Below are 72,089 nucleotides of genomic sequence, written 5' to 3'. Positions count from 1 at the left end.
GTCAACTTTTGTATCTTAACTTGTCCCATTACCATTTCCTTTTGCCTTGCCACATTACCACTGATCTCTCTTAATATTTCCTGCCTTGCTATCGCAGATCCTCCCTTTTGTTCTTTCCTCCACTCAGCACTCTCTCTGCCCCTACACTTGCTTAAAAAACAGTTACATCTCCAACTTTTTCCAGTGCTGACGAAGGGTCATAACCTGAATTGTTAACTCTGTTTCTCTCTCTAAAGATTCTACCTGAACGGCTGAGTATATCCAGAATTTTCTGAAATTATATCAAGTTCAATATTCAGCAGCGAGATGCTGGAGAGAGGCAATAGTTCCGAATCAAGGAGTAATGTTCTGATACTGATGTTGAATCACATTTATATCAAAGACCCCTTGAATTCCCAGCTGGGGGATTCAGAGCTGGGGATTGCCTGTGAAATCAGCTTAAAAACATTGAAACAACAACCTCAGTCTCTCCTCCCTGTCTGTTATTGCTGGCTGGCAGCTGATGGCTCCCTCTCAGGGGCTCAGCTTGTGTGCAGAGTTTGCAGATGTCAACCGGTGCGGTACTGAGCCCCACACAACAGAATGTGATCAGTTCCATTGCTCGGCCTTAGGCCTGTTAGTTTATTGCAGGCGGGGTGGTACTGAGCCCCACATAGAACAGGGAAAGCCCAGGCTCCATCCCCGGCCTGTGGTGTGTTACTCCATCTCAAGCAGTGTGTTACTGAGCCCCACAGAGTAGGAAGAGCCCAGGCTCCATCCCCGGCCTGTGGTGTGTTACTCCATCTCAAGCAGTGTGGTACTGAGCCCCACAGAGTAGGAAGGGTCCAGGCTACATCCCCGGCCTGTGGTGTGTTACTCCATCTCATGCAGTGTGTTACTGAGCCCCACAGAGTAGGAAGGGCCCAGGCTTCATATCTGGCCTGTGCTGATGTTCTCACCCAGTGGAGCCACTCAGAGCAGGGTGTGGTCAGGCTTCTGCCGGCGTTGAGTTTGTTGATCTCACCCAGTGTGACACTGAGCCCGGCGCAGAGCTGGAAATCCAAGGTTCCATTGCAGGCCTGTGGTAGCTTTGTTGTTCTCATTCGGTGTGCTACAGACCCATAAATAGCAGAAAGGGCAGAGTCCCATCAGCGGCCTGTGCTCTGGTGTATCTTTGGACCAAGGCTGTAATGAGGTCTGGAGCAGTGCGGTCCTGGCGGAACTGAAACTGAGCATCAGTGAGCAGGTTATTGGTGAGTAAGAGCCGCTTGATAGCACGGTTGATGACACCTTCCATCACTTTGCTGATGATTCTAATAGACAAATGAGGCGATAATTGGCTAGATTTGATTTGTTCTGATTTTTATGAACGAGCCATACCTGGGCAGTTTACCACTTGGTCGTGCCGATGCCAGTGTTGTAGCTGTGCTGGAACAGCTTGGCTAGAGGCAAGGCTATGTATGCAACATAATTCTTCAGGATTACAGATGGGATGTTTTCGGGTCCCACAGTCTTTGATTTATCCAGTGTGCTCAGTCGTTTCTTGATATCACGTGGGGTGATTCGAATTGGCTGAAGATTGGCTTCTGTGATGGTGTGGACCTCAGAAGGAGGCCGAGATGGATCATCCACGCGGTGCTTCATGCTGCGTTCTGCCATCATTAAGGATGGGGATGTTAATGGAGCCTCCTCCACTCGGTAGTTGTATAATTGTCCACCATCATTAGAAACATAGAAACATAGAAACATAGAAGATAGGAGCAGGAGTAGGCCATTCGGCCCTTCGAGCCTGCTCCGCCATTCAATGAGATCATGCTGATCATCCAAATTCAGTACCCTGTCCCCGCCTTCTCCCCATATCCCTTGATCCCTTTAGCCTTAAGAAATATATCCAACTCTTTTTTGAATATATTTAATGAACTGGCCTCCACCGCCCTCTGTGGCAGAGAATTCCACAGGTTCACCACTCTCTGGGTGAAGAAATTCTTCCTCACTTCAGTCCTAAATGGCTTACCCATTATCCTTAGACTATGACCCCTGGTTCCGGACTCCCCGGCCATCAGAAACATCCTTCCTTCATCTAGTCTGTCCAGGCCTGAAAGAATTTTATAGGTTTCGATGAGATCCCCTCTCAATCTTCTAAACTCCAGTGAGTATAAGCCCAATCGACACAATCTCTCCTCATACATCATTCCTGCCATTCCAGGTGTCAGCCTCGTGAATCTTCGCTGCACTCCTTCCATGGCACGAACGTCCTGATGTGCCTCAATAATCCCGAGACTCGATGTTAGCGAAACAAAACAAGGCTTTTATTAACTTAGAAGATAACACGCAGTGGAGAGAGGTATCTTCCCTGGAGGTCTGCAGTACTGGCTGTGAGGCCAGACTGAGCTGGCTTACATAGAGGCCAGGTATGGGCGGAGCCCTACACACAACACATTCCATACATTCCAATACACAATACAATGGTGAGGAGAAACCTGAAACCAACCACAGTCACAGGCAATACAATGGTAAGGGGGAACCTGAAACCAACCACAGTCACAGGGAGTGATGAATGGAATATTTCATCACATTCACCCCTTCTATAGATTTAGTCTGTTCGGGGGTTTGGTAGTCCTCTGCGACCGACGTGGCTGTTGTGGAGTCGCGGGTGTCGGCTGGGTGTCCCCGGTGGCCTCCTGGATCTCTGTCGGGGGTGCCGCCAGGGTTGTTGAAGGGGTAGTTGGTGGGGGTGCCGTTGGTCGATGTTCTTCCGGGGGTGATGAAAGAGTAGTGGGTGGGTAAGAGTTGCAGTGGTCGTTGTTGCTGCTATTGCCGTGGTTGTTGTCGTTACCGGCCGGGGCGACGTCTTTTATTGACATGGTGTCCTCCCTTCCGTCGGCGTGCCGGACATACGCATATTGGGGGTTGGCGTGGAGTAGGTGCACTGGCTCCACAAGAGGGTCCATCTTATGGCCCCTCACATGCCTTCGCACGAATACCGGACCCGGGGTGGAGAGCCATGACCGCATGGATACGCCTGAGGTGGATTTCCGGGGGAAGCTAAACATTCGTTCATGAGGCGTGGCATTAGTGGCAGTACACAATAGCGACCGTATCGAATGGAGCACATCTGAGAGGACTTCCTGCCAGTGGGAGATAGGGAAGCCCTTGGTCCTTAGAGCTAGAGTGACTGCTTTCCATACTGTCCCGTTCTCTCGCTCCACTTGACCGTTACCCCGGGGGTTGTAGCTGGTGGTACGGCTCGTGGCGATACCCCTGGACAGCATGCACTGGCGTAGCTCTTCACTCATGAAGGACGCCCCCCTATCCGTGTGGATGTAGCTCGGCATACCGAACAGGCAGAACAGGCTGTTGAGGCATTTAATGACCGTGGCGCTGGTCATGTCTGGGCAGGGGAAGGCGAATGGGAACCGGGAGTATTCGTCCACAATGTTCAGGAAGTAAACATTGCGGTCGACGGACGGGAGGGGGCCCTTGAAATCTAAGCTGAGCCACTCAAAGGGCCGTGTAGCTTTGATTAAGTGGGCTCTATCAGGGTGGTAGAACCGAGGCTTGCACTCAGCGCAAGTGCGGCAGTTCCTGGTCAGAGACCGAACTTCCTCAATTGAGTAGGGTAAGTTGCGGGACATTATGAAGTGGAACAACCGCGTGACCCCTGGGTGGCAGTGGTCGTTGTGGAGGGTCTGTAGCCGATCCCCGGTGGCGCTGGCACACATCCCTCGTGAGAGGGCATCTGGGGATTCGTTAAGGGCCCCTGGCCGGTAAATGATGTCATACTCGAAGGTGGAGAGCTCGATCCGCCACCTAAGAATCTTATCATTTTTGATCTTCCCCCTCTGTTTATTATTGAACATAAACGCTACCGACGGCTGGTCAGTAAGTAGGGTGAAGCGTTTGCCAGCTAGGTAGTGGCGCCAGTGGCGCACTGCCTCCACGATGGCTTGGGCCTCCTTTTCCACGGAGGAGTGTCTAATCTCGGGCCCTTGGAGGGTCCTCGAGAAGAAAGCTACAGGCCGCCCCGCCTGGTTGAGGGTGGCCGCCAAGGCAAAGCCAGACGCATCACTTTCCATTTGAAATGGAGTGTTCTCGTCCACTGCCTGTAGCGTGGCCCGCTCAATATCCTGCTTAATGCTTTTGAAGGCAGCGTGGGTCTCAGCAGAGAGCGGAAAAGAGGATGCTTTCAAGAGGGGGCGGGCTTTGGCTGAGTAGTTGGGGACCCATTGGGAATAATAAGAAAATAACCCCAGGCACCTTTTCAGGGCTTTGGGAGTGTTGGGCAGGGGCAGCTCCCGTAGGGGGCGCAATCGGTCGGGGTCTGGTCCGATTTCCCCATTCTCCACCACGCTGCCTAGTATGCAGAGGAGCGTGGTGTTGAAAGTGCACTTGTCCTCGTTGTAGGTGAGGTTGAGTTTTTGTGCGGTTTTCAGGAACCTCTCGAGGTTCGAGTCGTGGTCCTGCTGGTTGTGACCACAGATGGTGACGTTGTCGAGGTAGGGGAAGGTTGCCTGCAAGTGGTGGTCATCGACCATGCGATCCATCTCCCTCTGGAAGACCGAGACACCATTCGTCACCCCAAAGGGGACTCTGAGGAATTGGTAGAGGCGTCCGTTCGCCTTGAAGGCGGTGTACGGGCGGTCCTCTGGTCTGATAGGGAGCTGGTGGTACGCTGACTTGAAGTCGATGGTGGAGAACACCCGGTATTGGGCGATTTTGTTCACCATTTCTGATATGCGGGGTAGCGGGTAGGCGCCTAGTTGGGTGTACCTGTTGATCGTTTGGCTATAGTTGATCACCATCCGTTTCTTCTCGCTACCCCTTACCACCACCACTTGGGCGCGCCACGGGCTATTGCTGCATTCAATAATGCGCTCTTTCAGGAGCCTGTCTACCTCGGTTGCGATAAACCGCCTGTCCTCCCAGCTGTACCTCCTGCTTTTGGTCGCTATTGGCCGGCAGTTAGGCGTAAGGTTCGCGAATAGCGAAGGCGGTTTTACCTTCAGGGTAGCCAGGCCGCACACTGTGAGGGGCGGCTGGGACCCACCGTACTTGAGCGTGATGCTTTGGTGTTTGCACTGGAAATCCAGGCCCAAGATCACGCTCGCGCATAGATTCTTCATGATTAATACTTTAAAATTATCGTATATAGTCCCGTTAACGGACAATTGTACCGTGCAGTAACCCAGAATGGTCGATGTCTGGGTTTTATCAGCCATAGAGATGGTACCCCGAGTAGGGACCACCTTTAGGGAGAGTTGTCGTGCCAGTTCCGGGTGGATAAAACTCTCCATGCTTCCACTGTCAATTAAACATTTAACCCCGCACCCGTTTACCTCGATGTCCACCATTGATTTGGATAGCGGGTGGGGCCTGGTCTGGTCCACTGTGACCGATGCCACTGTAGCGCCCTGATCGAGACAAGATGGCGTCCACGCTGTCTGCTCACAAGATGGCGGACCCCATGAGGTCGGGCAAGATGGCGTCCAAGATGGCCGCTCCCACAGTGCACACGCGGCGGTGGCGGGTTTTGGTTTTCCAGCGGGGTTCCCTCTGCACACCTTCCCAAAGTGCCCCTTCTTACTGCACTTAAAGCAGGTGGTGCCTTTCGCCGGGCACAGGTTTCTGGTGTGCTTTGGCTGCCCACAGAAGTAGCAGTTGGGTCCCCGATGCATCGCGGCTGTCGTAGGGCTTCTGGGGGGAGAGCGGGGCCCCGACGGTGTCGGGCTGCCGGGCGGGGAAGATACCTTCCAAGATGGCGGCGCCCTTGGTGCACACGTGGCGGCGTGGACGGCGCGGGCTGAAGAGTAGGCGTCTGAGTTTCTCTGGGCCACATCCAGGGATCGCGCGGTGTCCGCAGCCTGTTTCAGGTCCAATCCCGTTTTTTCCAGCAGTCTTTGCCGGATGTAAGTGGAGCTGAGGCCTGTGATAAAGGCATCGCGAACAAGCTCGTCGGTGTACACTGCGGCTTTTACATCTCGGCACTTGCAGTCTTTGCCAAGCATTTTCAGGGTGCCTAGGAACTCCTCCACCGATTCCCCAGGTCGCTGTGCGCGAGTGGTGAGCAGATGCCTAGCATACACCTCATTCATAGGCTGCTGGTAATGCACCTTTAAGATGTCGCAGGTGGCTAGGTACGTGTCGGCGTCTTGGATGAGGGGGTAAACCCGATGGCTTACCCAATTCTGCAGAATTCCGAGTTTCATAGTCGCAGCGTCCGTAGCGTCTTTGACGGCTGCAGAATTGTCCAGGAAGAATTCCATACACATAAACCAGTGTCCAAAGTGTGCTGATGCGTCCGGAGCATGCTGATCCAAATCCAAACGTTCGGGTTTCAGGAGTTGATCCATTGTGTTGAAAAATAATTAATAAAATTGATGTGCCTCAATAATCCTGAGACTCGATGTTAGCGAAACAAAACAAGGCTTGTATTAACTTAGAAGATGACACGCAGTGGAGAGAGGTATCTTCCCTGGAGGTCTGCAGTACTGGCTGTGAGGCCAGACTGAGCTGGCTTACATAGAGGCCAGGTATGGGCGGAGCCCTACACACAACACATTCCATACATTCCAATACACAATACAATGGTGAGGAGAAACCTGAAACCAACCACAGTCACAGGCAATACAATGGTAAGGGGGAACCTGAAACCAACCACAGTCACAGGCAGTGATGAATGGAATATTTCATCACACGTCCTTCCTCAGATAAGGCGACCAAAACTGCACACAATACTCAAGGTGCGGTCTCACCAAGTCCCTGTACAACTGTAGCAAGACATCCTTGTTCCTGTACTCGAACCCTCTTGCTACGAAGGCCAACATACCATTTGCCTTCTTAACCACCTGCTGCACCTGCATGCTTACCTTCAGCGACTGGTGCACAAGAACACCCAGGTCTATTTGCACTTTCCCTTCTCCCAATCTATTGCCATTCAAATAATAATCTGCCTTCCTATTTTTGCCACCAAAGTGGATAACTTCACATTTATCCACATTATAGTACATTTGCCATGTTTCTGCCCAATCACCCAATCTGTCCAAATCGTGCTGGAGTTTCACGACATCCTCCTCACAGCTTACCCTCCCACCCAGCTTTGTATCGCCTGCAAATTTGGAGATATTACATCCAATTCCCTCGTCCAGATCATTAATATATATTGTGAACAGCTGGGGTCCTAGGACCGATCCTTGCGGTACCCCACTTGTCACTGCCTGCCACTTGGAAAACGACCCGTTTATTCCAACTCTTTGCTTTCTGTCCGCCAAGCAGTTCTCTATCCTAGTCAATACCTTGTGCCTTAATTTTGCACGCTAATTTCTTATGTGGGACCTTATCGAAAGCCTTCTGAAAGTCGAAATACACCACATCCCTTATCTATTTTACCAATTACATCCTCAAAAATTCCAGTAGATTAGTCTAGCATGATTTACCTTTTGCAAATCCATGTTGACTTTGTCCGATCCTGTCACTGCTTACCAAGTGCTCTGCTATTACATCTTTTATAATCGATTCTAGCATTTTCTCCACGACTGGATGTGGAGCACTGCAGACCTTTGATCTGATGCATTTGTTTTGTGATCGCTTCGCATGTTGCTTCTGCTGTCTATAGCATGTTACTTCAGCTGTTTACCATGTATGTAGTCCTTTGTTGCAGCTGCACCACGTAGGCACCTCATTTTATGTCCAGCTAATGCTGCATCTGGCATGTGCTTCTACACGCTTCTTTGAACCAGTAATGCAAAGGTTGGGGATGACATTAAAAGGGAAATTAGAGAAGTCTGCAATTACGGCACAGCAGTCATCATGGATGAATTTAATCTACATATAGATTGGGCTAACCAAATTAGCACAATACTGTGGAGGAGGAATTCCTGGAGTGTTTACGGGACATTTTCCTGGTAGAGATCAGGCCATCTTAGACTGGGTAATTTGTAACGAGAAAGGATTAATTAGCAATCTTGTTGTACGAGGCCCCTTGGGTCACAGCGATCATAATATGATAGAATTCTTCATTAAGATGGAGAATGTAGGAGTTGACTCAGAGACTAGGGTCCTTAATTTAAATAAAGGAACCTACGATGGTCTGAGGTGCGAGTTGGGTAGGATTGATTGGGGAATGTCACTCAAAGAGTTGACGGTGGATAGGCAATGGCAAACATTCAAAGACCGCATGGATGAACTACAGAATTTGTTCATCCCAGTTTGGCATACAAATAAAACAAAAAAGGTGACTCAACCGTGGCTAATAAGGGAAATTATGGATAGCATAAGATCCAAGGAGAGGACATATAAATTGGCCAGAAAAAGCAGTAAACCTGAGGATTGGGAGTAGTTTAGGATTCAACAAAGGAGGACAAAGGGATTAATTAAGAAAGGGAAAATAGAATATGAGAGTAAGCTTTCAGGGAACATAAAAGCTGACTGTAAAAGCTTTTATAGATATGTGAAGAGAAAAGGATTGGTGAAGTCAAGCGTAGGTCCCTTGCAGTCAGAATCAGGGGAATTTATAATGGGGAACAAAGAAATGGGCGACCAATTAAATACATATTTTGGTTCTGTCTTCACAAAGGAGGACACAAATAACCTCCCAGAGATGTTGGGAAACATAGGGTGTGATGAAAGGGAGGAACTGAAAGAAATCAGTATTTGTAGGGAAATGGTGTTAGGGAAATTGATGGGATTGAATGCCGACAAATACCCAGGGCCTGATAATCTACATCCAAGGGTACTTAAGGAAGTGGCCCTAGAAATAGTAGATGCATTGCTGATCATCTTCCAACATTCAATGGAATGTGGAACAGTACCCATGGATTGGATGGCAGCTAATGTTACCCCACTATTCAAAAAAGTTGGTAGAGAGAAAAGGGGGAATTACAGACTGGTAAGCCTGACATCGGTAGTAGGGAAAATGCTAGAGTCCATTATAAAAGATGTAATAGCAGAGCACTTGGAAAACAGTGACAGGATCGGACAAAGTCAACATGGATGTAGAAAGGTAAGTCGTGCTTGACTAATCTACTGGAATTTTTTGTGGATGCAACTGGTAAAATACATAAGGGAGAACCAGTGGATGTGGTGTATTTGGATTTTCAGAAGGCTTTCGATAAGGTGCCGCATAAGGCACATGGGATTGGGGCAAGGTATTGACTTGGATAGAGAACTGGTTGGCAGACAGAAAGCAAAGAGTTGGAATGAACGGGCCTTTCTCCGAGTGGCAGGCTGTGACTAGTGGGGTACCGCAGGAATCAGAACTTGGACCCCAGCTGTTCACAATATATAGTAATGACCTAGATGTAATATCTCCTAATTTGCAGACGACGCAAAGCTGGGTGGGTGTGTGTGCTGTGAGGATGATGCCGAGAAAATACAGGTTGATTTGGACAGGTTGGGTGATTGGGAAGAAGCATGGCAGATGCAATATAACGTGGATACATGTGAGCTTATCCACTTTGGTGCAAAAACAGGAAGACAGATTATCATCTGAATGGCAATAGATTGGGAGAAGGGGAAGTGCAACGCGATCTGAGTGTTCTTGTGCACCAGTCCCTGAAGGTAAGCATGCAGGTGCAGCAGGCGGTTAAGAAGGCAAATGGTGTGTTGGCCTTCATAGCGAGAGGGTTTGAGTACAGGAACAAGGATGTCCTGCTGCAGCTGTACACGGGCCTTGGTGAGACAAAATCTTGAGTATTGTGTGCAGCTTTGATCGCCTTATCTGAGGAAGGATGGCTTGCCATGGAAGGAGTTCAGCGAAGATTCACCAGGCTGATACCTGTGATGGCAGGAATGATGTATGAGGAGATATTGGGTCGATTGGGCTTTTACTCGCTGGAGTTTAGAAGAATGAGAGGCGATCTCACTGAAAGGTATTAAATTCTGACAGGACTGAACAGACTAGATGCAGGAAGGATGTTCCCGATGGTCGGGGAGTCTAGAACCAGGGGTCACATTCTAAGGATAAGGGATAGGCCATATAGGACAGAAATGAGGAGGAATCTCTTCACCCAGAGAGTGGTGAACCTGTGGAATTCTGTATCACGGAAGGCAGTAGAGGCCAATACAATAAATATATACAAGCAGGATTTGGATATTTTTCTTAAACTAAGGGGATCAAGGGGTATGTGGAGAAAGCAGGGACCGGGTACTGAATTGGATGATCAGCCATGATCGCATTGAATGGTGGAGCAGGCTCGAGGGGCCGAATGGCCTACTCCTGCTCCTCCTATCTTCAACGTTTCTATATTTCTATGTTTCTATGGTTGGTCCCCAGCCTTGATGATAATTGTAGAGTGAGTGATGTGCCATGCATGAGGTTACAGATTGTGCTGGAATACAATTCTGCTGCTGCTGATGGCCCACAGCACCTCATGGATATCCGGTTTTAAAGCTGCTAGATCAGTTCCGCATCTCTCTCATTGAACCCGGTGCTGGTGCTGCACAATTCAATTGCATCAAACCGCTACCACAGACATTAATATGAATAAAACTGAATGGACCCCCCATCATTGGCCTAGGTACCAGATTCGGCATTACAACGGCCCGCCCAGTCGACCCTGCAAAGTCCTCGTCACTAATATCTGCGGACATGTGCCCAAATTGGAAGAGCTATCAGTCTGACCTTGTCAAACTCACAGAGGCATAAATTTCCGTTAACGTCCCAGGCCCTTCCATCACCATCGCTGGTTTTTCCTGACCCATCGACAGGACAGACCCACCAGATGTGCCTACACATCGGTATCCAGTGGGAGAGCAGTGGCCCTGGGAGACCTTAACATTAACTCCAGACCATCGTCTTATGGCATCAGGTCAAACATGGGCAAGCACCCTCCTGCTGATTATCATATACCGTCCTCCCCTCAGCTGATGAATCAGTGTCCCTCCATGTTGAACATCACTTGAAAGAAGCACTGAGCATAGCAAGGGTGCACAATGTACTCTGGGTAGCGGACTACAATGTCAATTACCCCGTGTGGGCTCGGTAGCACCACTGCTGATCGAGCTGGCTGAGTCCTGAAGGACAGAGCTGCCACACTGGTTCTCTGGCAGGTGGTGAGTGAACCAACACGAGGGAAATAGATTCTGTGAGTATGACAATATCAGGCTCTTTCGATTTTGACACAAGTCCGCAGATGTTAATGATGAGGAATTTGCACGGTCGGCTGGGTGGACCGTTGAAATGCCGAATCTGGTACCTAGGCCAATGCTGGGGGGTCCATTCAGTTTTATTCTTATTAATGTTTTTCTGAGTGGTTTGAGGCAACTGAGTATCTTGCAGGGCCATTTCAGAGAAACATTAAGACTCAGCATGGTGCTACGTGTCGGGAGTCACATATGGGCCAGACTGGGTAAGGATGGCAGATTTCCTTCCCTGAAGGGCATTAGTGAACCAGATGTGTTTTTTCATGGTCAGAACTCCAGATTTATTTAATTGAATTTAAATTCCTCAGCTGCCGTGGTGAGATTTGAACTCACACGTCTTAAATCATTAATGGATCACTAATAGTCCAGTAACATAACCTCAATGATGCCATACCATATCAGCTCAAAGAGTGAATTCAATGTCAAATCAGGCAGATAAAGCAAAATAAAGAATGGAAAAGAAAGACTGGATTAAGGGAGGGAGACAGGAAAATCTGAAAAAAGTAAAAAGAACATTTGTTTATTTAAAAAATCACCAGCAACAATTAAAATCGGAATGAATGAGACTCCGAGCTTGTAAAAGTTCATTTTCAGTGCCAGAGAGGTTGCTGGCAGTAATTGAGACTTATTAATACCGTTAAAAAAGGACATAGACTGAAATGGACGGGGTTGCTGCGGTGGGTGAAATATGGTGACGATCTATGGTTATTAGCCGAGGTGACACTGCAGGATCCTTTAAAGATCTCCTTTGGATCCACTGAAACCAGTCAAATGTGCAGCTTTGAGAGGGGCTTTCTGCACCGTCAGGGCAGGAAGCGGGAGTGAGGGAGGGATACTGTCGGTATCTGTGCTGAGTGTGAGTCTGTGCAGAATTGTACAGAGAAAATAAACGGGTTCTTTGAGATTTATAACTTTAATGATAATTAACCACGAATAAATTCTACCATCTTTTTTACATTCATTCAATTTTAATGGGCAAGGTTTTCAAAATGTTGCCGCTTGGTTCCAAACCAAGGACTTTTCGCGTTGGGTGAAAGTGATAACCGCTACACTCGGAAAGCTCAGCTCTGCAGAGAGCTTCAGGAACATCACTGAAGAGGACTGCGGCCTAGAAGTGCAGGTCTGGGATTAACTTCTCTATTTATACACTTTACTATCTGAATTTCACAAAATTCAGTAAACTCTGTAAAATGCTGAAAAATTGTTCTAACTGATGATTCAACTTTCTGTTTCAGACTAAAGGAAATCTTAACATGATCACCGAATGAAAGGCAGCATGTTCATATCTCTTTTTTCTTTTGCTTGTGATGAATTTTCACCAGTTCTCATACAGGCGGCATTTGAGGAGTTGGTTAAAATGTTCAGTGTTTGTCACACCGGGAATCTGCTGCAGCCGTTGTTCCATTTAACAGGAATCGACAATTGTCGCCGCTTTTACACAGGGGAGGAAACTCGCCCCTGGAGGTTCACCTGGAGCAAGTTCCAAAATCATTCTTTCCACCCGGGATCCTAACCGGAAGCGTTTCACATACAAAGCAAGCGAGCTACAGTCTCGAAACCTCTGTTCAGATTTTCAGCCGCAAGTCAGAAGGATGTGTTAAGGGAGAAGGTGACCCGCTGACTCACCTCTCTCTGCACTGATTGAGATTGTGTCACTTCTCCATCAAACAATGTCACTTCTGTCCCACACTAAAAGCTCTCATTCCTTCTCCTCCGCTCGCTTTCTATTCAAGTATTTGGCAAAAGTACCAGTAATAAGGTTCCCTCGTGTTTTGCTGGTGGATTTACTGATAAACCGGGGAATTGAGAGGAAACTGGAGCACAGGCAGGGTCCTTGTGACAGACCAGTCCGGCTAGCCCAGTCGGTGGAGTGTCGGATACTTCATCCCCACGGTGGGGAGTTTGCCTTTTAAATTTTTGGGCTGATTTTATAGGCGATTCCCAGCTTGGTCAAAGAATGTTTCTTGTAAATGCTGTTCAACAAAATAAGAAAACTTCTCCTTGATTCCGGAATCTTGTCTCTCTCCAGCTGCTCGCTGGTAAAGCTTGAACTGACTTTAATTTCACCTTGGCTCGGGGTCAGTGCGGCTCAGTGAGACTTCGGTCCGTCTCTCCCTTCACAACTCATCAGGGCCGAGAAAACAACGGGGAATTTTACACACGCATTGTGTTCTGTAACTTTTTATAAACACTTCAGTGTATTTCACTCTGTGACCAACACTGTGAGGTCTTCCCTGGTGTGTCAGCTTCCGGTGTTTATAAACACTTCAGATTTCCTGATAATGTTGTTGAATCGCATTTTTTGAAAGAGTCATTGACCGAGAGGTGCCGGGGGATTTAAAGCTGGGGATCGCCTATGAAACCAGCCCAATAATTTGAAACACAAACCGCCCCTGAGATTAAGAGTCTCAGGCTCTACCGACTGAGCTAGCCGGGCCGGTCTGACCCCGCGCACTGCTTGTGTTACAAACCATGAACCAGTTTCCCCTCAATTCCCAGGTTTACCAGTAAATCGGCCAACAAAAGCCCGAGAGAAACTTATTACTGATACTTTATCCAATCACTTTAATATGTGTTTTCTGGTGAGAAACACTTCTGCCGCTGGAAAGTATTCTCCTTATTTACGATGGTCGAAGGCGCGGGTGGCTGGTGTGCTTGGCTTGACATGCGCTCCTTCGCATTTTGCGCTTCGCTTCCGCTTGATCCCAGTGAATGCACTCGAGGTGTTCGGTGTCTTTCCGGATGCTTCTCCTCCACTTTGTGCGGTCTTGGGCCAGGGATTCCCAGTTGTCGGTGGGGATGTTGCCCTTTTTTAAGGAGGCTTTGAGGGTGTCCTTGAACCGTTTCCTCGGCCAACCGGGGGCTCTCTTGCTGTGTCGAAGCTCCAAGTAGAGCGCTTGTTTTGGGAGTCTCGTATCGGGCATGCGGACAATGCGGCTCATCAATCGGAGTTGATCGAGCGTGGTCAAAACTTCGATGCTGGGGATGTTGGCCTGACTGAGAGCACTGACATTGGTGTGCCTCTCCTGCCAATGTATATGCTGGACCTTGCAGACGCAGCTTTGGTGGTACCTCTCCAGTGTTTTGAGGTGCCTGCTGTACATCGTCCATGTCTCTGAAGAATACAACAGGGCACGTATCACTGCTGCTCTGTAGACCATGAGCTTTGTGCTGGGTTTGAGGCCCTAGTCTTCAAATAGTCTCTTCCTCAGGCGACGGAAGGCTGCAATGGCACACTGAAGGCGGTGTTGGACTTACTGATCATAACATCTACATTCAGATCTAAATCATTAATGTACACTACCAACAGCAAGGAACCCAGCACCGATCCCTGTGATACACCACTGGACACAGGCTTCCAGTCACAAAAACAACCTTCGACCATCACCCTCTGCCTCCTGCCACAATGCCAACTTTGGATCCAATGTGCCAAATTGCCCTGGATCCCATGGGCACTTGTCTTCTTTACCAGTCTCCCATGCTGCACTTTGTCAAAAGCCTTACTGAAGTCCATGTAGACTACATCAACTGCACTACCCTCATTCACTCACCTAGTCACCCCCTCGAAAAATTCAATCAAATTGGTTAGACATGATCTCCCCCTGACAAAACCATGCTAACCATCCTTGATTAATCCTTGCGTCTCCAAGTGGAGACTAATTCTGTCCTCAGAATTTTTTCAAATAATTTCCCTACCACTGATGTTAGGCTCACTGGCCTGTAAATCCCTGGTTTATCCCTACTAACCTTCTAGAATAATGGTACTATATTAGCTGTCCTCCAGTCCTCTGGCACCTCCACTGTGGCCAGAGAGGTTCTGAAAATTTGTGTCAGAGCCCCAGCAATCTCCTCCCTTTGCTCACACCGCAGCCTATGATACATCTCGTCTGGGCCTGGGGAATTATCCAATATTAAGCCTGCTAAAGCCGGTTGTACCTCCTCCCTCTCAATGCTAATTTGTTCAACTATATCACAATCCCCCTGCCTGATTTATATGCCTACATCTTCCTTCTCCATAGTGAACACAGATGCAAAATATCCATTTAAAACCTCACCTACATCTTCCAGCTCTAAACACAGATTGCCACTTGGGTCCCTAATGGGCCCTACTCTTTCGCTGGTAATCCTCTTGCACTTAATATACTTATAAAAGGCCTTGTGATTTTCCTTTATTTTGCCTGCCAGTGCTTTTTTCATGCTGCCTCTTCGCTCTCCTAAATTCTGTTTTAATATCCCCCTGCACTTTCTATACTCCTCTCGGGCTTCCACTGTGTTTAGTCCTTTGTATCTGCCAAAAGCCTCCCTTTTTTTCCTGATCCATTCTTGTATATCCCTTGACATCCGGTGTTCCCTGGACTTGTTGGTCCCACCCTTGACCTTTACAGAAATATGTTTGCGCTGCAGTCTCTCTATTTCCTTTCTGAATGACTCTCACTGCTCTGATGTGGATTTTCCTACATGTACCTGATCCAAGTCCACTTTGGCCAGATCCTGCCTTATCATATTTGTAAAGTCTGTAGGTATTATGGCGAATTAATACACAGACTACAAGAGTAACTTTAACAGGACTTTACTATTCGAAGGTCAGGGCGAATCTGCCCAATAAATCCTGACACAGCACTTATATACCGGTGTGGTCACCGTCGGTATTACAGTATACAGCAGCCAAGATCAAATAGTGCCGCACCTAAAATAGTTCTCTTAAAGGGGGACGGTTACATACAATAGTTCTCTTAAAGGTAGAACAGTTACATACACTACAATCCTCCCTTTTTAGCTTACAACATACTTATTTCCCATTAAACATAACATATATTCACTTCATGTAAAAACAGTTCACAGATATAGTCGCTGCGGAAAACAGTTCACAGATTTAGTCTCTGCGGAAAACAATTCACAGATTCAGCCTCTGCAGGAAACAGTTCACAGATTCAGTCTCTGTGGAGGCGTCTCCTGTGCTTCTTGACTCGGTCCGGACAATGCCTCCGTGGTGTAGCAGTTCCTTGTGGTGTAGTCGGTTCACGTTGCTGGAGTGACTCATCCAATAGTCCTTCCCTAACTTAACAGCTTGAACTTCCGTCACTTCTGAACCAGCATTGTTGACTTTTACAAACAGCTAGATTGCCTTGGGAAGTTTCTCTACTTCCCAACTGATTTGGCTCCATTCGGAGGGACCACGTGCGTGATCTGGTAGAGGTGATAATGGTTCAGATGGTCATCATCTTCTGCTTCGTCTTTTCCTTTTCTGCTTCCTGGAGACTCTCTGGGCTCCACTGTCAGCTGCCAGCTGCATGCACAGTTCCTCCCTCTCATCCTCCTTTTCCCGTAGTAGTGCCACCATCTCCCGATATTCCTTAGACTTTAGGTGATTCATCATGGTTTCGGCACTTTGGGAGTTTTCAGCACAAGCTGGGCAGACCAGGTCATCGTAATATTCAGTGTCGCTCAACAGGTCATGGTAATATTTGGTGTCGTCCTGAGCTAGACCAGCGAGAGGGTCTTCTATTTCCTCCTACCCAGCTGGACGTTAGCCAACTTTTGTTCCAAATCCAGATATCTTTCCTGAAGAGACTTCTTCATGCGTTCAGCTTCATCCCGCTTTTCCTGGGCTTCCTGCAAGTCTTTTACTAATGACCTCATTTGTGATTTCAATACTTCAACTTCATTCGGAGATTGATTGATCGGACTATTCAATCCTTCTACTGAAGTAGCTGTTTCAGCATTCCGTTGTTCTACATTGACGCGAGTCAGCGTACTTTTGGCATCCAAGGGCTGCTCTGCTGCAGTCTTCTCAGTCTGTGTTGCCACCTCAGCTATTTCAATAACTTTTGAGAGCTCCGAACCCATTTCCTTTGAAGATTGAGGCTCGTGTTCAAGTTTTTTCCATTTTAGAGTCTTGTCCCTCAGCATATGAAGGAGTTGGCTGACTGTTAATTCTTCTGCCATCATCCGTTTCCCATTAGCTGCAGGGCTGTTTATAACCTTGCCCTGGGGCTCCTTTGCTGTTTCTACTTCGCCATCATCCGCAGCCTCCACCATTCGAATTTCCACAATTGAATCGTCCGGTGATGCTGCACCCAACTTCAGTAGGAGCTCGGAAGTCATGTCGACCAACTCAGCCTTTTCTGCCTGCAACCTGCTAACATGCGCCTTCAGTTGCTGAACATCATGTTCCACCAGATTAGAGCACGCACCTTCAGAACCCGAATCAGCTTTGATTCGTTTGGCCTCCTCGCGCAGATGGTTTGTGTGCTCCTGCTCCCTTTTCTCCCTCAGCTGCTTCTGTTGTCTTTCCAGAATCTCCCATTCGGTGTCCAAGAACTTTTGCATTGCTTTCATCTCTTGCTCGAGACGGCAACTCAATTGTTCTAATTGCTGTCGTAATTTGCAATGGAGTTGAGTTCGAGCTCGGTGTTCCTCAGTAATGTATATGTCTGTAACCTGGACAGACTCAGAATTCGCTGTCAAACTATGTTGTTGCTGTTCAGTGCAATTCTGTTCTGCAACTTTGTTCTCCTCTGGAGCATAAGCATTTATGCACGCCTTCGTTTTTCCAACCTTAGTCAGCAAGTCCATTTTAGACTTGTCTTTCGTACTTGGGCTGGTCTTATCGTCATCCGTTTCAGAGTCTGAGCTGATTGTCTGCACCGAGTCCTCACTCGTTATTGCTTTTAGGTAGTGCCATTCCATGTTTATTTTCTTGATCCACTCCAGTCCTAGAAGTGGTGCTCCTCCCTCAGGTAGTACATATAAATCCATTCCTGGGTGTTCTTTGCCCCTGTCTCTCACCTTGACTCTTATCTTTCCCATGGGGTATACTTTATGCCCCGTGTATGTCTGCAATTCAAACTTAGTATCTCTCAAGGGTATATGTGAGAATAGCCGGTTGTAATCCTTTCGATTTATGACTGATAGGGCTGATCCTGTGTCCAATTCCATTTTCACTCGGACTCCGGCTATTTTTAGCATGACCCATATAGTTTGTAGGTCGGTTTCTTTACTCACATTGTGAATTCTCAGACTACCCAGTTCCTGGCCGTTTGGGTCTGAATCCAAATTCTGTTCATCTGAACTCTTCTCAGCCACCTTGTGTACCTTGTTGTACTTTTCCTGCGGTGACTTTTTTTTGTTGTTGTTGGTCTTCTTCCCTGACCGGCATACCTTAGCTATGTGACCAAGCTTGCCACATTTTCTACATTCCTGGTTTTTAAACCAGCATTGGTTCTGGTCGTGTGTTGTCTTCCCAGAACGATAACATTTCGATGTACCCGAAGTAATTTGATCCACACTGAGTACTGCTGCCTTCAGCTGCATTTCCGCTGTGCCTCTCGCTGCGGCTTCATGCGATGCTGCAATAAGGACAGCCCTATCAAGTGTAAGATCGTTCTCTTCGAGCAGACGCTTTTGTGTTCCTTCCTTCGACAACCCGCACACGAACTTGTCTCTCAGTGCCTCTGACAGATTTACCCCAAACTGGCAGTATTTTGCTAGTCTATGCAGTTCAACCAGGTACTCTGCGTTGCTTTCCTCTTTTAGTTGCGTTCTCACGTAAAATTTAGATCGTTCCGCTAACATCAGCGGTGCGGGGTTCAAATGATCCTTCAGGACAGCAACAATATAAGCGAAAGACTGATCTGCCGGTTTAGCTGGTGATAGAAGATGCTTCAATAACCCGTATGTCTTCGCACCCATTGAGTTTAGTAAGGTTAGAGCTTTGTCATAATTTGCTATCTTATTGACCTTACAATATATCTCGATGCGTTCTACATACGTGGCCCAATCTTCCACATCGGAATCGAAACCGTTGATGTTACTACGCTTAGGCATCTTCACACTCTTCCTGAGAAACAACAACGAAATATTTCTTTAACTTTTTTTTTCCAAAATGGCGGTTTCCTGCGCTTGTCTTCTTTCCCCGCCCACTTTCAAAATGGCGGTTTCCCGCTTCTGTCTTCTTCCCCGCCTAATGGCGGCTTCCCGCGTTTCTTCCTCTGGCGGGAGGGGTAAGCTTTTCCCTCGGGCGACGACCGCTGGCTTTCGGGGTTCGCAGCCTGCGCGTCGGCTTCAGAGCGTTCCTTGTTCCCTTTTCTCGGCAGGGCAACTGGTGCTGGGTACAACCCGTTGACGGCGAACAGTTTCAGCCGCTGGGCTGGATCTCGCTCAGTCTCCCTCGCTCGGGCTCTGTCTCTCCCGCTCGCTCAGGCTCTGTCTCTCCCTCAGCGGCTTCCAATCGCGCCTCCCAGCCTTCTCGCAGTCTGGTGCTTTCCTCCCCGGCTGCGGCTGAGTTCTCCGCAATTTATTTATTTTTATATCTTCCCGCGCCTTACGATCCCGGTCACAGCGCTCCGTGGCCTCGGTCGCTGCCCGGCCTTTTTCGCCGGTCACGGTCTAGCTGTCTCACGACGCCGTTGCATCTCCCAGCCCGCTTGTACCACGGCTTCCGTGCTCCACGCTGCCCCAGTCTCAGCGCCTCTGGGCCCGGCTTCCCTCTGGCTCCTTTTCCCCCCGACCGTGGTCGAGTTCACCGCCCTTATCCTCCGTTTATTTTTTTATTTTCCCTTTACTCACAGTTACCGTGGCCGACTTGTTTCTCATGCTGATCAGCTCACTCACCACCGTGGCAGAAGGGACAATCAGTGCCTGTTGCTGATGGAAGGCTTCGTGTCTGAATTCTTCTTTCTTCCTTGCTCTGCAGACTCGAGTTTTCTCTCAGCAGAACGACGAGGGCGGGTGCCTCTTCTCGACGCTCGTTAACTGCTTCGGAAGTATTGTTGCCGCAGGGTAAGATCGAACTCGTCGCCACTGTAAAGTCTGTAGGTATTATGGCGAAATAATACACAGACTACAAGAGTAACTTTAACAGGACTTTACTATTTGAAGGTCAGGGCGAATCTGCCCAATAAATACTGACACTGCACTTATATACCGGTGTGGTCACCGACGCTATTACAGTATACATCAGCCAAGATCAAATAGTGCCACACCTAAAATAGTTCTCTTAAAGGGGGACGGTTACATACAATAGTTCTCTTAAAGGTAGAACAGTTACATACACAACAATATTGAAATCGGCCTTCACCCAATTTGGAACCTTTGTTTCTGGTCCATCTTTTTCCTTTTCCATGACTACCTTAAATCTCACCGATTTATGATCACTGTCACCAAAATGTTCTCCTACTGATACTTCTATCAATTGCCTGGCTACATTCGCGAGAATTAGGTCCAGAACCGCCCCCTCTCTTGTCGAACTTTCTACATGCTGGCTCAAAAAGTACTCCTGGTTGTACTTTAAGAATACAGCAGGCTCTAAGCCTTTCGCATTCTGACTATCCCAGTTAATATTGGGAAATTTGAAATCCTCTACTATTATTATGCAATTATTTCAACACTTCTCTGAGATTAGCCTACATATCCTATGTTCTACCTCCCCTGACTGTTTGGGGCCTATAGTACACTCCCAGCAAAGTGCTTGACCCATTTTTGTTTTTAAGTTCAACCCATATGGCCTCATTAGAGGGACCTGCTAAGATATCAACCCTCCTTACTGCATTAATTGACTCCTTGATTAATATTGCGACACTTCCTCCTCTTTTACACGCCCTCTGTCTCGCCTAAAGATTCTACACCCCGGAATATTGAGCTGCCAGTCCTGCCCCTCCCCTAACCATGTCTCTGTGACAGCATCAATATCATACTCCCATGTGTTCATCAACACCTTCAATTCATCTGCCTTACTCGTAAGTATCCTTGCAATAAAATAAATGGCATCCAGCCTTGCCATACACCATAGTGCCGTTACATATTTGCTCTGCCTTCCAGACTGACTTGTTTTTTCGTCTATATTTGGCTGTGCATCACTGTCTATTATAGCTCCAGTCCTTATCCCATCCACCTGCCAAGTTAATTTAAACCCCACACGAACAGCACTAGCAAACCTCCCCACAAGGATGATGGTCCTGTTCCGGTTCAGGTGCAACCCGTCTGACTTGTATAGGTCCCACCTTCCCCAGAAACAGATCCTCCATTCTGCACCAACTCTTTAGCCACGCATTCATCTGCTCTATCCTCCTATTCCTGTATTCACTAGCATGTGGCACCGGGAGTAATCCAGACATTACAACCTTTGAGGGCCTGCTTTTAATCTGCTACATAGCTCCCTAAATTTTGTAGCAGGACCTCATCCATCTTTCTATCTATATCGTTGGTACGAATGTGAACTACGATCTCTGACTGTTCGCCCTCCCCCTTCAGAATGCCCTGTAGCCATTCAATGATATCCTTGACCCTGGCACCAGGCAGGCAACATACCATCGTGGAGACACTTCTGCGGCCGCAGAAACGCCTGCCTGCACCCCTCCCTATTGAGTCTCCTACCACTATTGCCCTTCCACGCTTACTCCTCCTGCCTTGTGCAGCTGAGCCACCCACAGTGCCATGAACTTGACTCTGGCTGCAATCCCAAGAGCAACAGTCACTTTCACCGTTTTCCAACACAGAAAAATGGTTGTTGAGTGAGATGCACTCTGGGGCTTTCCTGACTACCTGCCTGCCCACCTTCTTCTGATTGGTGGTCTCCTATTCCCTCTCTGACTGCACTTTCTTATGCTGCGGGATGACCACGTCTAAAAACGTGCTATCCATGTAACTCTCAGCCTCGTGGATACACAGCATTGCCTCCAGCTGACGCTCGAGCTCCGAAAACCGGATCTCAAGTGGGCCAAACCGTTGGCACTTACTGCACATGTGGTCATCCTGATGGCAAGAAGTGTCTAGGAATTCCCACAGGCTGCAGGCCGTGCAATGCATGGGACTGAGGTCCCCTGCCATATTTCAATTAAAAACACTTACCTCAAATTTAAACTCTCGGATTATTGCTCTCCAGAACGAACTTAACTATGAAATACCTCAAAAGAAATAAATTGAAAATTGAAAAAAAAGCACTCACCCAGTATTCAGCAATCAGCCTCTTCCCCTGCACTGGCTTCACGCTCTTTGCTGTGGCGTCATTTTCTTTACTATGATGTCGCTCTCAAATTCTGCCGCTGCTTCCGCTGCTCCCGCTAATTGACTGAGCCTGAAAATCACTGAAATTTATTTTCTCCCACATTCGCTGCTCCCTCAGAGGTCCGCCGCTCCCACTGCTGCCCAAAAAGAAGAACTCGGCACTTCTGTCACAAGCTGGTTGCAAACTCTTCAGCCTTGGCATTTGCACTCACGCGCTGCCCTCCGCCACCATTGAGGACGGGAATACAGTAACCAGACATTGCTCTAAAGTTTGTCTCACTGTTTCCCCAGTGTCGTGCACAGAAGTGCCTGATGCCCTCATTTTGATACTTGGTCTCCTTAGGCACCTTGGAATTCTGGAGAACATGCTGCGTAGTTTGCAGAAACGCGGCTGAGGTCTGCTGTTTTCAACCGAGGCAGCGTTGTAGGATCCTTTAATAATCTCTCACAAATCAACTGAAAGCACCGGAATGTGCAGCTTTGAGAGGGGCTTTCTGCACCGTGAGGGCTGGAAACGGGAGGGAGGGAGCGACACTGTAGAGTTTTGAGTGTGTGCAGAACTGTACAGAGAAACAACAAATGTAACAGGACTTTGTACATTGAATAACAAATGCGAATTGTTCCATTTTTCTACTATTTAATTGAACAAATTTTCAAAATGTTTTCGCATGTTTTTGAACCGTGTCCTCTCTGCATATTAAGCGAACGTGATAAACACCGAAACGCTGTGCTAAATAAGCACCTTTGCGCCGAATCTATAATTCTATAAAAAAATAATTAAAGTTTGACTATCACCCAGCAAACATGTAAACATTTCCTTCAGTGTGCAAAAAAAAAGTTGGGTGTTTATTAAAACAATTATTACGTGTCTCACAGACTTGAAATATTTTTGTCAGAACTGAATTCCCTGCCTGGGAATCAAAGCTAGGTCAGCGGTGAGAGCGCCGAATCCGAGCCACTAGACCACCAGGGAAAACTTGAGCAAAATGCAATGTCTCTCAGTCCTTTGCCTCGCTTCATACCAGCTGTTCTAAGACGCAATTCAATTTCGGTCACCTTAGCTAAGGAAGAGGTGCCTTAGAGGTAGTGCAAAGAAGGTTCAACTAGCTTGATTTCTGTGATGGTAGAGTTGACCAATGAGGAGAGATTGAGTAGATTGGGCCGATATTCTCTGGAGTTTCGTAGAACGAGAGGTGATCTCATTGAAAAATACAAAATTCTAACTGGGTTTGACAGTGTAGATGCTGAGAGCCTGCAGGCTCACCTGGCTGGAGTCTAGAACTAGGAGGCATAGTCGTGGGATAAGGGGTCGGCCAATTCAGACTGAGATGAGGAGAAATTTCTTCACTCAGAGCATTGTGAATCTTTGGAATTTTCTACCCCAGTGGGTTTTGGATGCTCAGTCATTGAATTTATTCAGGGATTTAGGTTTCCTTGTACACAGAATACAGAAAGTTAACATGCAGGTACTACAAACAATTCGGAAGGCGAATGACATGTTGGCTTTTATTGCAAAGTGGGTTGGAGTAAAAGAGTAAAGAAGTCTTGCTGCAATTGTACGGGGCTTTTGGTTTCTAAGGAAATCAACGGACGCGAGGATCAGGTGAGAAAATGGAGTATAGGTCGAAGATCAGCCCTGATCTCATTGAATGGTGGAATAGACTCACAGGGCCGAATGGCCTACTCCTGCTCCTGATTCTTATGTACCTTAGGGAGTTAGGGTTAATTGGAGTAGGTGTTTCAGACGTCATTGATTCCCCAGTTTAAAGTCACCATATTGTGGTTTCCAACAAAGCTTGGAGTAATATGCAAGGACAGCGACAGACCCTAAAAAGGGCAATATATCCCAGTCACTGAGCCTTTGAGCAGCATTGAACATGCACATGGAATGAAACTTTCTAAATGTGAAAGCGCTGAGTTTCAAACTGTGAGGTTATCCACTTTGGTGGCAAAAACAGGAAGACAGATTATTATCTGAATGACAATAGTTTGGGAAAAGGGGAAGTGCAACGAGACCTGGGTGTCCTTGTCCACCAATTGTGAAGGTAAGCATGCAGGTTCAGCAGGCGGTTAAGCAGGCAAATGGTATTTTGGCCTTCATAGCGAGAAGATTCGAGCACAGGAGCAATGATGTCTTGCTGCATGTTGTACAGGGCCTTGGTGAGACCACACTTTGAGTATTGTGTGCAGTTTTGATTACCTTATCTGAGGAAGGATGTTCTTGTTATAGATAGAGTGCAGCGAAGATTCACCAGACTGATACCTGGGATGGCAGGAATGACGTATGAGGAAAGATTGGGTCGATTGGGCTTATATTCGCAAGAGTTTAGAAGAATGAGAGGGGATATCATTGAAACTTATAAATTTGTAACATGACTAGACAGACCAGATGAAGGAAGGATGTTCCCGATGGCGGGGGAGTCCAAGGATAAAGGGTAAGCCATTTAGGACTGAGAGGAGGAGGAATTTCTTCACACAGAGAGTGGTGAACCTGTGGAATTCTCTGCCACAGAAGGCAGATGAGGGCAATTCATTAAATATATTCAAAAATTTGTTAGATATATTTCTTAAGGCTACAGGGATCAAGGGATATGGGGTGAAAGCAGGGACAGGGTACTGAATTTGGATGGTCAGCCATGATCTCATTGAATGGTGGTACAGACTCGAGGGGCCGAATGGCCTACTCCTGCTCCTAGCTTTTATGTTGCTAAAACTAACATCAAGCAGTCAGGATGACCGTGCGGTCTGAGGTTTTCTGGTTATGGTTGCGATCTGCTCTGTAGGCGTGTGTTCGAATCTTAAACCTGGTATTCCTTATATGTAATTACTAAGTGCAACTCATTCCTTTTGATGCCACTGTGAAGCGCTTTGGGACATCCCTCAAAAGTAGGATTCAGCGGTTCACCTGCTCGCTGAACATTCCCTTCTGACCTGGTACTGAAAGTGGTAATGTTTTCGCACTGTAGGAGATATAAGGTTCGCGGAAACATTTTGTTGGAACTTGCTCCTCGTGCAGGTCCAGGGGCGAATTTGCTCTCCTGTAGAATGATATAAGAACATAAGAACAAAAGAAGTAGGAGCAGGAGTCGGCCTTATGGTACCCAGACCTTGCTCCACCATTCAATAAATTCATGGCTAATCTTCGACCACTTTTCTGCCTATCCCCATATCCCTTGATTCCACTGCAGTCCAAAAATCTATCGACCTCAGCCTTGAATAAATTTAATGACTGCGCATCAACAGCACATTGCGGTAGAGATTTCCAAGGAAAGGGGCTGCAAACCTTTAAATCTAACAATTACTGACGTCACAAGCACCGAACATTTTTAAGCAAACTGCTAAAATAAAGTGAGAAGGGAAAAAATTCATGACATTCAAAGCATGGAAATTACTATGTGAAATGGGACTTCAATAACATTAATGTCAATATTTTTCTGCCTGACAGGGTGGCGGAAGCAAATTTAATATTAACTTTCCAAAGGGAGTGGGAATAATTGGATAGCTTTTTCAAAGATCAGGCACAGTCAACATGGGCCGAATGGCCTCCTTCTGTGCTGTCTGATTCTTTGATTCTATAAAAGGTTATTCAAGTTTTTCTGTCAGCCAGTAAACTTTTTAGTAATTCCTGCAGTGTGCAACAAACTGTTGTGGGTTGATTAATGATAATTGAAACAATGGTAAAGAGTCTCACTGACGTGAGTTATCCCTTAAAATTTTGGTTAACAAAAATCAATCAATTGCACATTAAAATGAACAATTGATTGAGCATCTTTGAAAGCTATCCAATTAGTCCCACTCCGCTGCTCTTCCCCCATAGCCCTGCTGACACTCCTGCCAGTGGAAACTGTTCCCCCATAATTTTGATCACCTCTATTAAATCTCCCCTGAACTGCGATTAATGGAGTTCAAAGTGGGCAAGTGTCTGATCATCCACCTTGGGTCTAACCAAGTTCTGCCACTGAATGGTCTGAAAACACTATGTCAGAGAATATTTCGTTTCTGTGAAATAGCCGGTCCTGTTAAATTGAACAAATGTTTCCCCAGAATCCTGCTCTCACAAGCAATGAACATTTTAAACCATTCTCCTGAAATACGATGTATAAAATGAGATATGGGTTAATAGTTCAGCAGATGCAAAGAGCAAAATAAATGACTGAAGTTGCGACAGTCCCTCAGTTACCACATTTTAATGTATTTCATTCTGCAAAAGAAAGTTATTGGTTCAATAATGGTTGTTAAAACAATACTTTTCACGTTAGATGCATGTTATTAATTTAAAAAAATTACTTCGCATTAATTAATTTAAAGCGGTGATATCAAAATTATTTCCCTAACTGGGAATCGAACCAGGGTGCTGCTAGGAATCGGTACCGAATCGTTTAAAGTTGTCCTCTAAAAATCTTAAACTGCTAAATTAAAATCAGGGTTACAATTTGTTTCGGTTTAAAAGAAGGGGGTTGAAAATGACAATAAAACCGCCAAACAGCACCCGCGGTGAGTTAGGACTCGAACATTATAAGTAAGTTAATGCTGTGAAGTAACTGCTGAGCTAAAGCTGACGTCGAGCAAAGCTTGAGAAACCGCTCAATATAAAGGGTGAGCTCATAAATATCAGGGTCAGTGCAGTCTGGTCAATGTCAAGCCCCTCCTTTCTCATTCAACAGAGGAAGAAAAGACATGAACGGGAGTCAGACGCCACAAACTTTAATTAATGGCACAAATACGAGTAACACTTACTTCCCAATCTTTTCACTGTAAAATCATTTCACTCTATTTCAAAGCTGATTGCGTTGAATCTGAAATTCAGCACAATGGGATTTTATGTTCACTACTGATTCTATTTTCTGGACGAGTAGAAATAACCGGTCCTGTTAAATATGACCAAAGTTGTCCAGATTCCTGGTGCCATCAGCAATGCACATTTTTAAACCAGACTCCTAAAGCACAGTGTGTAAAATGAGATATGGGCAACAGTACAAATTATTGAACTATCGACTCTCCCTGAATTTGCATTTTTTTCATTGTGCAAAAGAAGATTATTGGTTAATTAATTATGCTTTCCCGTGAAAGCAACATAAAAGTTTAACAAAATGCTTTCGCCCAACGTGGGGCTCGAACCCACGAACCTGAAATTTTGAGTTTTACACTCTATGAACTGAGCTCGCCGGGTCCAATCATTTATGAACATCTTTGTCGCTGATTTGCAGCCAGGCGCCAGGTGGCTTCGCTCCAGGAATTTAACTTGTTCTGCAAACCATGAACCAGGTTCTCCTGAATTCCAAGGTGTTTAAGAAAATCAAGCATCAAAAGCCCTTTCATTAACCACAGGGCTTCAGGCAATGTTCTGATCGCAAAGTGCTTTTAGACACAAAACTACGGCATCTTTCCAGCAATCTGAGAAGCAGAGTTCTCATCTTCAGTTTCTTCGGGTAATCCACTCCCCAGGTTATTACCTTCTTTATTCAGTGCTATGGGTAGAACCAAGTGCCGAGAGAGGACAGGTGGGCTGGCAATATCAGTAATCTTTAGAAACCCCAGTATATCCAGCTCTGTGTTGATAGTTTTTGGGACAGGCTCCAGTTCCTCATCAATAATGATAGGTTCTGGTCTCGGAAACATCTGCTTGTCAATATCTCTTGCCTATTTCCCGGTGTTTCCCGATTCTGTCTGTCTCTCTGTCTCTCTTTATTCTGTGTGTGGCCACCTGCAGGTTGATTTTGAACGAATAACTGTATTTGTGAATATTAAAATTAAATACATGAGGGCATCAGGCACTTCGCTCCCTGACACTGGGGAAACAGTGAGACAGACTTTAGAGCAAGGATCTGGTTGTTGTGAAACAGCAAAGAAAATATTAACTCCGGGATTATCCAAAAGGACAGTGACCTCGACATGATTTAAACACGCAGCCTTCTGATCTGGAGTCAGACGCGCTACCGTTATGCCACGAGATCTACAATGCAAGCAGTGATGTTTGTATATATAGACGTTCCTCAAACACTGTTTCATTTCTCCTGCCTTGGAGTAATAAAAGGGCTTTAAAATCCCCGCCCACTCGAGTCCCCCGGGTGTCAGAAAGCATCAGAAGCAGCGCTCACCTGTCACTCGCCGTCTCACGCACGCTTTCACCACCTGCTGCCGACGGACTGCAGCAAATCCAATTACACACACCGAGCCTCCACAATCAGCACATCGCGGGGAAATAAACTGGGAAACTGCTCAAAATACACAACTGGTCGAGCAGCTCCTGAAAAACAATTAAACTTGCGGCGGGAAACAATATTCAGAACTGCAAACAAGGCTGTGTAAGAATATAAACTGTGTGTGTGAGCCGAGGCCCTAACTCTGGAATTCCCTCCCTAAACATCTCCGCCTCTCTTTCCTCCTTTAAGAAGCTCCTTAAAATCTGCCACTTTGACCAAGCTTTAAACCTGTCCTAATATCTCCTTATGTGGCTCGGTGTACAATTCTGTCTGATAATCGGTCCTGTGAAGCGCCTTTGGACGTTTTACTACTTTAAAGGTGCTACATAAATGCAAATTGTTGTTGTTATGTCTATGAGTGTGGTGTTTGTATAAAAATGGGTGTTTATAGACTGAGTACGATGCTGTGCACGTGTGTCAGTTGTAAATAGTGGTGAACGGTTATTTTTCAGACTGGAGGGAAGTATAAAGTGCTGTTCCCCAGGGATCGGTATTAGGACCAATGCTCTTTCTCATATACATTAATTACCTGGACTTGGGTATACTGGGCATAATATCAAAGTCTGCAGATGACAGGAAACTCAGAACTATAGTAAATAATGAGACGGAAGTTAACAGGCTTCATGAGGACATCTACAGAGTTGTGAAATGGGCAGAGACACAACAGATGTGTGAAGTGATCCATTTTGGTGGGATGATTGAACTGAGGCAATATAAACTAAATGTTACAATTTTAAATCGGGTGCTGGAACAGAGAGACCTGGGGTGCAATTATCTATCTCTGAAGGTGGCGGGACAAGTTAAGAAGGCTGTTAAAAAGCACACGAGATCCTTGGCTTCATTAATAGAGCCAGAGAGTACAAAAGCAAGGAAGTAATACTGAGCCTTTATACATCATTGGTTAGGCCTCAGCTGGAGGATTCTGGGCACAACATTTCAGGAAGGATGTGAAGGCAGAAAAGATTTACAAGCTTGTTTCGGGGGATGAGGGACTTCAGTTAGGTGTATAGATTGAGACGTTTTCGTTGTTCTCCTCAGAGTAGAGAAGATTGCGATGAGATTTGATAGAGGTGTTCAAAATCAGGAGGGGTCTAGCATGGGCAAGGAAACCTCCTGCTGATTACCACCTACAGCCCTCCCTCAGCTGAAGAATCAGTACACCTCCATGTTGAACATAGATACAGAGATGATAGGAGCAGGAGTCGGCCACTCGGCCCCTCGAGCCCACTCCGCCATTTAATGAGATCATGGTGTGGAGATGCCGGAGTTGGACTGGGGTGGACAAATGTAAGAAGTCATACAACACCAGGTTATAGACCAACAGCTTTATTTGAAATCACAAGCTTTCGGAGCGCTGCTCCTCGGCAGAGAGATAATCACAGCAATCAAAGGTGTGAATGGTGTAAGCTGTGTCTTTATGCATTTCTCCACTTCACCTGACGAAGGAGCAGTGCTCAGAAAGCTTGTGATTTCAAATAAAGCTGTTGGACAATAACCTGGTGTTGTGTGACTTCTTACATAATGAGATCATGGCTGATCATCCAAATTCAGTACCCTGTCCCTGCTTTATCCCCATATCACTTGATCCCTTTAGCCTCAAGAAATATATACAACTCCTTCTTGAATATATTTAATGAATTGGCCTCAACTTCCCTGTGTGGCAGAGAATTCCACTGTTCCAGCAATCTCTGGGTGAAGAAATTCCTCCTCATCTCAGTCGTAAATGGCTTAGCCCTTATCCATAGACTGTGACCCCTGGTACTGGACTCCCCCGCCATCGGGAACATCCTACCTGCATCTAGTCTGTCTAGTCCTGTTAGAATTTTATAAGTTTCAATGAGATCTCCTCTCATTCTTCTAAGCACTAGCGAATATATGCGTAATCGATCCAATCTCTCGTCATAAGTCATTCCTGCCATCCCAGGTATCAGTCTGGTGAATGTTCGCTGCATTCTCTACATGGCAAGAACATCCTTCCTCAGATAAGGCGACCAAAACGGCACACAATAGTCAAGGTGTGGTCTCACCAAGGCCCTGAACAACTGCAGCAAGACATCCTTGCTCCTGTACTCAAATCCTCTCGCTATGAAGGCCAACATACCATTTGCCTTCTTAATCGCCTGCTGCACCTGCATGCTTACCTTCAGCGACTGGTGCACAAGGACACCCATGTCTCCTTGCACTTCCCCTTCTCCCAATCTATTGCCGTTCTGATAATAATCTGTCTTCCTGTTTTTGCCACCGAAGTGGATAACCTCCCATTTATCCACAATATACTGCAATTGTCATGCATCTGCGCAATCACCTAACCTGTCTAAATCATACTGGAGTTTCTCTGCATCCTCCACACAGCAGAGATACTCACCCAGCTTTGTGTCGTCTGCAAACTTGGAGATATTACATCTAGTTCCCTTGTCTAGATCATTTATATATATTGTGAATAGCTGGGGTCCTAGCACCGATCCTGCGGTACCCCACTAGTCACTGCCTGCCACTCAGAAAAAGACCCGTTAATTCCAACGCTTTGCTTCCTGTCTGCCAACCAGTTATCTATCCAAGTCAGTACATTACCCCCAATCCCAGGTGCTTTAAATTTACACGCTAATCTCTTATGCAGGACCCTGCCAAAAGCCTTTTGAAAGTCCAAATACACAACATCCTCTGGTTCTCCCTTATCTATTCTACCAGTTACATCCTCAAAAAATTCCACTGGATTAGTCAAGCATGATTTACCTTTTGTAAATCGATGTTGACTTTGTCACTGTTTTCCAAGTGCTCTGCTATTACATCTTTTATAATTGACTCTATTATTTTCCCCACTACCGATGTCAGGCGTACCGTTCCATAATTGCTTGTTTTCTCTCTACCACCCTTTTTAAATAGTGGGGTTACATTAGCTATCCTCCAATCCATGGGAACTGTTCCAGAGTCCATAGAAGTTTGGAAGATGGCCAGCAATGCATCTATTATTTCTAGGGCCACTTCCTTAAGTATACTAGGATGGAGATTATCAGGCCCTGGGGATTTATTGGCCTTCAATCCCATCAATATTGCTAACACCATTTCCCTACAAATACTGATTTCAGTCAATTCCTCCCTCTCATTAGATCCTATGTTGCCCGACACCTCTGGGAGGGTATTTGTGTTCTCCTTTGTGAAGACAGAACAAAAGTATGTATTTAATTGTTCTGCCGTTTCCTTGTTCCCCATTATACATTCCCCTGATTCTGACTGCAAGGGACCAATGCTTGACTTCACCAATCTTTTTCTATTCACATATCTATAGAAGCTTTCACAGTCAGTTTTTATGTTCCCTGCAAGCTTACTCTCATAATCTATATTCCCCCTATTAATTAATCCGTTTCTCCTCGTTTGCTCAATCCTAAACTGCTCCTAATCCTCAGGTTTGAGGCTTTTTCTGGCCAAATATATCAACACCACTTGGAGGAAGAACTGAGAGTACAAGGGCACAGAATGTACTCTGGGTGGAGGACTTCAATGTCCATCACCAAGAGTGGCTCAGCAGCACCACTACTGACCGAGCTGGCCGAGTCCTGAAGGACATAACTGCCAGTCTGGGGCTGTGACAGATGGTGAGGGAAAAACCTCCTTGACCTCTTCCTCTCCAATCTACCTGTCGCAGATGCAGTGACCACCGCAAAAACACTGTGGATACGAAGTCCCGTCTTCACACTGAGAACACCCACCTTTGTGTTGTGTGGCACTACCACTGTGCCAAATGGTATAGGTTCAGAACAGACTAGCAGGTCAAAACTGAGCATCCAGGAGTCGCAGTGGGCCATCAGAAGCAACAGAATTGTATTCCACCACCATCTGTAATCACATGGCTAGGCATATCACTCACTCTAAAATTACCACCAAGCCAGGGGACCAAACCTGATTCAACAACGAGTGTAGAAGAGCATGCCAGGAGCAGCACCAGGCTTACATAAGAATGAAGTGCCAACCTGGGGAATCTGCAAAACAGGACTTAATACCAGACGCAGCATGCAATAGACTGGGCTAAGCAATCCCACAATCAACAGATCAGATCAAAAATCTGCAATCCTGCCACACCCAGTCGTGAATGTTGGTGGACCATTAAACAACTAACGGGAGGAGGAGGCTCCAAGAATATTCCCATCCTCAATGATGGTGAAGCCCAGCACGTGAGTGCAAAAGACAAGGCTGAAGTGTTTGCAAACAACTTCAGCCAGAAGTGCCGAGTGGTTGATCCATATCGGCCTATTCCCGAGATCCGCACCATCACAGACGCCAGTCTTCAGCCAATTCGATTTACGCCACGTGATGTCAAGAAACGGCTGAGCGCACTGGATACAGCAAAGCATATGGGCCCGGACAACATCCCGGCTATAGTGCTGAAGACCTGTGCTCCAGAACTAGCCACGCATCTGGCGAAGCTGTTCCAGTACAGCTACAACACTGGCATCTATCCCACAATGTGGAAAACTGCCCACAAAATGTAGGCCAAATCCAACCCGGCCTTTTACCGCACCTTCAGTCTATTCTCAATCATCAGGAACATGAAGGAAGGTGTCATCGACAGTGCTATCAACCGGCACTTACACACCAATAATATTCTCACTGATGCCCAGTTTGGGTTCCGCCAGGAACACTCGGCTCCAGATTTCATTACAGCCTGATTCCAAACATGAACAAAGGAGCTGGATCCAGAGGTGAGGTGAGACTGACTGCCCTTGACATCAAGGCAGCATTTGACCGAGTCTGACATCAAGGAGCCCTATAAAACTGAAGTCAATGGGAATTAGGGGGAAAACGCTCTACTGGCTGAAGTTATACCTAGCACAAAAGAAGATGGTTGTGGTGGTTGAAGGTCAATCATCACAGCCCCGGAACATTCCTGTAGGAGTTCCTCAGGGCCGTTTCCTAGGCCCAGCCATCTTCAGCTGCTTCAGCAATGACCTTCCCTCCAACATAAGGTCAGAAATGGGGATGTTCCCTGATGACTGCACAGTGTTCAGCGCCATTCACAACCCCTCAGATAATGAAGCCGTCCATGCCGCATGCAACACGACCTGGACGACGTTCAGGCTTGGGCTGATAAGTGGCAGGTAACAATCCCGCAACAGAAGTGCCAAGCAATGACTATCTCCAAGAAACGAGCGTCTAAACTCCTCCCCTTGACATTTAATGGCATTACCATCGCCGAATCCTCCACTATCAACATCTTGGTGTCCCCATTAACCAGAAACTTAACTGGACGAGCCACATAAATACTATGGCAACAAGAGCAGGTCAGACGCTGGGTATTCTGTGGCGAGTTTATCACCTCCTGACTGCTCAAAGCCTTTCCACCATGTACAAGGCACAAGTAAGGAATGTGATGGAATAATCTCCAATTGCTTGGATGAGTGCAGCTCCAACAGCACTCAAGATGCTCGACACCACACAGGACAAAGCAGCCCGCTTGATTGGCACCCCATCCACCACCTTAAACATTCACTCCCACCAACACTGGTGCACCGTGGCTGCAGTGTGTACCATCTACAAGATATACTGCAGCAACTCGCAAAAGCTTCTTTGGCAGCACCTCCCAAACCCGCGATCTCTTCCACCTAGCATGACAAGGGCAGCAGGCACATGAGAACACCACCACTTCCAAGTTCCCCTCCAAGTCACAAACCTTCCTAACGTAGAAGAATATCATCGATCTTTCATCGTCACTGGGTCAAAAACCTGGAACTCCCTACCGAACAGCACAGTGGGAGCACCATCACCATACGGACTGCAGCGGTTCAAGAATGCGGCTCATCACCACCTTCTCAAGGGCAACTAGTGATGGGCAATAAATGCTGGCCTTGCCAGCGACGACCAGATCCCATAAACGCTTAATAAAGAAAGAAAGGCAGTGTGATAGGCCCAACCATCTTCAGCTGCTTCATCAATGACCATCCATCCAAAATAAGGACAGAAATGGGGATGTTCCCTGAAGACTGCACAGAAAGGAATGTAATGGATGTTGTCCACAGGGATTTTAGGAAGGCGTTTGACAAAGTACCACATAGAAGGCTGGTTAACAAAATTGATGCTCATGGAATAGGTAGCCAGTGGCAGCTTGGATAAGGAACTGGCTTAAGGACAGAAAACAGCAAGTTGTGGTAAATAGCTGTTTTTTCACACTGGAGGAGGTTCCCCAAGGGTCAATGCTGGGGCCATTACTTTTGGATATTTATAAATGACCTGGATATTGGAATAAAGAGTAGAATTTCTAAATTTGCCGACGGCACCAAACATGGGTGTGTAGCAAACAGTGAGGATGATACCAATCGACTGCAGCAGGAAATAGAAAGCCTAGCAGAATGGGCAGACAAGTGGCAGATGGAATTTAATACAGAGAAGTGTGAGGTGATGTATTTTGGCAGAAGGAACAGTGAGAGGCAATATACACTTAATGGCACAGTTTTAAGTGTGTGCAGGGACAGAGGAGCCTGGGAGTTAATGTGCATAGGTCCTTGAAGGTGGCAGGACATATGGAGAGAGTGGTTAAAAAAACATATGGGATCTTGGGCTTCATAAATAGATGTAATGAGTACAAAGGTAGCGAAGTTATGTGGAATCTTAATAAAGCTCTGGTTAGGCTACAACTGGAGTACTGCATCCAGATCTGGTCAACACACTTTAGGAAGGATGTGAAGGCCCTTGAGAGGGAGCAGAGGAGATTTACCAGAATATTCACGGTGATGGGGGATCTTAGCTACAAGGACAGGTTGGAGAAGCTGCATTTGTTTTCATTATAACAACAAAAACGTGTATTTACATAGCACCTTTCACGTAGTAAATCGTCCCAAGGCGCTGCAATGGAGTATTTACAGACAAAGGCGGTTATGGTGTGATTTTATAGAGGTGGACAAGATTATGATGAGCTTGGATAGGTTAGATGGGGAAAGGCTGTTCCCACTAGTTCATGTTAATGGACTCGGGGACACAGATTTACGGTATTGGGCAAGAGATACAGGGGGGACGTTAGGTAAACTTTTTTCATGCAGTGAGTGGTGAGGACCTGGTAATCGCTAAGATAGTGGCAGAGTAACTAGTGCGGATGGGAGCAGGAAATTGCAAAGGGACATAGATTGAGTAGGTAAAATCAGAAGCATCTGATTCAAAAGATTCGGGAGACGGAATTTAGGGACGCGAATGAGTTTGAAAGGAACATTTTTGACTGGTGCAGTTTTGTTCAGAGAAATGTTAGAGATGGGAAATTTATCCAGAATCTGGGATTCAGCATTTCACCTTCTCGCTGAACAGATCTTCCTGGAGGAGTCGTATATCAGTTGTTTCCATAGGGTAGTGATTATCACGTTTGCCTAACACGCGAGAAATCCCCACTTCGAACCCGAGCGGAAGCATTATGCCCGAGAGTATTATTTATGTGAAATTAATTAATACACAGTGTGTAAAATCAGATAGGTGATAAAATTTCATCAATGAATAAAGTTTCACAAATTATTAAAGTTTAGTTATTGAAGTTTCGACTGTCCCTCAGTGTGAGCATTTCTTTCATTCTGCAAAAACAACGCTATCGGTTAATGAATGGTGCTTAAAACAATTAAACCACTAAATTACCAGAAAACACTTTAAAGTGTTTATCACAATTGCTGACATTTCTTCTCTTTTTCTTGTGTTTTTTCAGCTATTGGTCCATTTCAGCTACTGACTGCGGATATTCCTCTGATTAAACGTGAACAAAATGCAATATCTCGCAGCCCCGGTCTCGTTTAATGCAAACAGATCTAAGCCACATTTCAGACACGGGAACAAACCCATTAATTATTCGCTCTTCCCCAGCTCCAGAGCTCAGATTGTTATTGTCCATCCCAGTGACCCGGGCCAAACCTCCCCATACACCGAGCACAGGCTCAGGAAAACCCCGGGGGAGATGATAACCCGGTCACTGAGCCTTCGAGCAGCATTGAACAAGCACCCAGACTGAAACAGTATAAATGCGGAAGTAAGAACTTGCAAGCGAGTTTTCTAGCATTGAGGAGTAGTCTAAGACATCTGCGTTTAGGTCGTAGTCTCTTCTGGTAGGCGTGTGTTTAAATCCCACTGCTGACATTGTGCATATTTAATTACTAAGTGCAACTCGTTTCTTTTGACGCCACTGTGAAGCGCTTTGGGACATCCCTCAAAAGTGGGATTCAGCGGTTCACCTGCTCGCTGAACATTTCCATCTGACCTGGTACTGAAAGTGGAGACATTTCCGCAGTGTAGGAGCTATCATGTACGCGGAAACATTTTGTTGGAACTTGCTCCTTATGCAGGTCCAGGGGCGAGTTTGCTCTCCTGTGAAAGGGCATAAGAACATAAGAGCAGGAGTAGGCCATATGGCCCCCTGAGCCTGCTCTGCCATTCAATCAGATAATGACTGATCATCGACCTTAACTCCACTTTCCTGCCTATCACCATATCCCTTGATTCCACTACAGTCCAAAAATCTATCGATCTCTGCCCTGAATATACTCAACGACTGAGCATCAACCGCACTTTGGGGCAGAGATTTCCGAGGAAAGAGGCTGCAATCCATTAAATCTAACAATGGCTGACGTCACAAGCACCGAATATTGTTAAACAAACTGCTAAAATAGAGTGTGTAAAATCAGAAGTGCTAAAAGTTCATGACATGCAAAGCATGGAAATCACTGTGTAAAATTGGACTTGGATAAGATTAATATCAATATTTCTCTGCCTGGCATGGTGGTGGAAGCAGATTCAATTTTAACTTTCAAAAGGGAAATAAATTGAAAAAAAAACACTTGCAAGGCTTTGGGAAAAGGGCAGGGGAGTGGGAATAATTGGATCGCCTTTTCAAAGAGCCGGCACAGGCACTATGGGCCGAATGGCCTCCTTCTGTGCTGTCTGATTCTATGATTCTATATTAAGTTATTACAGTATGTCTGTCACCCAGTAAACTTGTTATCAATTCCTGTAGTGAGCAACACAATGATTTGGGTTGATTAATGATGATTGAAACAGTTATAAAGAATCTCACTGACTTGAATCATCCCTTATTACCTTTGGTTAACAAAAAGCTACCAATCGCAGATTAAAATGAACAATAGATGTAACATCTTTGAAAGAGCTATCCAAATAGTCCCACTCCGCTGCTCTTCCCCCATAGCCCCGCTGACCCTCCTGCCAGTGGAAACTGTTTCCCCCATAATTTTGAACAACTCTATTAAATCTCCCCTGAACTGTGATTAATGCAGTTCAATGTGGGCACGTGTCAGATCATTCACTTTGGGTCTAAGAAAGATCGGTCAGTGTTTGGTCTGAAAAAACTATGTCAGAGAATATTTTTTCTGTGAAAAAAACGGTCCTGTTTAATTCAACAAAAGTTTCCCCAGATCCCTGCTCTCACAAGCAATGAACATTTTAAACTATTCTCCTAAATTACAATGTGTAAAATGAGTTATGGGTTAACAGTTCAGCACATGCAAAGAGCAAAATAAATGACTGAAGTTTGGACTGACACTCAGTCACCATATTATAATATTATTCATTCTGCAAAAGAAGGCTGTCAGTTAATTAATGGTGATTAAAACATTTCTTATTTTTTCACATTAGTTGCATGTTATTTATTTACTCAAATTTCTTCGTTTTAATTAATTAAAAACGGTGATGTCAAAGTTACTTCCCTAACCGGGGATCGAACTGGTCACACATACGGATCAGAATAGCTTATTGAATCATGTAAAGGTGCCCTCGAAAATATCACTCTGCTAAATTAAAATCACGGCTGCAATTTGTTTCGGTGTAAAATAAGGGGGTTGAAAATGACAAAAAAAACGCCAGTCAGCGCCCGCGGGGAAACAGGGCTTAAACTTAGAATTAAGTTGCTGCGAAGTAACCGCTGAGCTAAAGCTGACACCGATCAAAGACTGAAAAACCGCTCAATATAAAGGATGCGCTCACAGATATCAGGCGCAGTGCAGTCAAATGTCAAATCCCTTGTTTCTTATTCAACAGAGGAAGAAGAGACATGAACGGGAATCAGAAGCCACAAACTTTAATTAAAGGCAAAAATACTTACTGACAAATCTTTTCACTGTAAAATTCTTTCACTTTATTTCAACGCTGACTACGTTTAATCTGAATGTCAGCACCATGGGATTTTAAGTTCAAAACTGTTTCTATTTTGTGCGCATGGTAGAAATAACCGGTCCTGTTCAATTTGATCAAAGTTCCCCAGATTCCTGGTGTCATCAGCAATGACCATTTTAAACCAGTCTCCTAAAGTACAGTGTGTAAAATGAGATATGGGAAATAGTACAAATTATTGAACTGTCGACTCTCCCTCAGTTAGTATTTCTTTCATTGTGACAAAGAAAATTGTTGGTTAATTCAAGAGGCTTTACCGTTAAAGCAACAAACAAAAAGTTTAACAAAAACCTTCAACCAACGTGGGCATGAACCCAGGAGCCTGCTCCCGACTGAGCTCGCATGGCCTGATCACTTTGACTATCTATTATCACTGATCGACAGTGGCACAGTAATTAGTGTGGATGGGAACAGGGAATTGCAAAGGAACATTGATTGAGTGGAAAAACTGGAGGCATCTAATTCAGAAGATTTGGGGGAGACGCGGAAATTCGAGAGTTTAATGACTTTGAAAGGAACATTTTTGACTTGTGCAGTTTCGGTCAGAGAAATGTTACTGAAAGGAAATGAATCCAGAATCTGGGATCCAGCATTTCACCTTCTCGCTGAACAGTCCTTTCTGTATATTTAGCTAAACAGAGGTTTCCATATTGTCGTGGTTATCACGTTCGCCTCACAAGTGCAAAGTCCCCGATTCAATCCCGGGCGCAAGCATTATGTTCGATAAATGGTCCCCGGTTCAAAACTGGAAAGAAACCTTTCCCATTAAAATTGAATAAATATGAAAATGGAAGAATACATATTGTAATTAAATATCAATAAAATAAAATATCTCATAGAGCCCGTATATTATCTGAGCCCACACCATACTTCACAGTCTCAAACTCAGCACAAATACCGACAGTGTCCCTCACTCACTCCAGTTTCCTGCCCTGATGGTGCCGAAAGCCCCTCTCAAAGCTGCACATTCGACTGGTTTCATTGGATCCGCGGGAGATCTTTAAAGAATCCTGCAGCGTCGCCTCTGCTAATAATGATAGATCATCACCATATTTCACACACCGCCGCAACTCCGACCATTTCAGTCTAAGTCCCCTTTTTAACAGTCTTAATTACCGCCAAATAACCTCTCTGGCACTGAAAATATATTTTATAAGTTTGGAATCTCATTCCTTCAGATATAAATTCTAGTGGAATATTTTAAAATGTTTTTTACATTTTTCTATTTATTTTTCACTCTCTCTTAATCCAACCTTTATTTCCCTCTCTTTATTTCATAAGAACATGAGAACATAAGAAATAGGAGCAGGAGTAGGCCAATCGGCCCCTCGAGCCTGCTCCGCCATTTAATAAGATCATGGCTGATCTGATCCTAACCGCCAATCTACTATCACAGAACCATCTCCTGAATCTAACAGAATTAGACACACGAAATAGGAGCAGGATCAGGCAACACGGCCCCTGGGCCCGCTCTGCTACCCCCAGGGCCATGTCCGATCCGAACCTAGACTCATGTCCAAATTCCTGCCCGCTCCCCGTAACCCTTAATCCCCTTTACTTCTAGGAAACTGTCTATTTCTGTTTTAAATTTATGTAATGATGTAGCTTATACAGCTTTTTGGGGCAGCATATTCCATGGACCTGTAAGGATTTCGGGGGTTTCTTTTAAACAGGTTTAAAGTAATTTTCCTGGTCTTGCAGCCTTTGCCTGCACATCAGACCAATTCCAATAAAACCAATTTAAAACAGCGGTTTCTAATCGCTACCCCTCCTTTAGTTCTGAATGGAGGAACTTATAATTAATGATATTAAAACGGAACACGTGGTTTGGATGAGAGAAAAAAATCAAGCTTTATTAACTAAAAGAAACTACAATCACAATATCAAACTATCCCACACGAACACAGTAAAATTGTAAAACTATATGTCAAGGGGGTGCACACGGCAAAAACGAGGGATACAATGGCTACAATGTATTTAAACAATCTTAGCAATTCCCTCAAATCACCATCCCCCCTTAACTCCTGCTAGGTTGCCTTGTGTGGAGTCAGAAACTCTGCCGACATGTGGTCCAGCGAAGAGAGAGAGAGAGAGAGAGAGCTCCCCTATCATCCCAGGAAGTCAAGAGAGTCAAGAGTGAAGAGTCAAGAGTCAAGAGAGCGAGCTGGCTGCTCAGCCCTTTTTCTATACCTGCTGAGCCCCTCACATCCTGCCTTGCAAGGGCTGTGTGCAAAATTAACCCCAAAGCTGTGATAGGCCAACTCAAAGTGGTTAGATTGAGTTAATGTGATTTTCAGAGCTCCCTTTGCTGAAACAAAAGGGAGATACATCTGCTCTATAGTCCAGTACTGGGTGATTGGAAACCCATTCAAGATACAAAGAGTCTCTTCTGCAGTTTGGGTGTATCCACTCGATATACAAACAAATGCTAATAGCATTCAATTGCTTTATAAACAAAGCATTGTCCTTTGTCTTCATTGAAACTTACTTCCAGACACAGAAAGCTGCATTCCAAACCTCTTTTGTCATTCGGCCATGTGGTGTGACAGCCATTTTATCCCTGGAGATTTATAAAGCACATTGCCCAGGGATACTTTAATCAAAAAACATGAATCTTCAGAACTGTAAATTATTGCGAATTCTTACAGTCCGCCCTTGGATACTTCCAGCTTGCTTGTAGTATCCTCTTGAAGAAATGAGCAATAATTTCTGACCCCCCACAAACAACCATCCCCTGTATTTACCTAATAGCTATCTGCCACTGATCCCCGTCCCATTTATTCCCCTTAAATTCAAGAAAAAAACCATGGTACGGTAGGCATCTTACAGATACTTCAGTTTTCACTAAGGGGTCTCATACCCCTACACACTTGTAAAATTATACATTGTAAACCAAACTTACAATCACCTTTTTTTTTACATCATAAGTTATTACAAAATGTTGCAATCTTAGTTACACAATGTACTCAAAAATTATCGCAAGCACGGAGAGGGTCCTACGCCTCTGCTCAACTTGGAGTTGTCACAAACTGGTCCCAAGCACGGAGAGGACCTCACGCCTCTGCTCAACTTGGGGCTGCAACACAAAATACAAAAAATCATTAAACAACATGCTTATGAACCCCGATCATCATGGGCCGATGATGGGTCGCGAAATTCGAGTGGGTATTGCTCCTACCACTCGGGCAGTAAAAGTACCTTCCATCCCCCTTTGATTGGTTTAAACTTTAAAACAGGCAGAATGGATTTAGCGACCAGCCTGCTCCGACAGCCCCGAGCCGTTCCCTTGTCCTTTTGTGGAGGCGGGGTACCCCTCACGTTTAAAATTACCTTCCACAGACCGAGACCAGGGAGTATGGGATCTCATGACTCCCAGTCCCTCCCCCTCCCGTCTTCCCTCGACTGGCTGCAGAAAATGATGGGTGCCTGTGTGGCGGCACTCCCTGGCCCCACACTGATCCTGTCACCCACTCATTCTTCCCAGCCACAACTTATCTTCTTGCCCGTGGGCCCCCGGGTGAGTTCCTCCCTCCCCCGACTGCACACACGCGACTCTTGGGTCTCCCCCTCCTCTATAAAATCATTCCCGGGCCATCAACACCCACCCCCGGGCAACGCGTCCCTATGACCAGGCGCCCGCGCTTCCCCATCGTGACTCCTCAACAGCGAGGTCTCCCGCACGTGAACTTCGGTCAGGATAGTGCTGGGTTGGGGGCCGTGCCCCACCCAGCTGGGGCCATCTCCTCCCCGTAGGAGGAGTAGGCAAGTTCCTCCGGACTCTGTCCGGGTTTTCCCAAAGATCGCTGCGGGGTCTCCTGGATTCGTCCAGTGGCGAGGTGATCCCCAACATTCCGTATCTTCATTCGATGTCCAGCTCGGGCTGGGCGAACATGGCTGCTTCATTTTCCCATCTCCTGCAAAAACTTGAAAGGGACATGGAGCCAGGTCTCACTGACCTGCTGCCTTAGGTGGAGACATGGTCGGGTCCCTCGACCTCGGATCAAAATACAAACATTTGGCACACATGTAAACTTAAACTCTTTGCACTTTAACTTAAAACTAGTTATATCAACAAGACTTAAAATACACCTTAAAAGCACGCTAGATACACACACATAGCTATAATACAAATGCCGCCCGTCTCCGGACGGCCAGTCTAATCTCTGGCACTGTTGCAGATTGCTGCTGACTGCAGCAAAGCTGGACTGCCTCCTGTCTCTGGTCCCTCGCAGCTTATGGCTTTTGAGTGGGGGCCTCTGTTCTCTGGCTTTTCCCTGGCTCGGGAGACCACCCTACTCCACTGTAAAGTGGGTGACCATGCTTTCTTAGGCTGGGGCACCCGCTGAGACCTTCTGAGGGGAGTCTCTAAGGGGGAAACTTTGGCTGGCGGACCTTGAGCTTGGGTTACAGCCCCAGCTGGCTGGGAACCTGCTCCCCTATGTCCAAATAGCCCGCACTGTATAATGTACCTGGCAGCCTGCCAGTGCAAATCTCTCTCTGGGTTTGTCTGCTCTTTCCTGCCCACACAAGCCACAGTGCTTGCCTGTGAACTCAAACATGCTGTGGGCTGAGGATCCCTCTTCTCAGGCTCACACCTCACGGGCGGACCGTACCTCCATTGTTGGAGGGGGTACACTGGTCCTGGTCCCCACCTGCCTAGCAGGACCTGCTGGTGTCCTCCTACAACCCCATTGTCCACCCCTCCTCGCTGCCAGTGCTCCTCAAACCTCGGAGCTGTGGGCTGCTGTCTTCGGATCTCTAATTCCCAATCCAGCACCGTTCTGGGTGCTGCCTGTGGGATAGTTCTACTTGGGCTGCCAGTAAAGTCCAGCTGACCTGCCTTCAGGCTGATCATGCAAATCATCCCCTTAAAGGCATTTAAAGCCATGTTAAGGCTTTCTATCTCTGCCCTACAGGGGCCATGATCTGCTTCCTCAAACCTTAGGGCGCAGGCCAGCTTATAAGCTGCCTTTGGTTCCCTAAACCTTTCCTCCTGCTCTCTCTTCACTCCCTTCCTAACCCAACCACCTATACCCCGATAGGTCAGCCTACACGCTGCTTCTAACATCCGCAGGACTACACACATACTGAAAACAACGAGAGAAACAAGAGCTGATGCTTTCTCCAGATCCAGACCACTTATTAAATCAAAAACTGCCTCCACTCATACCTGGCTCGCCATTGTAAGGATTTGGGGGGTTTCTTTTAAACTGGTTTAAAGTAATTTTCCTGGCCTTGCAGCCTTTGCCTGCACATCAGACCAATTCCAATAAAACCAATTTAAAACAGTGGTTTCTAATCGCTACCCCTCCTTTAGTTCTGAGTGGAGGAACTTATAATTAATGATATTAAAACAGAACACGTGGTTTGGATGAGAGAAAAAAATCAAGCTTTATTAACTAAAAGAAACTACAATCACAATATCAAACTATCCCACACGAACACAGTAAAATTGTAAAACAATATGTCAAGGGGGTACACACGGCAAAAACGAGGGATACAATGGCTACAATGTATTTAAACAATCTTAGCAATTCCCTTAAATCACCATCCCCCCTTAACTCCTGCTAGATTGCCTTGTGTGGACTCAGAAACTCTGCCGACATGTGGTCCAGCGAAGAGAGAGAGAGAGAGAGAGAGCTCACATATCGTCCCAGGAAGTCAAGAGAGTCAAGAGTCAAGAGTCAAGAGTGCGAGCTGGCTGCTCAGCCCTTTTTTTATACCTGGTGAGCCCCTCACATCCTGCCTTGCAAGGGCTGTGTGCAAAATTAACCCCAAAGCTGTGATAGGCTAACTCAAAGTGGTTAGATTGAGTTAATGTGATTTTCAGAGCTCCCTTTGCTGAAACAAAAGGGAGATACATCTGCTCTATAGTCCAGTGCTGGGTGATTGGAAACCCATTCAAGATACAAAGAGTCTCTTCTGCAGTTTAGGTGTATCCACTCGATATACAAACAAATGCTAATAGCATTCAATTGCTTTATAAACAAAGCAATGTCCTTTGTCTTCATTGAACCTTACTTCCAGACACAGAAAGCTGCATTCCAAACCTCTTTTGTCATTCGGCCATGTGGTGTGACAGCCATTTTACCCCTGGAAATTTAAAAAGCACATTGCCCAGGGATACTTTAATCAAAAAAACATGAATCTTCAGAACTGTAAATTATTGCGAATTCTTACAGACCTACCACCCTCTGAGTGAAGTAGTTCCTCCTCATCTCAGTTTTGAAAGAGCAGCCCCTTTTTCTAAGCCTATGCCCCCTAGTTCTTGTTTCACCCATCATCGGCAACATCCTCCCCGCAGCCACCCGATCCAACCCCTTCACAATCTTATATGTTTCAATAAGATCGCCTCTCATTCTTCTGAACTCCAATGAGTAGAGTCCCAATCTACTCAACCTCTCCTCATATGTCCATCCCCTCATCCCCGGGATTAACCGAGTGAACCTTCTTTGTACTGACTCGAGAGCAAGTATGTCTTTTCTTAAGTATGGGCACCAAAACTGTATGCAGTATTCCAGGTGCGGTCTCACCAATACCTTGTACAACTGAAGCAATACCTCTCTATTTTTATATTCTATCCCCCTAGCATTGAAAGCCAACATTCCATTGGCCTGCTTAATCAGTTGCTGCACCTGCATACTAACCTTTTGAGTTTCGTGCACCAGGACCCCCAGATCCCTTTGTACTTCAGTACTTTCAAGTTTCTTGCCATTAAGATAATAACTTGCTCTACGACTTTTCCTGCCAAAGTGCATAACCTCACAATTTCCAGTATTGTATTCCATCTGCCAAATCTCTGCCCACTTACTTAGCCTGTCTATGTCCCCTTGCAGGTTTATTATGTCCTCCTCACTCACTACTTTCCCTCCCATCTTAGTATCATCTGCAAACTTTGATATGTTACACTCAGTCCCCTCCTCCAAATCGTTAATATAGATTGTAAAGAGTTGGGGACCCAGCACCGACCACTGCTGAACACCACTAGTTACTGTTTGCCATTCTGAGAATGAACCATTTAAACCCAACTCCCTGCCTTCTGTTCGATAGCCAATCCTCTATCCATGCCAGAATATTACCCCCAATCCCGTGATTTTTTATCTTAAGCAATAATCTTTTGTGTGGTACCTTGTCAAATGTCTTTTGGAAGTCTAAATACCCTACGTCCACTGGTTCCCCTTTATCCACCCTATATGTTACTTCCTCAAAGAACTCCAGCAAATTTGTCAAACATGACTTCCCCTTCTTAAAACCATGCTGACTTTGTCCTATTAAATGATGATTATCCAAATGTCCTCTTACTGTCTCCTTAATAATGGACTCCAAAATTATACCTACCACAGATGTTAGGCTAACCGGTCTATAGTTTCCAGCCTTCTGTCTACTGCCCATTTTAAATAAGGGTGTTACATTAGCAGTTTTCCAGCCTGCCGGACCTTTGCTGAGTCCAGGAAGTTTTGGAAAATTATTACCAATGCATCCACAATCCCTACCGCCACTTCCCTCAAGACCCTAGGATGTAAGCCATCAGGTCTAGGTGATTTATCCGCCTTGAGTCCCATTATTTTACCGAGTACCACTTCCTTAGTGATTTTGATCGTGTTTAGCTCCTCCCCCCCTATAGCCCCCTGTTTGTCCAGTGTTGGGATATTCTTAGTGTCTTCTACTGTAAAGACTGATACAAAATATTCATTCAGTGTTTTTGCCATCTCCATATTTCTCATCATTAATTTCCCAGTCTCATCCTCTAAGGGACCAACATTTACTTTAGCCACCCTTTTTCTTTTAATATAACTATAAAATCTCTTACTATCTGTTTTTATATTTCTTGCTAATTTACTTTCATAATCTATCTTCCCTTTCTTAATCAATCTTTTTATTATTTTTTGCTGTCTTTTAAAGTTTTCCCAATCCTCTATCCTCCCACTAGATTTGGCTACCTTATATGCCTTTGTTTTTGTGGAATACTATCCTTAATTTCTTTACTTAGCCACGGATGGCTGTCTTTTCTTTTGCACCCTTTTCTTCTCAGTGGAATATATATTTTTTGGAAGTGGTGCAATTACTCCTTAAATGTACACCACTGATCATGTATCGTCTTACCCTTTAATCTATTTTCCCAATCCACTCTACTCAATCCCGCTCTCATACCTTCATAGTCTCCTTTATTCATGCTTAGCACGCTTGTTTGAGATACAGCCTCCTCACCCTCTAACTGAATATGGAATTCAACCATGTTATGGTCACTCATTCCAAGGGGATCCTTTACTAGGACATTTTTAATTAATCCTGTCTCGTTACACAGGACCAGATCTAAGGTTGCTTGCCCCCTGGTCGGTTCAGTTACATACTGCTCAAGAAACCCATGCCTAATACACTCAATGAACTCATCCTCAAGGCAGCCCTGCCAATTTGATTTGTCCAATTAATATGATAGTTAAAATCCTCCATAATTATTGATGTTCCCTTATTACAAGCCTCAACTATTTCCTGATTGATACTCCATCCAACATAGTTGCAACTGTTCGGAGGCCTATAGACTACGCCCACTAGTGTTTTTTCCCCTTATTATTCCTTACCTCCACCCAAACTATTTCATTATCCTGATCTTATGACCCAATATCATTTCTCTGTATTACAGTGATTCCTCCCTTTATTAACATAGCCACCCCACCTCCCCTTCCTTCCTGCCTGTCCTTCCTGATCGTTAACTAACCTGGGATGTTTAATTCCCAGGCATTGTCACCCTGCAGCCATGTTTCTGTAATGGCCACAAGATCATACCCATATGTAGTTATTTGTGCCATTAACTTGTCTATTTTGTTACGAATGCTACGTGCATTCAGATAGAGAACTTTCAAATATGTTTTGTGACACTTAGTTCCTGCTTTTGCCCCTTTTATTACTTTACCTTTTACTCCATACCCTCTGCCCCTTCCTGACACTTTCGCTTTCTGTGCCTGATTTGACATTGAATTCACTGTTCTAACAGATCCTGGTTCAGACTGCGCTGCTCATTAACGAATCTTCAATCAATTATTTATGAGGTAGGGCGGCACAGTGAGTTTGTTAATCGACCAGTATTCCAGAGGAAAATTGTAATGGTGGGGAGAAAATTGTCCAGTGCTTGCTGCTGGAGAGGTTTGCCTTGAGGGGGCAGCGATGAATCGCCATTGCAGTGCTGGTCCCGCCACAAACTGTTCCTCAGCCGCAGACTTCATGATGATCTGGAGACCTGAGCTCACAATCCCACCACGGCAGGTGGTGGAAGGATTAAAATCGGGGATGTGTAAGAGCCCAGAATTGGAGGAGTGCAGAGATCTCAGAGGGTGTAGGGCTGGAGAATGTTACAGAGATACGGGGAGGCGAGTCCATGGAGGGATTTGAAAACAAGGACGAGAATTTGAAAACTGAATTGTGGCCTGGTTGGGAGCCAATGTAGGTGAGTGAGACCCGGGGTGATGGGTGAACGGGACATGGTGTGAGTTAGGATACGGGCAGCAGAGGATTGGATGAGCTGAAGTTTATGGAGGGAGGAAGATGGGAGGCCTTCCAGGAGTACATTAGAATCGTCAAGTCTGGAGGTGACAAAGGCAAGGATGAGGGTTTCAGCAGCAGATCAGCTGAGGCAGGGGCGGAGTCGGGCGACGTTACGGAGGTGGAAGTAGACCGTCTTGGGCAGAAGCTCATCTCGGGGTCAAATACCAAGGTTGCAAGCTGTCTGGTTCAGTCTCAGTGGCCAGGGATTGGGATGAAGTCGGTGGCTCGGGAACGGATTATGTGGCGGGGACCAGCACTGCAATGGTGATACATCACTGCCCTCTCAAGGCTACTTGTAAACCCTGTCCAACAGCAATATTGGAAGAACTGGACAATTTTAACTCCACCATTCCATTTTGGCCCGGCCTTTTCTCATCCACACCTTCAGCATCTACACTTCCCTGCTGCTGAGCAGCCAATCACACAGCTGCTATCAAAATTTATTTTATTTGTCCCCAGCTGGGACAAGAAGAAACCTGGTTCCACCGAGACTCAGATCGCTGGATTCAAAGTCCAGAGTGCTCACCATTGCACCATGAAACCCTTATACAGCATTTTTGAGGCCAATTCGCTTTTTTCCAACTCACCTACCATTCACAGCTGCTGAGTATTTTCAGCAAATTCTGTTTTTATTTCAAACTTCCAGCATCCGCAGCATTTTGTCTTGTGTTAGAAAAGCAAACGGGATCCTGGTCTTTACAGACAGAGGCATAGAGGGCAAAAGGAAGGAAGTTATACCAAACCTTTAGATTATTGTGTGTAATTCGGGCACTCCGCTTTAGGACGGATGCGAGACTTCAGTTCCGTGGAGTAGTGGAGAAGAAAAGGTTGTTCTCCTCAGAGCAGAGAAGATAAGGGGAGATTTTGTCGACGTGTTCAATATCATGAAGAGTTTTAATAAAGTAAATAAGGGGAACACGTATTAAAGTGATTGGATAAAGTATCAGTAATAAGGTTCTCTCGGGCTTTTGTTGGCCGATTTACTGGTAAACCTGGGATTTGAGGGGAAACTGGTTCATGGTTTGTAACACAAGCAGTGCGCGGGGTCAGACCGGCCCGGCTAGCTCAGTCGGGAGAGCCTGAGACTCTTAATCTCAGGGGCGGTTTGTGTTTCAAATTATTGGGCTGGTTTCACAGGCGATCCCCAGCTCTAAATCCCCCGGCACCTCTCGGTCAATGGCTCTTTCAAAAAATGTGATTCAACAACATTATCAGGAAATCTGAAGTGTTTATAAACACCGGAAGCTGACACACCAGGGAAGACCTCACAGTGTTGGACACAGAGTGAAATCCACTGAAATGTTTATAAAAAGTTACAGAACACAACACGTGTGTAAAATCCTCCGTTGTTTTCTCTGCCCTGATGGGGCTAGCCGGACTGGTCTGTCGCAAGGACCCTGCCTGTGCTCCAGTTTCCTCTCAATTCCCCGGTTTATCAGTAAATCCACCAGCAAAAGCCCGAGGGAACCTTATTACTGATTCATTGTCCAATTACTTGAATAGAAAGCGAGCGGAGGAGAAGGATTGAGAGCCTTCAGTGTGGGACAGAAGTGATGTTGCTTGACGGAGAAGCGACACAATCTCAATCAGTGCAGAGAGAGGTGAGTCAGCGGGTCATCTTCTTCCTTAACACATCCTTCTGACTCGCGGCTGACAAACTGAGCAGAGGTTTCGGGACTGCAGCAATTATCACGCTCGCCTTACACGCGAAATGCCCTCCGTTCCGTTCCAGGGCGGGATGAATTATCTTGGAACTTGCTCCAGGTGAACCTCCAGGGGTCATTTTCTTCCCCTGTGTAAAAGCGGTGACAATTGTCGGTTCCTGTTAAACTGAACAACGGCTGCACCAGATTCCCGGTGTGATAAACACTGAACATTTTTAACCAACTCCTCACATGCCGGCTGTAAAATGAGAACTGGTGATAATTCATCACAAGCAAAAGACAAACACTTATAAAAGTTTTGCCTGTCACTCGGTGACCAGGTTAGGATTTCCTTCAGTCTGAAACAGAAAGTTGATTCATCAATTTGAAGAATTATTCATCTTTTTACAGAGTTTATTGAGCTTTGTCAAATTCAGATAATAAAGTGTATTAATGCAAAAGTTAATCCCGGACCTGCGTTTGCAGATCGTAGTTCTCTTCTGTTATGTTCTTGGCCCAAACAATGGCAGAGTTTCCGTAGTGTAGTGGTTATCACGTCGCATAACACGCGAAAATTCCCCAGTTTGAAACCGGGCTGAAATATTTTGAAAACGTTCCCCATTAAAATTGAAAGAAACAACTGATCTTTTGGTTAAAATTCAATAAAGTAAAAAATCTCGAAGAACCCGTATATTTTCTCCGTACAATTCTGCACAGACTCACACTCAGCACAGATACCGACAGTGTCCCTCCCTCACTATAATAATCATAGATCGTCACCACATTTCACCCACCGCAACAACCCCGTCCATTTCAGTCTCTTCTGACGTGAACATGAGAACCGCTAGACTACGAAAAACTCTGCGCCACTGCTCGCAGAGAATAGAATCAATAGTGAACAGAATATCACACGGTGCTCATTTTCAGATACAATGCAGTCAACGTTTACATCAAGTGAAATAATTTTTTCTGAAATGATGTGGAAGTATGTGGTTCTCGTATTTGTGCGTCTAATTAAATGTTGTGGCGTCTGACTCCCTTTCATGTCTGTTCTTCCTCTGTTGATAAAGAAAGGAGGGCATTCGTTGACCAGACTGCACTGCGGCTGATTTTGTGAGCTCATCCTTTATATTGAGTGATGCTGTTTAAGGTGAACCAATCAGCACAGAGGGAGTTCACTGGTCAGTTCCCCTGTGTGGAAGGCCTGTGGGCAGCGGTTCCCGTAGTGTAGTGGTTATCACGTTCGCTTTACACGCGAAATAGTCCCCGGTTCGAGCCCGGGCGGGGACATTATGTTTAAACTTGCTGTGGATGAACAGCCAGTCGGGCTTGTTCCGAATGACAAAAGAAAATTGCTGTAAATCTGAAAGAGAAATGGAAAGTGCTGGAAATTGTCAAGAGGACAGGCAGCATCTGTGGATAAAGATAGAGTGAAACTTTCAGGTCAATTAACCATCCTTAGAACTGGGAACGGAAGAGAAGTATGGAGAGATTATTCTCCTGTCAATAGGGCTGAGCGACTTCTCACTTACTCTTTAATTTTGCTTTATTTCACTTCACTAATCAGATATATTTGAGTGAGCGAAAACCGACCCACAGTGAGGCCCATTTCATCTTTTGTTCCCTTTTAATCCCTGGAGTCTCTGATGCCCTGAAGTTCAGAAATGTAATTCATTAATCTGCAGGGTGGCCGTCAGTAAGAAACCTTTTCAGTCTGGATCCGGGAGAGGAGCGCGTTTAGGCTCAAGATTGCTGCTACTGTCGATAGATTTTTGTGGCTAAGGCTATTAAGGGTTACGGAAATAAAGCGGGTAAATGAAGTGATGATACAGCCCAGTCCTGATCTAATTGAATGGCGCAACAGGCTCGAGGGGCTGAATGGCCTCCTCTTGTTCTTATGGAGTCGATGCAGTGCACCCGAGAGCTGGAGTGTTTCCGTGGTGTGCAATGGTTATCGCATTCCGCTAACACACGAAAAATCAATGGTTCGAAAGTGGGTGGAGGCAATTTAATTCCTTTTCTCCATTCAAGTTTAGTAAATATGAAAACTGGAATAATTTGCATGCTTGGTTCAGTATAAATAAAATGCGCATTGACAGGCGACTTATACCTTTCAAATGGCAGCGTTACAGTGAGTGAAGTAATTCTCAATGATATTTCCCATATAGGACACAGATAGCGGGACTTTAAGGAGGATTTGGGGAAAGTTGGCGCTCATTTAGGGAATCTCCCCACGCGTGTCGCTGACTAAAGAGGTCGGTCATATTTTATTTAAAAATTGAGACTGAGAAGTTTCTTATTGAGAATGTGGAAGCAGAACAATAAAGATTAATACGAAACCACAAGGTCAGCGACAGGATTCAAATTGCAGTTTCAATCGTTCCAACTGTGTGTCCTTTCAATAAGTAATATAAAAGCGCGTCTGTAAAAATGTCCGCACCATGTTATGATTCAGGAAACTGAGACGGGAGTAGAAATAGAGAAATAAAAGCACATGGATATAGAGAAGAGGAAGAGAGAAGGGGAAATACTGTTTCCACGCAGAACGAATGCCGGGACTCCTCTGCTGCGCCTGGGGCGGCCTCCTGCAGCCCGGATACATTAACGTCCTAACAGCTCATTAACTGTAGGAGTGGGACCGGGCGGCGCTTCAGAAGACAGGTCGAAAAGGCAAAGACACTTTCTCGTCTCAATGCTCTGATCATGAAGAATATCCACACACACAAATTATTTTATCAATGGTTAGATCCTCACTCGGCTAGGTTTGAACCAACGTTCTCGGGGTCCGATTTTCACTTCGGTGGTTGTTTAAATTTCCAAGAAGTCCGCGGTTCAAATCACAAAGGAGCGCTCGTTTTGCCGCCACTATTGGAAGTTGAATCTTTTGCAATCACCATTAAATAACCGATTACCATAATTTACAGAATGAAAGAAAGGCGAAACACACTTCAATAACGCATTTTACCCTTTGTAAGTAATGAACTGTTTACCATATTTCATTTTGCACATTGTATTTTAGGAACCTCGTTTAAAATCTTAATTGCTTCTGAAAGCAGAAATCTGGGGCATCTATTTTAAAAATTAACAGGATTGGTCAATGCACAGCATAAACTGCTGGCGAATGTAACTTTTCCGCCAGCAGTCGAACCGGGTATTTGTCGCTTCTGACGTGAACGTGACAACCGCTACACCACGAAAAACTCTGCGTCACTGCTCGCAGAGAATAGAATCAGTAGTGAAAAAAACATCACACGGTGCTCATTTTCAGATACAATGCAGTCAACGTTTACATCAAGTGAAATAACTTTTTAGTGAAATGATGTGGAAGTATGTGTTACTCGTATTTGTCCCTCTAATTAAATGTTGTGGCGTTTGACTCCCGTTCATGTCTGTTCTTCCTCTGTTGATAAAGAAAGGAGGGCATTCGTTGACCAGACTGCACTGCGGCTGATTTTGTGAGCTCATCCTTTATATTGAGTGATGCTGTTTAAGGTGAACCAATCAGCACAGATGGTGGTCACTGGTCAGTTCCCCTGTGTTGACCGTATTTGCCCAGCGGTTCCCGTAGTGTAGTGGTTATCACGTTCGCTTTACACGCGAAAGGTCCCCGGTTCGAGCCCGGGCGGGAGCATTATGTTTAAACTTGCTGTGGATGAAAGGCCAGCGGGTTTTGTTCCAAATGAGAAAAGAAAATTGCTGTAAATCTGAAATCGAAACGGAAAATGCTGGAAATTATCAGGAGGTCAGTCAGTAATGTGGAAAAAAATACATAGTGAACCTTTCAGGTCAATTAACCATCGTTAGAACTGGGAACGGAAGAGATGTACGGTGAGATTATTCTCTTGTCAATAGGGCTAAGCGGCTTCCCTCTTATTCTTTAATTTTTCTTTATTTCGCTTCACTAATCAGATACATTTGAGTGAGCGAAAACTGACCCACAGTGAGGCTCATTTCATCTTTTGTTCCCTTTTAATCCCTGGAATCTCTGATGCCCTGAAGTTCAGAAATGTAATTCATTAATCTGCAGGGTGGCCGTCAGTAAGAAAACTTTTCTGTCTGGATCCGGGAGAGGAGTGCGTTTAGGCTCAAGATTGCTGCGACTGTCGATAGATTTTTGTGGATAAGGTTATTAAGGGTTACGGAAAAAAAGCGGGTAAATGAAGTGTTGATACAGCCCAGTCCTGATCTAATTGAATGGCGCAACAGGCTCGAGGGGCTGAATGGCCTATTCCTATGGAGTCGATGCAGTGCACCCGAGTGTTGGAGTGTTTCCGGTGTGTAGTGGTTATCGCATTCCGCTAACACACGAAAACTCAACGGTTTGAAAGTGGGTGGAGGCAATTTAATGCCGTTTCTCTATTCAAGTTTATTAAATATGAAAATTGGAATAATTTGCATGCTTGGTTCAGTGTAAATAAAATACGCATTGACAGGCGACTTATACCTTTCAAATGGCAGCGTTACAGTGAGTGAAGTAATTCTCAATGATATTTCCCATATAGGACACAGATAGCGGGACTTTAAGGAGGATTTGGGGAAAGTTGGCGCTGATTTAGAGAATCTCCCCTCGCGTGTCGCGGACTAAAGAGGTCGGTCATATTTTATTTAAAAATTGAGGCTGAGAAGTTTCTCATTGAGAATGTGGAAGCAGAACAATAAAGATTAATAGGAAAATACAAGGTCAGCGACAGGATTCAAATTGGAGTTTCAATCGTTCCAACTGTGTGTCCTTTCAATAAGTAATATAAAAGCGCGTCTGTAAAAATGTCCGCACCATGTTATGATTCAGGAAACTGAGACGGGAGTAGAAATAGAGAAATAAAAGCACATGGATATGGTGAAGGGGAAGAGAGAAGGGGCAAATACTGTTTCCACGCAGAACTAATGCCGGGACTCCTCTGCTGCGCCTGGGGCGGCCTCCTGCAGCCCGGATACATTAACGTCCTAACAGCTCATTAACTGTAGGAGTGGGACCGGGCGGCGCTTCAGAAGACAGGTCGGAAAGGCAAAGACACTGTCTCGATCTCAGGTGCTCTGATCATGAAGAATAGCCACACACACAAATTCTTTTATCAATGGTTAGATCCTCACTCGGCTAGGTTTGAACCAGCGTTCTCGGGGTCCGATTTTCACTTCGGTGGTTGTTTAAATTTCCGAGAAGTCCGCGGTTCAAATCACAAAGGAGCGCTCGTTTTGCCGCCACTATTGGAAGTTGAATCTTTTGCAATCACCATTAAATAACCGATTACCATAATTTACAGAATGAAAGAAAGGCGAAACACACTTCAATAACGCATTTTACGCTTTGTAAGTAATGAACTGTTTATCATATTTCATTTTGCAGATTGCATTTTAGGAACCTCGTTTAAAATCTTAATTGCTTATGAAAGCAGAAATCTGGGGCATCTTTTTTAAAAATTAACAGGATTGGTCAATGCACAGCATAAACTGCTGGCGAATGTAACTTTTCCGCCAGCAGTCGAACCGGGTATTTGTCGCTTCTGACGTGAACGTGACAACCGCTACACTACGAAAAACTCTGCGTCACTGCTCGCAGAGAATAGAATCAGTAGTTAACAAAATATAACACGGTGCTCATTTTCAGATACAATGCAGTCAACGTTTACATCAAGTGAAATAACTTTTTAGTGAAATGATGTGGAAGTATGTGTTACTCGTATTGGTGCCTGTAATTAAATGTTGTGGCGTTTGACTCCCGTTCATGTCTGTTCTTCCTCTGTTGATAAAGAAAGGAGGGCATTCGTTGACCAGACTGCACTGCGGCTGATTTTGTGAGCTCATCCTTTATATTGAGTGATGCTGTTTAAGGTGAACCAATCAGCACAGAGGGTGTTCACTGGTCAGTTCCCCTGTGTTGACCGCATTTGCACAGCGGTTCCCGTAGTGTAGTGCTTATCACGTTCGCTTTACACGTGAAAGGTCCCCGGTTCGAGCCCGGGCGGGAGCATTATGTTTAAACTTGCTGTGGATGAAAGGCCAGCGGGTTTGTTCCAAATGAGAAAAGAAAATTGCTGTAAATCTGTATTCGAAACGGAAAATGCTGGAAATTATCAGAAGGACATGTCAGTAATGTGGAAAAAATACATAGTGAACCTTTGAGGTCAATTAACCATCGTTAGAACTGGGAACGGAAGAGATGTATGGTGAGATTATTCTCTTGTCAATAGGGCTAAGCGGCTTCCCTCTTATTCTTTAATTTATCTTTATTTAGCTTCACTAATCAGATACATTTGAGTGAGCGAAAACTGACCCACAGTGAGGCTCATTTCATCTTTTGTTCCCTTTTAATCCCTGGAATCTCTGATGACCTGAAGTTCAGAAATGTAATTCATTAATCTGCAGGGTGGCCGTCAGTAAGAAAACTTTTCTGTCTGGATCCGGGAGAGGAGTGCGTTTAGGCTCAAGATTGCTGCTACTGTCGATAGATTTTTGTGGATAAGGTTATTAAGGGTTACGGAAAAAAAGCGGGTAAATGAAGTGTTGATACAGCCCAGTCCTGATCTAATTGAATGGCGCAACAGGCTCGAGGGGCTGAATGGCCTCTTCCTATGGAGTCGATGCAGTGCACCCGAGTGCTGGAGTGTTTCCGGTGTGCAGTGGTTATCGCATTCCGCTAACACACGAAAACTCAACGGTTTGAAAGTGGGTGGAGGCAATTTAATGCCGTTTCTCCATTCAAGTTTATTAAATATGAAAATTGGAATAATTTGCATGCTTGGTTCAGTGTAAATAAAATTCGCATTGACAGGCGACTTATACCTTTCAAATGGCAGCGTTACAGTGAGTGAAGTAATTCTCAATGATATTTCCCATATAGGACACAGATAGCGGGACTTTAAGGAGGATTTGGGGAAAGTTGGCGCTGATTTAGAGAATCTCCCCTCGCGTGTCGCGGACTAAAGAGGTCGGTCATATTTTATTTAAAAATTGAGGCTGAGAAGTTTCTCATTGAGAATGTGGAAGCAGAACAATAAAGATTAATAGGAAAACACAAGGTCAGTGACAGGATTCAAATTGGAGTTTCAATCGTTCCAACTGTGTGTCTTTTCAATAAGTAATATAAAAGCGCGTCTGTAAAAATGTCCGCACCATGTTATGATTCAGGAAACTGAGACGGGAGTAGAAATGGAGAAATAAAAGCACATGGATATGGAGAAGAGGAAGAGAGAAGGGGCAAATACTGTTTCCACGCAGAACTAATGCCGGGACTCCTCTGCTGCGCCTGGGGCGGCCTCCTGCAGCCCGGATACATTAACGTCCTAACAGCTCATTAACTGTAGGAGTGGGATCGGGCGGCGCTTCAGAAGACAGGTCGAAAAGGCAAAGACACTGTCTCGATCTCAGGTGCTCTGATCATGAAGAATAGCCACACACACAAATTATTTTATCAATGGTTAGATCCTCACTCGGCTAGGTTTGAACCAGCGTTCTCGGGGTCCGATTTTCACTTCGGTGGCTGTTTAAATTTCCGAGAAGTCCGCGGTTCAAATCACAAAGGAGCGCTCGTTTTGCCGCCACTATTGGAAGTTGAATCTTTTGCAATCACCATTAAATAACCGATTACCATAATTTACAGAATGAAAGAAAGGCGAAACACACTTCAATAACGCATTTTACGCTTTGTAAGTAATGAACTGTTTACCATATTTCATTTTGCAGATTGCATTTTAGGAACCTCGTTTAAAATCTTAATTGCTTATGAAAGCAGAAATCTGGGGCATCTTTTTAAAAAATTAACAGGATTGGTCAATGCACAGCATAAACTGCTGGCGAATGTAACTTTTCCGCCAGCAGTCGAACCGGGTATTTGTCGCTTCTGACGTGAACGTGACAACCGCTACACTACGAAAAACTCTGCGTCACTGCTCGCAGAGAATAGAATCAGTAGTGAACAAAACATCACACGGTGCTCATTTTCAGATACAATGCAGTCAACGTTTACATCAAGTGAAATAACTTTTTAGTGAAATGATGTGGAAGTATGTGTTACTCGTATTTGTGCCTCTAATTAAATGTTGTGGCGTTTGACTCCCGTTCATGTCTGTTCTTCCTCTGTTGATAAAGAAAGGAGGGCATTCGTTGACCAGACTGCACTGCGGCTGATTTTGTGAGCTCATCCTTTATATTGAGTGATGCTGTTTAAGGTGAACCAATCAGCACAGATGGTGGTCACTGGTCAGTTCCCCTGTGTTGACCATATTTGCACAGCGGTTCCCGTAGTGTAGTGGTTATCACGTTCGCTTTACACGCGAAAGGTCCCCGGTTCGAGCCCGGGCGGGAGCATTATGTTTAAACTTGCTGTGGATGAAAGGCCAGCGGGTTTTGTTCCAAATGAGAAAAGAAAATTGCTGTAAATCTGAAATCGAAACGGAAAATGCTGGAAATTATCAGGAGGTCAGTCAGTAATGTGGAAAAAAATACATAGTGAACCTTTCAGGTCAATTAACCATCGTTAGAACTGGGAACGGAAGAGATGTACGGTGAGATTATTCTCTTGTCAATAGGGCTAAGCGGCTTCCCTCTTATTCTTTAATTTTTCTTTATTTCGCTTCACTAATCAGATACATTTGAGTGAGCGAAAACTGACCCACAGTGAGGCTCATTTCATCTTTTGTTCCCTTTTAATCCCTGGAATCTCTGATGCCCTGAAGTTCAGAAATGTAATTCATTAATCTGCAGGGTGGCCGTCAGTAAGAAAACTTTTCTGTCTGGATCCGGGAGAGGAGCGCGTTTAGGCTCAAGATTGCTGCTACTGTCGATAGATTTTTGTGGATAAGGTTATTAAGGGTTACGGAAAAAAAGCGGGTATATGAAGTGTTGATACAGCCCAGTCCTGATCTAATTGAATGGCGCAACAGGCTCGAGGGGCTGAATGGCCTCCTCCTATGGAGTCGATGCAGTGCACCCGAGTGCTGGAGTGTTTCCGGTGTGTAGTGGTTATCGCATTCCGCTAACACACGAAAACTCAACGGTTTGAAAGTGGGTGGAGGCAATTTAATGCCGTTTCTCCATTCAAGTTTATTAAACATGAAAATTGGAATAATTTGCATGCTTGGTTCAGTGTAAATAAAATACGCATTGACAGGCGACTTATACCTTTCAAATGGCAGCGTTACAGTGAGTGAAGTCATTCTCAATGATATTTCCCATATAGGACACAGATAGCGGGACTTTAAGGAGGATTTGGGGAAAGTTGGCGCTGATTTAGAGAATCTCCCCTCGCGTGTCTCGGACTAAAGAGGTCGGTCATATTTTATTTAAAAATTGAGGCTGAGAAGTTTCTCATTGAGAATGTGGAAGCAGAACAATAAAGATTAATAGGAAAACACAAGGTCAGCGACAGGATTCAAATTGGAGTTTCAATCGTTCCAGCTGTGTGTCCTTTCAATAAGTAATATACAAGCGCGTCTGTAAAAATGTCCGCACCATGTTATGATTCAGGAAACTGAGACGGGAGTAGAAATGGAGAAATAAAAGCACATGGATATGGAGAAGAGGAAGAGAGAAGGGGAAAATACTGTTTCCACGCAGAACTAATGCCGGGACTCCTCTGCTGCGCCTGGGGCGGCCTCCTGCAGCCCGGATACATTAACGTCCTAACAGCTCATTAACTGTAGGAGTGGGACCGGGCGGCGCTTCAGAAGACAGGTCGAAAAGGCAAAGACACTGTCTCGATCTCAGGTGCTCTGATCATGAAGAATAGCCACACACACAAATTCTTTTATCAATGGTTAGATCCTCACTCGGCTAGGTTTGAACCAGCGTTCTCGGGGTCCGATTTTCACTTCGGTGGCTGTTAAAATTTCCGAGAAGTCCGCGGTACAAATCACAAAGGAGCGCTCGTTTTGCCGCCACTATTGGAAGTTGAATCTTTTGCAATCACCATTAAATAACCGATTACCATAATTTACAGAATGAAAGAAAGGCGAAACACACTTCAATAACGCATTTTACGCTTTGTAAGTAATGAACTGTTTACCATATTTCATTTTGCAGATTGCATTTAAGGAACCTCGTTTAAAATCTTAATTGCTTATGAAAGCAGAAATCTGGGGCATCTTTTTAAAAAATTAACAGGATTGGTCAATGCACAGCATAAACTGCTGGCGAATGTAACTTTTCCGCCAGCAGTCGAACCGGGTATTTGTCGCTTCTGACGTGAACGTGACAACCGCTACACTACGAAAAACTCTGCGTCACTGCTCGCAGAGAATAGAATCAGTAGTGAACAGAACATCACACGGTGCTCATTTTCAGATACAATGCAGTCAACGTTTACATCAAGTGAAATAACTTTTTAGTGAAATGATGTGGAAGTATGTGTTACTCGTATTTGTGCCTCTAATTAAATGTTGTGGCGTTTGACTCCCGTTCATGTCTGTTCTTCCTCTGTTGATAAAGAAAGGAGGGCATTCGTTGACCAGACTGCACTGCGGCTGATTTTGTGAGCTAATCCTTTATATTGAGTGATGCTGTTTAAGGTGAACCAATCAGCACAGATGGTGGTCACTGGTCAGTTCCCCTGTGTTGACCGTATTTGCACAGCGGTTCCCGTAGTGTAGTGGTTATCACGTTCGCTTTACACGCGAAAGGTCCCCGGTTCGAGCCCGGGCGGGAGCATTATGTTTAAACTTGCTGTGGATGAAAGGCCAGCGGGTTTTGTTCCAAATGAGAAAAGAAAATTGCTGTAAATCTGAAATCGAAACGGAAAATGCTGGAAATTATCAGGAGGTCAGTCAGTAATGTGGAAAAAAATACATAGTGAACCTTTCAGGTCAATTAACCATCGTTAGAACTGGGAACGGAAGAGATGTACGGTGAGATTATTCTCTTGTCAATAGGGCTAAGCGGCTTCCCTCTTATTCTTTAATTTTTCTTTATTTCGCTTCACTAATCAGATACATTTGAGTGAGCGAAAACTGACCCACAGTGAGGCTCATTTCATCTTTTGTTCCCTTTTAATCCCTGGAATCTCTGATGCCCTGAAGTTCAGAAATGTAATTCATTAATCTGCAGGGTGGCCGTCAGTAAGAAAACTTTTCTGTCTGGATCCGGGAGAGGAGTGCGTTTAGGCTCAAGATTGCTGCGACTGTCGATAGATTTTTGTGGATAAGGTTATTAAGGGTTACGGAAAAAAAGCGGGTAAATGAAGTGTTGATACAGCCCAGTCCTGATCTAATTGAATGGCGCAACAGGCTCGAGGGGCTGAATGGCCTATTCCTATGGAGTCGATGCAGTGCACCCGAGTGTTGGAGTGTTTCCGGTGTGTAGTGGTTATCGCATTCCGCTAACACACGAAAACTCAACGGTTTGAAAGTGGGTGGAGGCAATTTAATGCCGTTTCTCTATTCAAGTTTATTAAATATGAAAATTGGAATAATTTGCATGCTTGGTTCAGTGTAAATAAAATACGCATTGACAGGCGACTTATACCTTTCAAATGGCAGCGTTACAGTGAGTGAAGTAATTCTCAATGATATTTCCCATATAGGACACAGATAGCGGGACTTTAAGGAGGATTTGGGGAAAGTTGGCGCTGATTTAGAGAATCTCCCCTCGCGTGTCGCGGACTAAAGAGGTCGGTCATATTTTATTTAAAAATTGAGGCTGAGAAGTTTCTCATTGAGAATGTGGAAGCAGAACAATAAAGATTAATAGGAAAATACAAGGTCAGCGACAGGATTCAAATTGGAGTTTCAATCGTTCCAACTGTGTGTCCTTTCAATAAGTAATATAAAAGCGCGTCTGTAAAAATGTCCGCACCATGTTATGATTCAGGAAACTGAGACGGGAGTAGAAATAGAGAAATAAAAGCACATGGATATGGTGAAGGGGAAGAGAGAAGGGGCAAATACTGTTTCCACGCAGAACTAATGCCGGGACTCCTCTGCTGCGCCTGGGGCGGCCTCCTGCAGCCCGGATACATTAACGTCCTAACAGCTCATTAACTGTAGGAGTGGGACCGGGCGGCGCTTCAGAAGACAGGTCGGAAAGGCAAAGACACTGTCTCGATCTCAGGTGCTCTGATCATGAAGAATAGCCACACACACAAATTCTTTTATCAATGGTTAGATCCTCACTCGGCTAGGTTTGAACCAGCGTTCTCGGGGTCCGATTTTCACTTCGGTGGTTGTTTAAATTTCCGAGAAGTCCGCGGTTCAAATCACAAAGGAGCGCTCGTTTTGCCGCCACTATTGGAAGTTGAATCTTTTGCAATCACCATTAAATAACCGATTACCATAATTTACAGAATGAAAGAAAGGCGAAACACACTTCAATAACGCATTTTACGCTTTGTAAGTAATGAACTGTTTATCATATTTCATTTTGCAGATTGCATTTTAGGAACCTCGTTTAAAATCTTAATTGCTTATGAAAGCAGAAATCTGGGGCATCTTTTTTAAAAATTAACAGGATTGGTCAATGCACAGCATAAACTGCTGGCGAATGTAACTTTTCCGCCAGCAGTCGAACCGGGTATTTGTCGCTTCTGACGTGAACGTGACAACCGCTACACTACGAAAAACTCTGCGTCACTGCTCGCAGAGAATAGAATCAGTAGTTAACAAAATATCACACGGTGCTCATTTTCAGATACAATGCAGTCAACGTTTACATCAAGTGAAATAACTTTTTAGTGAAATGATGTGGAAGTATGTGTTACTCGTATTGGTGCCTGTAATTAAATGTTGTGGCGTTTGACTCCCGTTCATGTCTGTTCTTCCTCTGTTGATAAAGAAAGGAGGGCATTCGTTGACCAGACTGCACTGCGGCTGATTTTGTGAGCTCATCCTTTATATTGAGTGATGCTGTTTAAGGTGAACCAATCAGCACAGAGGGTGTTCACTGGTCAGTTCCCCTGTGTTGACCGCATTTGCACAGCGGTTCCCGTAGTGTAGTGCTTATCACGTTCGCTTTACACGTGAAAGGTCCCCGGTTCGAGCCCGGGCGGGAGCATTATGTTTAAACTTGCTGTGGATGAAAGGCCAGCGGGTTTGTTCCAAATGAGAAAAGAAAATTGCTGTAAATCTGTATTCGAAACGGAAAATGCTGGAAATTATCAGAAGGACATGTCAGTAATGTGGAAAAAATACATAGTGAACCTTTGAGGTCAATTAACCATCGTTAGAACTGGGAACGGAAGAGATGTATGGTGAGATTATTCTCTTGTCAATAGGGCTAAGCGGCTTCCCTCTTATTCTTTAATTTATCTTTATTTAGCTTCACTAATCAGATACATTTGAGTGAGCGAAAACTGACCCACAGTGAGGCTCATTTCATCTTTTGTTCCCTTTTAATCCCTGGAATCTCTGATGACCTGAAGTTCAGAAATGTAATTCATTAATCTGCAGGGTGGCCGTCAGTAAGAAAACTTTTCTGTCTGGATCCGGGAGAGGAGTGCGTTTAGGCTCAAGATTGCTGCTACTGTCGATAGATTTTTGTGGATAAGGTTATTAAGGGTTACGGAAAAAAAGCGGGTAAATGAAGTGTTGATACAGCCCAGTCCTGATCTAATTGAATGGCGCAACAGGCTCGAGGGGCTGAATGGCCTCTTCCTATGGAGTCGATGCAGTGCACCCGAGTGCTGGAGTGTTTCCGGTGTGCAGTGGTTATCGCATTCCGCTAACACACGAAAACTCAACGGTTTGAAAGTGGGTGGAGGCAATTTAATGCCGTTTCTCCATTCAAGTTTATTAAATATGAAAATTGGAATAATTTGCATGCTTGGTTCAGTGTAAATAAAATTCGCATTGACAGGCGACTTATACCTTTCAAATGGCAGCGTTACAGTGAGTGAAGTAATTCTCAATGATATTTCCCATATAGGACACAGATAGCGGGACTTTAAGGAGGATTTGGGGAAAGTTGGCGCTGATTTAGAGAATCTCCCCTCGCGTGTCGCGGACTAAAGAGGTCGGTCATATTTTATTTAAAAATTGAGGCTGAGAAGTTTCTCACTGAGAATGTGGAAGCAGAACAATAAAGATTAATAGGAAAACACAAGGTCAGCGACAGGATTCAAATTGGAGTTTCAATCGTTCCAACTGTGTGTCCTTTCAATAAGTAATATAAAAGCGCGTCTGTAAAAATGTCCGCACCATGTTATGATTCAGGAAACTGAGACGGGAGTAGAAATAGAGAAATAAAAGCACATGGATATGGAGAAGAGGAAGAGAGAAGGGGCAAATACTGTTTCCACGCAGAACTAATGCCGGGACTCCTCTACTGCGCCTGGGGCGGCCTCCTGCAGCCCGGATACATTAACGTCCTAACAGCTCATTAACTGCAGGAGTGGGACCGGGCGGCGCTTCAGAAGACAGGTCGAAAAGGCAAAGACACTGTCTCGATCTCAGGTGCTCTGATCATGAAGAATAGCCACACACAAATTCTTTTATCAATGGTTAGATCCTCACTCGGCTAGGTTTGAACCAGCGTTCTCGGGGTCCGATTTTCACTTCGGTGGTTGTTTAAATTTCCGAGAAGTCCGCGGTTCAAATCACAAAGGAGCGCTCGTTTTGCCGCCACTATTGGAAGTTGAATCTTTTGCAATCACCATTAAATAACCGATTACCATAATTTACAGAATGAAAGAAAGGCGAAACACACTTCAATAACGCATTTTACGCTTTGTAAGTAATGAACTGTTTACCATATTTCATTTTGCAGATTGCATTTTAGGAACCTCGTTTAAAATCTTAATTGCTTATGAAAGCAGAAATCTGGGGCATCTTTTTTAAAAATTAACAGGATTGGTCAATGCACAGCATAAACTGCTGGCGAATGTAACTTTTCCGCCAGCAGTCGAACCGGGTATTGGTCGCTTCTGACGTGAACGTGACAACCGCTACACTACGAAAAACTCTGCGTCACTGCTCGCAGAGAATAGAATCAGTAGTGAACAAAACATCACACGGTGCTCATTTTCAGATACAATGCAGTCAACGTTTACATCAAGTGAAATAACTTTTTAGTGAAATGATGTGGAAGTATGTGCTACTCGTATTTGTGCCTCTAATTAAATGTTGTGGCGTTTGACTCCCGTTCATGTCTGTTCTTCCTCTGTTGATAAACAAAGGAGGGCATTCGTTGACCAGACTGCACTGCGGCTGATTTTGTGAGCTCATCCTTTATATTGAGTGATGCTGTTTAAGGTGAACCAATCAGCACAGAGGGTGGTCACTGGTCAGTTCCCCTGTGTTGACCGTATTTGCACAGCGGTTCCCGTAGTGTAGTGGTTATCACGTTCGCTTTACACGCGAAAGGTCCCCGGTTCGAGCCCGGGCGGGAGCATTATGTTTAAACTTGCTGTGGATGAAAGGCCAGCGGGTTTGTTCCAAATGAGAAAAGAAAATTGCTGTAAACCTGAAATCGAAACGGAAAATGCTGGAAATTATCAGGAGGGAAGTCAGTAATGTGGAAAAAAATACATAGTAAACCTTAATTAACCATCGTTAGAACTGGGAACGGAAGAGATGTATGGTGAGATTATTCTCTTGTCAATAGGGCTAAGCGGCTTCCCTCTTATTCTTTAATTTATCTTTATTTAGCTTCACTAATCAGATACATTTGAGTGAGCGAAAACTGACCCACAGTGAGGCTCATTTCATCTTTTGTTCCCTTTTAATCCCTGGAATCTCTGATGCCCTGAAGTTCAGAAATGTAATTCATTAATCTGCAGGGTGGCCGTTAGTAAGAAAACTTTTCTGTCTGGACCCGGGAGAGGAGTGCGTTTAGGCTCAAGATTGCTGCTACTGTCGATAGATTTTTGTGGATAAGGTTATTAAGGGTTACGGAAAAAAAGCGGGTAAATGAAGTGTTGATACAGCCCAGTCCTGATCTAATTGAATGGCGCAACAGGCTCGAGGGGCTGAATGGCCTATTCCTATGGAGTCGATTCAGTGCATCCGAGTGCTGGAGTGTTTCCGGTGTGTCGTGGTTATCGCATTCCGCTAACACACGAAAACTCAACGGATTGAAAGTGGGTGGAGGCAATTTAATGCCGTTTCTCCATTCAAGTTTATTAAATATGAAAATTGGAATAATTTGCATGCTTGGTTCAGTGTAAATAAAATACGCATTGACAGGCGACTTATACCTTTCAAATGGCAGCGTTACAGTGAGTGAAGTAATTCTCAATGATATTTCCCATATAGGACACAGATAGCGGGACTTTAAGGAGGATTTGGGGAAAGTTGGCGCTGATTTAGAGAATCTCCCCTCGCGTGTCGCGGACTAAAGAGGTCGGTCATATTTTATTTAAAAATTGAGGCTGAGAAGTTTCTCATTGAGAATGTGGAAGCAGAACAATAAAGATTAATAGGAAAACACAAGGTCAGCGACAGGATTCAAATTGGAGTTTCAATCGTTCCAACTGTGTGTCCTTTCAATAAGTAATATAAAAGCGCGTCTGTAAAAATGTCCGCACCATGTTATGATTCAGGAAACTGAGACGGGAGTAGAAATAGAGAAATAAAAGCACATGGATATGGAGAAGAGGAAGAGAGAAGGGGCAAATACTGTTTCCACGCAGAACTAATGCCGGGACTCCTCTGCTGCGCCTGGGGCGGCCTCCTGCAGCCCGGATACATTAACGTCCTAACAGCTCATTAACTGTAGGAGTGGGACCGGGCGGCGCTTCAGAAGACAGGTCGAAAAGGCAAAGACACTGTCTCGATCTCAGGTGCTCTGATCATGAAGAATGGCCACACACACAAATTCTTTTATCAATGGTTAGATCCTCACTCGGCTAGGTTTGAACCAGCGTTCTCGGGGTCCGATTTTCACTTCGGTGGTTGTTTAAATTTCCGAGAAGTCCGCGGTTCAAATCACAAAGGGGCGCTCGTTTTGCCGCCACTATTGGAAGTTGAATCTTTTGCAATCACCATTAAATAACCGATTACCATAATTTACAGAATGAAAGAAAGGCGAAACACACTTCAATAACGCATTTTACGCTTTGTAAGTAATGAACTGTTTACCATATTTCATTTTGCAGATTGCATTTTAGGAACCTCGTTTAAAATCTTAATTGCTTATGAAAGCAGAAATCTGGGGCATCTTTTTTAAAAATTAACAGGATTGGTCAATGCACAGCATAAACTGCTGGCGAATGTAACTTTTCCGCCAGCAGTCGAACCGGGTATTTTTCGCTTCTGACGTGAACGTGACAACCGCTACACTACGAAAAACTCTGCGTCACTGCTCGCAGAGAATAGAATCAGTAGTGAACAAAACATCACACGGTGCTCATTTTCAGATACAATGCAGTCAACGTTTACATCAAGTGAAATAACTTTTTAGTGAAATGATGTGGAAGTATGTGCTACTCGTATTTGTGCCTCTAATTAAATGTTGTGGCGTTTGACTCCCGTTCATGTCTGTTCTTCCTCTGTTGATAAAGAAAGGAGGGCATTCGTTGACCAGACTGCACTGCGGCTGATTTTGTGAGCTCATCCTTTATATTGAGTGATGCTGTTTAAGGTGAACCAATCAGCACAGATGGTGGTCACTGGTCAGTTCCCCTGTGTTGACCGTATTTGCACAGCGGTTCCCGTAGTGTAGTGGTTATCACGTTCGCTTTACACGCGAAAGGTCCCCGGTTCGAGCCCGGGCGGGAGCATTATGTTTAAACTTGCTGTGGATGAAAGGCCAGCGGGTTTTGTTCCAAATGAGAAAAGAAAATTGCTGTAAATCTGAAATCGAAACGGAAAATGCTGGAAATTATCAGGAGGTCAGTCAGTAATGTGGAAAAAAATACATAGTGACCCTTTCAGGTCAATTAACCATCGTTAGAACTGGGAACGGAAGAGATGTACGGTGAGATTATTCTCTTGTCAATAGGGCTAAGCGGCTTCCCTCTTATTCTTTAATTTTTCTTTATTTCGCTTCACTAATCAGATACATTTGAGTGAGCGAAAACTGACCCACAGTGAGGCTCATTTCATCTTTTGTTCCCTTTTAATCCCTGGAATCTCTGATGCCCTGAAGTTCAGAAATGTAATTCATTAATCTGCAGGGTGGCCGTCAGTAAGAAAACTTTTCTGTCTGGATCCGGGAGAGGAGTGCGTTTAGGCTCAAGATTGCTGCGACTGTCGATAGATTTTTGTGGATAAGGTTATTAAGGGTTACGGAAAAAAAGCGGGTAAATGAAGTGTTGATACAGCCCAGTCCTGATCTAATTGAATGGCGCAACAGGCTCGAGGGGCTGAATGGCCTATTCCTATGGAGTCGATGCAGTGCACCCGAGTGTTGGAGTGTTTCCGGTGTGTAGTGGTTATCGCATTCCGCTAACACACGAAAACTCAACGGTTTGAAAGTGGGTGGAGGCAATTTAATGCCGTTTCTCTATTCAAGTTTATTAAATATGAAAATTGGAATAATTTGCATGCTTGGTTCAGTGTAAATAAAATACGCATTGACAGGCGACTTATACCTTTCAAATGGCAGCGTTACAGTGAGTGAAGTAATTCTCAATGATATTTCCCATATAGGACACAGATAGCGGGACTTTAAGGAGGATTTGGGGAAAGTTGGCGCTGATTTAGAGAATCTCCCCTCGCGTGTCGCGGACTAAAGAGGTCGGTCATATTTTATTTAAAAATTGAGGCTGAGAAGTTTCTCATTGAGAATGTGGAAGCAGAACAATAAAGATTAATAGGAAAATACAAGGTCAGCGACAGGATTCAAATTGGAGTTTCAATCGTTCCAACTGTGTGTCCTTTCAATAAGTAATATAAAAGCGCGTCTGTAAAAATGTCCGCACCATGTTATGATTCAGGAAACTGAGACGGGAGTAGAAATAGAGAAATAAAAGCACATGGATATGGTGAAGGGGAAGAGAGAAGGGGCAAATACTGTTTCCACGCAGAACTAATGCCGGGACTCCTCTGCTGCGCCTGGGGCGGCCTCCTGCAGCCCGGATACATTAACGTCCTAACAGCTCATTAACTGTAGGAGTGGGACCGGGCGGCGCTTCAGAAGACAGGTCGGAAAGGCAAAGACACTGTCTCGATCTCAGGTGCTCTGATCATGAAGAATAGCCACACACACAAATTCTTTTATCAATGGTTAGATCCTCACTCGGCTAGGTTTGAACCAGCGTTCTCGGGGTCCGATTTTCACTTCGGTGGTTGTTTAAATTTCCGAGAAGTCCGCGGTTCAAATCACAAAGGAGCGCTCGTTTTGCCGCCACTATTGGAAGTTGAATCTTTTGCAATCACCATTAAATAACCGATTACCATAATTTACAGAATGAAAGAAAGGCGAAACACACTTCAATAACGCATTTTACGCTTTGTAAGTAATGAACTGTTTATCATATTTCATTTTGCAGATTGCATTTTAGGAACCTCGTTTAAAATCTTAATTGCTTATGAAAGCAGAAATCTGGGGCATCTTTTTTAAAAATTAACAGGATTGGTCAATGCACAGCATAAACTGCTGGCGAATGTAACTTTTCCGCCAGCAGTCGAACCGGGTATTTGTCGCTTCTGACGTGAACGTGACAACCGCTACACTACGAAAAACTCTGCGTCACTGCTCGCAGAGAATAGAATCAGTAGTTAACAAAATATCACACGGTGCTCATTTTCAGATACAATGCAGTCAACGTTTACATCAAGTGAAATAACTTTTTAGTGAAATGATGTGGAAGTATGTGTTACTCGTATTGGTGCCTGTAATTAAATGTTGTGGCGTTTGACTCCCGTTCATGTCTGTTCTTCCTCTGTTGATAAAGAAAGGAGGGCATTCGTTGACCAGACTGCACTGCGGCTGATTTTGTGAGCTCATCCTTTATATTGAGTGATGCTGTTTAAGGTGAACCAATCAGCACAGAGGGTGTTCACTGGTCAGTTCCCCTGTGTTGACCGTATTTGCACAGCGGTTCCCGTAGTGTAGTGCTTATCACGTTCGCTTTACACGTGAAAGGTCCCCGGTTCGAGCCCGGGCGGGAGCATTATGTTTAAACTTGCTGTGGATGAAAGGCCAGCGGGTTTGTTCCAAATGAGAAAAGAAAATTGCTGTAAATCTGTATTCGAAACGGAAAATGCTGGAAATTATCAGAAGGACATGTCAGTAATGTGGAAAAAATACATAGTGAACCTTTGAGGTCAATTAACCATCGTTAGAACTGGGAACGGAAGAGATGTATGGTGAGATTATTCTCTTGTCAATAGGGCTAAGCGGCTTCCCTCTTATTCTTTAATTTATCTTTATTTAGCTTCACTAATCAGATACATTTGAGTGAGCGAAAACTGACCCACAGTGAGGCTCATTTCATCTTTTGTTCCCTTTTAATCCCTGGAATCTCTGATGACCTGAAGTTCAGAAATGTAATTCATTAATCTGCAGGGTGGCCGTCAGTAAGAAAACTTTTCTGTCTGGATCCGGGAGAGGAGTGCGTTTAGGCTCAAGATTGCTGCTACTGTCGATAGATTTTTGTGGATAAGGTTATTAAGGGTTACGGAAAAAAAGCGGGTAAATGAAGTGTTGATACAGCCCAGTCCTGATCTAATTGAATGGCGCAACAGGCTCGAGGGGCTGAATGGCCTCTTCCTATGGAGTCGATGCAGTGCACCCGAGTGCTGGAGTGTTTCCGGTGTGCAGTGGTTATCGCATTCCGCTAACACACGAAAACTCAACGGTTTGAAAGTGGGTGGAGGCAATTTAATGCCGTTTCTCCATTCAAGTTTATTAAATATGAAAATTGGAATAATTTGCATGCTTGGTTCAGTGTAAATAAAATTCGCATTGACAGGCGACTTATACCTTTCAAATGGCAGCGTTACAGTGAGTGAAGTAATTCTCAATGATATTTCCCATATAGGACACAGATAGCGGGACTTTAAGGAGGATTTGGGGAAAGTTGGCGCTGATTTAGAGAATCTCCCCTCGCGTGTCGCGGACTAAAGAGGTCGGTCATATTTTATTTAAAAATTGAGGCTGAGAAGTTTCTCACTGAGAATGTGGAAGCAGAACAATAAAGATTAATAGGAAAACACAAGGTCAGCGACAGGATTCAAATTGGAGTTTCAATCGTTCCAACTGTGTGTCCTTTCAATAAGTAATATAAAAGCGCGTCTGTAAAAATGTCCGCACCATGTTATGATTCAGGAAACTGAGACGGGAGTAGAAATAGAGAAATAAAAGCACATGGATATGGAGAAGAGGAAGAGAGAAGGGGCAAATACTGTTTCCACGCAGAACTAATGCCGGGACTCCTCTACTGCGCCTGGGGCGGCCTCCTGCAGCCCGGATACATTAACGTCCTAACAGCTCATTAACTGTAGGAGTGGGACCGGGCGGCGCTTCAGAAGACAGGTCGAAAAGGCAAAGACACTGTCTCGATCTCAGGTGCTCTGATCATGAAGAATAGCCACACACACAAATTCTTTTATCAATGGTTAGATCCTCACTCGGCTAGGTTTGAACCAGCGTTCTCGGGGTCCGATTTTCACTTCGGTGGTTGTTTAAATTTCCGAGAAGTCCGCGGTTCAAATCACAAAGGAGCGCTCGTTTTGCCGCCACTATTGGAAGTTGAATCTTTTGCAATCACCATTAAATAACCGGTTACCATAATTTACAGAATGAAAGAAAGGCGAAATACACTTCAATAACGCATTTTGCCCTTTGTAAGTAATGAATTGTTTACCATATTTCATTTTGCACTTTGTATTTTAGGAACCTCGTTTAAAATATTCATTGCTTATGAAAGCAGAAATCTGGGGCAACATTTTTTTTAATTAACAGGATTGGTCAATGCACAGCATAAACTGCCGGCGAATGTAACTTTTCCGCCAGCAGTCGAACCGGGTACTTGTCGCTTCTGACGTGAACGTGACAACCGCTACACTACGAAAATTCTGCTTCATTGCTCGCAGAGAATAGAAACATAGAAACAAAAAAGATAGGAGCTGGAGTAGGCCATTCGGCCCTTCGAGCCTGCTCCGCCATTCAATGAGATCATGGCTGATCATGCAAATTCAGTCCCCTGTCCCTGCCTTCGCCCCATATCCCTTGATCCTTTTAGCCTCAAGAAATATATCCAACTCTTTCTTGAATATATTTAATGAACTGGCCTCCACCGCCCTCTGTGGCAGAGAATTCCACAGGTTCACCACTCTTTGGGTGAAGAAGTTCCTCCTCATTTCAGTCCTAAATGGCTTACCCCTTATCCTTAGATTATGACCCCTGGTTCTGGACTCCCTGGCCATCCGAAGCATCCTTCCTGCATCTAGTATGTCCAGACCTGACAGAATTTTATAGGTTTTGATGATATCCCCTCTCAATCTTCTAAACTCCAGTGAGTATAAGCCCAATCGACACAATCTCTCCTCATACGTCATTCCTGCCATCCCAGGTATCAGCCTGGTGAATCTTCGCTGCACTCCCTGCATGGCAAGAACATCGTTCCTCAGGT

At 44.9% G+C, this 72,089-nt stretch overlaps 9 non-coding genes across 9 annotated transcripts; all 9 read left to right on the top strand.

The window, feature by feature from the left end:
• Nucleotides 1-50,864: 50,864 nt before the first annotated feature.
• Nucleotides 50,865-50,938, top strand: trnav-uac (transfer RNA valine (anticodon UAC)). The gene has a single exon. It is a non-coding gene; the product is annotated as a tRNA-Val (tRNA).
• A 2,268-nt stretch (nt 50,939-53,206) lies between these two features.
• trnav-uac (transfer RNA valine (anticodon UAC)) lies at nt 53,207-53,279 on the top strand. The gene has a single exon. It is a non-coding gene; the product is annotated as a tRNA-Val (tRNA).
• Nucleotides 53,280-55,543: 2,264 nt separating this feature from the next.
• On the top strand, nt 55,544-55,616 carry trnav-uac (transfer RNA valine (anticodon UAC)). Its single transcript has one exon. It is a non-coding gene; the product is annotated as a tRNA-Val (tRNA).
• A 2,263-nt stretch (nt 55,617-57,879) lies between these two features.
• trnav-uac (transfer RNA valine (anticodon UAC)) lies at nt 57,880-57,952 on the top strand. The gene has a single exon. It is a non-coding gene; the product is annotated as a tRNA-Val (tRNA).
• Nucleotides 57,953-60,216: 2,264 nt separating this feature from the next.
• On the top strand, nt 60,217-60,289 carry trnav-uac (transfer RNA valine (anticodon UAC)). The gene has a single exon. It is a non-coding gene; the product is annotated as a tRNA-Val (tRNA).
• A 2,264-nt stretch (nt 60,290-62,553) lies between these two features.
• Nucleotides 62,554-62,626, top strand: trnav-uac (transfer RNA valine (anticodon UAC)). The gene has a single exon. It is a non-coding gene; the product is annotated as a tRNA-Val (tRNA).
• Nucleotides 62,627-64,887: 2,261 nt separating this feature from the next.
• Nucleotides 64,888-64,960, top strand: trnav-uac (transfer RNA valine (anticodon UAC)). The gene has a single exon. It is a non-coding gene; the product is annotated as a tRNA-Val (tRNA).
• Nucleotides 64,961-67,216: 2,256 nt separating this feature from the next.
• Nucleotides 67,217-67,289, top strand: trnav-uac (transfer RNA valine (anticodon UAC)). The gene has a single exon. It is a non-coding gene; the product is annotated as a tRNA-Val (tRNA).
• A 2,264-nt stretch (nt 67,290-69,553) lies between these two features.
• Nucleotides 69,554-69,626, top strand: trnav-uac (transfer RNA valine (anticodon UAC)). Its single transcript has one exon. It is a non-coding gene; the product is annotated as a tRNA-Val (tRNA).
• The last annotated feature ends 2,463 nt before the right edge of the window (nt 69,627-72,089 follow it).

Source organism: Somniosus microcephalus, unplaced genomic scaffold (assembly GCF_052327205.1).
Source record: "Somniosus microcephalus isolate GS21.2 unplaced genomic scaffold, FLI_Smic_1.0 scaffold82, whole genome shotgun sequence".
Lineage (NCBI taxonomy): Eukaryota > Metazoa > Chordata > Chondrichthyes > Squaliformes > Somniosidae > Somniosus > Somniosus microcephalus.
This window is presented reverse-complemented; position numbering and strand designations above follow the sequence as displayed.